This window comes from Humulus lupulus, chromosome 2 (assembly GCF_963169125.1).
Source record: "Humulus lupulus chromosome 2, drHumLupu1.1, whole genome shotgun sequence".
Taxonomy (NCBI): Eukaryota; Viridiplantae; Streptophyta; class Magnoliopsida; order Rosales; family Cannabaceae; genus Humulus; species Humulus lupulus.
In genome coordinates this window covers 113,183,956-113,256,044 of record NC_084794.1, presented here as the reverse complement: position 1 = coordinate 113,256,044, position 72,089 = coordinate 113,183,956, and the positions used below count along the sequence as shown (strand labels likewise).

Here is a 72,089-nt window from a genome sequence, read left to right as displayed (position 1 = left end):
CTATGACCAAAAACATTAATCAAACCTTATGTTATAATTAATATTTCTAAACTATAGATTAAACTTATAAAATCCATAACTATTGCTACGAGTGTCCTACTAAGTCCCGGTTTGAACCAAAATCCACGAAATCTAAAATACTACAAACTACTACTAACTATCTAGCTAGCTAAGCAAACATTTTGAGACTCTACAACTCATACATAAAATCATGCTTGCATGTCCCACATAAAATCATGGAAAATAATGTCATTACACATAACAATCTTAAAGGTCTTCAAACAAGGACCTTAGACTTACTCAATTAACATATAATTACGTGTAAAAATGCATTTGCATGTAACATGCATACGTAGGACCATTCTTGAAAACTATGCCAAAATTGATAATATCATACACTTTATTTCTTGACAATTTCACAAAAATTCAGCAAGCATTATGTAACTTAAATTAATTACTCATTAATTTCCTAGCATGCTTGCTACCATTTTGTCATCTTAAAACCATTCAAAATCATGCATTAAGACTTAATCCCAAAAATCCAATATAAACTCACAAACTAATCATGGCCTAAATTAATAATAGGCAAAAATACCAACTTTAATCCAACATATACATAAACTTGTTTAATACTCATAATTCAATTTAGAAACCATATTCTAAAATAATTAATTAACTTTTTAATCATGCTTTCAATTTAAACCATAAAATAAGAAACTACACTTTTCTAAATTAAAAGTAAAATGTGAAATATTTTTAATTCTCTTTCTTAAACACCTAATCACATAAAATCATACCATTCATAATAACTCAAAACTTGTTTAATATTTCATAGATTATAAATACACGATCATCATGGCACAAAATCACCTTTAGACACACATGATTTCTAATCTCACAACTTAAAAATAAAATTCAGCATGTTATTCACTTATTTACTTTTATACTTATAATTTCACATAAAATCATAGGTTTTTCTTAGTGAAATGGGAGAATAAAAATATGTAAAACTAATCTTTTTCATTTTTAGCATACATCATGAAACCATGGCATACAACTCATTCTTATTCTACTCATGCTTGCTAAATAAACATAATAACTATAAAATTTAGCAAGTAACATGAAATCATAAAAATAACAAATAACACTTAATATATTTCAATATTACATGGATAGGTCTAACATGCTTCCTAGCATCTTATGCAAGCCCCTAATACTCTTCAATCTCATTTACACATTTAGAACAATATCACACCATACACAATAGTCTAGGCCGAAATGTGCACATAGCAAAATAATAAAATTAATCACAAAACTTATCATGTTTTTTTTTATTCAACACATCAAGAGAGAATTAATAAAAACAAAATACGCAACTAGAAACCATTTCTTTCCCTTGGCCAATTACTCATGCAATATTACACAACAAAAATTGCAACAAATAGCTAAACTAAAACCTAGTGTATTTTCTAGTACTCTAACTTTCCATCTTTATATTCATTAATCATAAAATCAAGAAATCAAAATTAACTCAAACCAATCACACAATATCAATATACCCAAAATAAAATTATAACATTTAAAAGGAATGTTATCAAACCATACATAAAATCATAGCATAAAATAAGAGATGAATAAACATTAAACTATTACATGCTCCCTATAAATCACCTACCATCATTGAGGTTTCAAAACACTAATATTTACACAATATCACTATTAACATATATTCATTGTAACGTCCCAGATAGCCAAGACTGTTACACTGTGTATTTTAAATAGTGCTAGACTCTCTAATCAAGTCATTTGGCCATAAACGTATAACTAAAAGTGATTAACAAATTAGGGTTAAATTTTTTGGTCAAAAGGAATGATAATTTCATTAAAATGTTTAAGTTTGTACATGGGATACCAAAATAAACATTTAAATGGTCATTTACAGTTCAAAAGGGCATTTACAACACAAGTTGGCCTAAGCGGCAAAATTAGGGTTCGACCCTAGTTCCTCTGTGAATCCCTGACTGTGGTGGTCGAGCAAGTTGCATATGTACACACCGTCACTAAAGCTCTCCAACTCATGGTTGATCCAACTTCCCTTTCCCCTTACCTGCACCACATAGTACCCGTGAGCCAAGGCTCAACAAGAAAACTTAAACATGTTCATAAGCAGTTAATAACATATTACATAATCATAATCAGCATTCCTAGTAGTAATAACCATACTCATGCATGCATTCAATCTAGATAAGTGACTATGGAGTCGCACTGGGGCTTGCTGTCCTATATAAGTGATCGTAGAGTCACCTCAGGCCCATTGTCCTAGGATAAGTGACAGTAGAGTCACCCTGGGGCCCATTTCCCTATCCTCTATGTAACCAGCCTTAGGGCTGGCCAAGCGTACCTAGCGCTTTATTTTCCAAGTGACCATAGGGTTGGTCAAGCGTATACCATGCTCTGGATATGCCTAACCATACCAGCCTACGCTCAGTGCGCTATTGGCGCCCTTGACTTATAAGTCAAGCCTTTCGGCCCATGCTCAGTGCGCTACTGCCGCCCTTAACTTATAAGTCAAGTCTTTCAGTTAGTGCTTAGCACGCTACTGCTGCCCTTGACTTATAAGTCAAGCCTTTCAATAAGATAATATAGATAAGCATACATCATATATCACAAGTATGCACAACACGATTAACATGTCTAATAAAACAATCCAAGCATGGTCATAACCATGTTCAATAACCAGGCGAGGTTTTCAAATTCCACAACGCACTATCTTATTGAAAGCTTTTCTCCAAGAACAGCGCCGTGGCGCAACTCCGCGAACCCAGATTTTCAAAGCTTTTCTCTGAGCCAAATTCCATAGAATTCACCCCAACTAACAAACAAACCCATAATTGAGTTATAAACTCAAAGCAATTCATTTGGAACGGCAATATAACACCACAATATAACCAAAATCTCCATAGAAACCCATAAATCCCATCTTGAGCTTTGAAGCTCAAGAACACCAAAAAAGAAAATGGAACTCAGAGATTACAGGACCAAAAACGTTTCCTTAGCTGGGATTCGACCTCCTAGTTGCACCTTAAATAGTTTCCCAGTTCTAAGATCACTTCTAAGCCTTTAAATTCAAGAATCCTTCTTCAAAAATCTCAAAACCCCAACACCCACTAAGAGAGAGAGAGAAAGAGAGAGCTGAGTGAAATATCTTTCCTTTAGTTTATGAAGGCTTCTCCTTAGCTTACTAGACTTATCCTAAGGCTTATAAAAGACCAAAACTCCCCTAACCTTCACTTAATACCCATAGGCTCACCCCGAGTTGGATATTTGACCTCGTTGTGACTAAACCGCTAACTTGCTCACTAGGATCGTCTCGTGCCGAGTAACCCAAATATATCCACATAATAATGTGGTCTAAATCACAAAAACACATATATATTTACAATTATACCATCAACGAGTCAAAATTATGAAAATGCTCTTCTAATAAGAAACAGGCCCACATGCATATTTAATACACTTAAACATGCAAACATAGTCATATCATAATATAACTAACCTAACTCACATAATCATGTATATAATCACATAAACACATAATTAGTTCAATTATTGCCCTCCTAGCCCCCTAATGAAGAAGCCTTATCAGAGAATTTGGGACGTTACAACTATCCCCTCCTTATGTAACATCCTGTGTTTTGAACACCCGCTAGTAACCGATTGAAGCCGATGAAGAATTATGTGGAATATTATTTTGATAAATGATATTATATGAATTGGTGACGATTAGTGAATTTTATAGCCGTTGTAATGATCCGATAAAGGATCAGGCTTTATGCAAAGAAAGATTGGTCTTAGACTAAGGAATAAACCCTAATGGGAGAAAAATCTTGAATTAAATAAAATAGGAAATACTATGGCATAAAAAATATTAATTTTGTCTGGCAACTAGAACTTTATAGTCGAGCCAATAAGTTTAAGAAAAATTTATTGAGGTTTGAATTCCAATCAACCGGGCTTAAGAATGAGAATTTCTATTTTGGGCCTCTAAGGGCATTTTGGTCAATTTGATAAAATTACCAAAATTATATGATATGTGACAAATCTTATTTTTGGGGTCACAGTTAATTTAATTAACTAAGCTTGGAGATATTTAAAAACTATAGGGTAAAATTTAGGGAATTTTAGATAAGTAAAATTACAAAAGGGCCCTTGAGTGTCTAAGGAGAGAGGTAAAGAGGAGCAAGGGCATAAAGGTCTTTTCCAAGGGAGGAGAGAGAGAGAGGGGTGGGCGGCAAGGCTATGCCTAGGGCTCCCAAGAGCCTAGGACACCTACCCTAGGGGAAGAGTAAGAGCCTTACCCCACTCACAAGTTAAACCCTAATCATTGCTCTCTTACACTTCTAATCATTTTCTCAAAAAAATTCTTTTCCCTCAAGAAAAACACTCTCTTCCATTCTCTCTCCCCAAAACCAAAACCTAGTATCTCTCTAATCTCCATTGCTGCAATTTTTTTTCTCTCCAAGAGCCAAGATCACTCATTCCCCCATTGAAGGAGGGAGAAGCTCAAGAGCATACTATGGAAGAGTAAGTTTCGAACCCTACTCTATTTTTTCTCTCTCTTCCTTTTCAAACCTGAAAACCTAAGGGTTTATGTTGCATGCATGTGATATAATAGCCATACATGGCTTTGATCTTGTGTTCTATGGTTTAAGAGAGGCTTGTATGGGTAGTACCTCAAGGAGTTAGCACTTTGGTGATCTAGTGGAAGCAAGGTAAGAAATCTTGATAGTTTGCATGTTTTCTTCCTCATCTAAGTTTTCTACCCTAATCCTTTTCTTAAAAATCTGCATGTGGAACTTGGGGCTCTGTTTTGAGAGTTTAGAGCACTAACGGAAGGTGTTGAAGAGCTAAGAAACACATCTCCAAGCTAGGGCTTCGAAAGGTAGAATCTATGGCTGAGTTCTTTATATTTTGTGGTGATTCTTGTAGATCTGGTTGTATAGGGTATTTCAATAGTTTTTGAGCTTATTTTATGCGTAAGGTTGATATTTATGTGTGGTATGATGACTTGCATGCATGAATGTGGCTAGGGTTATGCTAGAAATACTTATTGATGTTAGGTTGTGTAAAACAAAAAATGCTGCCAAAATTTCGTGGTCTGGCTTCCAACGGGCCAGATCACACTCTACTACTTTTGTCTATAAAAAAATATTTGTGTAGTTGCGTATTTCTTTGTAATTAATTGATGATAGGCTTTGGAAAATCGTAAAAAGGTTTTTTTAAATCCAAGATATGAACGTTTTGGCATGTTGATGTAAATCCCAGATTGTTTTGACTTTTGAATGAGTTTTACTAATAAAAAAGCTATGAACTTTGGTAGGGTGTTAGTTTAAACATTTATAAGGGTCACTTTAAATTTTTAGAGGAAAATTTGTTAAGGTATAAGAGATATGATTTTTCAAATTTTGCCCTAGAATCTGGAAACAAAACTTCTTGGCAGCAAGTACTGTCCAGATTGCTTTAAACATTTTGATGAGTTCTATTATTAAAAAAAAATTTAAATTTTTAAGGAAGCTAATTTAGACAAGTATAAATATTCCTGTAAAATTTTAGAAAGAACTAGGCTACGGTGTAAGAGAAGTAAATTTTCAAAGTTACCTTAAAATATGGGAAAAACTTCTGGGCAGCATGCACTGCCTAGGTTGCTTAAAAAATTTGAATGGGTTTTACCATCCAAAAGATTATGAAATTTTGAGAGAAATTATTTAAGATGTGTATAAGGACTCCAGTAAAATTTTAGAGAAAAATGTGTCACGATTTAAGAGAAATAAATTTTCTAATTTTTCCCTAAAATCTGAAAAGTAGTAATTTCGAACCTTAACAAAAAATGATTTTTGGGAGGTTAGTTCTCTTAACCTAAAATAAGTTTTTGACATGAGGCTTTCGCCTAGTTCCCATCCTTATGACACAGAATACGTGAACGATAGTTTAAGAGTTTTTGCCCAAATCTCAACTTGGGGCAAAAGTTTAAAAATGAGACTTTACCACCTTAAGTTAAATAGTGGAAGTAAAGTCTTGGAAATGCAAAGAAATAGTTCCTTGCAAAGATAACTAAGGATTTGGAGACTCAACCAATCCCAAATCAGCTTGAGTTAATTTAAATGTTGATTTTTACCATTTTTAAGTTACAGGTCCAATTGCCATTCTTTAAAAAAAAATAATGTAAAAAGAGATCCTAGGTTATGGATAAAAATGGTAAGAATGGGAGTTGGGTTTTGTAGAATCATTAAGAGAACGAGATAACATTGTCATATATTATTTGTAAAGGGTCAAAAAGCGGTATGTTGGTAAATGATAGAAAACAATAAACTTTTGTAACATGATGACAAGTTGGTGTTTTTCTAAAGATAGGAGTTGAGTAAAACTCTTTTTTCCTAAAACCAAAATATGAGTTATCCGATAAGAGAGTTCTTTAGTTAAAGAATATTAAAATGCACAGCACAGAGAGCGTGTTGTGGTGAGCCCAATTTTCTCATGATACCGTAAAGACTAAAATGAAATCTGACCTTATACACTATAAGGTGTATAAGAGGCTATAGTATAGTCTCTAAGAGAACTTTATTGCATGTAGCTATCGTAGAATATTAGCTATAAGGGTATGCCATAGTTTAATCCGAGTACACTGTATTAATTACAGTAACTGTGAAAGGGCAAACATGAGTATACTAGTGTGTGCTTGTAGTAGTAGAATGCACTAGTTTTGTTTGGGTCATTAAGACGAGGGTATGCTTAATACCTACTCTTGCAATGCTTTTGCATTTTGCTGCTAAATGGTAAGTAGGTTTGGTTTGAAGCCAGAACCTTAACATAATATAGTCTGGGTTGGAGCTAGGACACGGTAAGAATATTTAGTCCGGGTTAGAGCACGTTAAGAATATATAGTCCGGGTTAGAGCCAGGACACAGTAAGAATATATGGTCCGGGTAGAGGCCAATATATGGTGAATATATAGTCAGGGTTGGAGCCAGGACATGGTGAATATATATTCTGGGTTGGAGCCAGGTAAATGGTAATAAAGTCCGGGTTGGAGCCAGGACATTAACAGTGGAACCGGGTTGAGGCCCATATCCATTGTTGATGATTTAATTGCTTAGTCATGATGTGTGTTAAATATATTTGAATATTCTAAGAATCTTCTGAGTGCAGGATATTACGATATGAGTGATATATTGTGTAACGCCCTACTTCCTTAGAGTCATTACTATGTGAGTTAAAAATGTGTCATTAGCTCGCTAATCGAGGTTTTAGGTTAAAAGTGTGACCAAACTGAAATAAAACTTGTTTAAAGACATAAAGTATAAAAATTTGGTCATTCATTGAAATCTTGGAAAAATTATACAGACGGGATCCAAAGATATTGTTTAGAAAGTACTTTACAACTCAAAAATACAATTAAGGTCGACCTAGGCGACAAAACAACCATTGCAGTACATTTTCCCAAAATATCCATGGCCGTGGCAGCCAGGTAGGCCAAACATGTACCCGTCACTCCATGCTCTTTGTACTCATGGTTGTTCGACCCTTCTTTTACCCTTACATGCACCATAGAGCACCCATGATCCGAAGTCCAGGAAGAAAACTCAACACAAAACATATGACATATACATAATAATCCACAATATACAACAACACACCCGATGGGCTAAACACATAGCGGCCAATGCCATCCCAGGCGCTTTACCAGGCCCTGGGTTCACGGTCTTCACCGAGAGGGTGGCTCCAGCACCCTAGGAGGGTCTCGCCCTAATAGCCTACACTCAGCGTGCTCAACGCCGATCCCGACCCCTTATCGTTCCCGGCTTCTTGACGTTCTCGGCCTTTGTCGTTCCTGGCCTCCATCGTTCACTCATAAACATTCATCATATTGCATAATATTCACAAATATTTATTCACGTATTAAACGTAAACATTAGGGCCACGCCCTGCAATACAAACAATAGGGCCACGCCCTGCTTTACGGGTACAACCGTTTTCTTACCTTTTATACAAGCACCAGATTACAAGAGACGGCCCCCGAGTACGATCCTGTCCCAAAGCCCAAGAGGTCACATAGTAATAAACCATAAATAACATCCTCATTACAATTTGATTCCATAAATGTAACATCCCAAATTCCCTAATATGACTTAGTGCCTGGATTAGGGGGCCAGGATGCAATAATTGCGCTAATTATGTGTTAATATGTATGAGCATGTTATTATGTGAATTATATTATAATATAATTATGCTTGCATGCAAGATATGTTAAATATGTGTATGTGGGTCCGTTTCTTATAAGAAGGGAATTTTAGTAATTTGACCCGCTGAGGGTATAATAGTAAATTTGAGTCTGTGTGATTGAGACCACATTATTATGTGGATATGTAACGACCCAAATTTACTAATAAGGCTTAAGGGCCTTGATTAGTGTGTCAGGAGGGCATAATTGGATTATATGTGATTTAATAATTAAAAGCATGTTATATGATTATTTGGATATCTGTGATGCATGACTATGTGTATTAGTATGCATGTAGGCCTTGATTATGTTAGAAGGGCATATTCGTAATTTTGTCCCATTGAGGGCATAAATGTAAATATCTGTGATAAATTGATGAGACCACATTATTATGTGGATATATTTGTAGCTTGTGACTCGAGGTGATCCTAGTGAGTGGTTTAGCGAAAAAGTCACGGCGGGGATTTATACCCAGCTCAGGGCGATCCTGGGGTATTTCTGGGAATTTAGGAAATATATTGGAGTCTATTTTGATATTGAGGAATATAATTGGTGATTAGTTAGGTGTCGGGAGGTAAGCGATAAATATTAGAGACATTCGAGGAATTAGCAGGAATTGGGTGTAATGACTAAAATGCCCTTAGGAGGTTTAAAAGCTTAGTTTTAATTGGGAGGGCAGTTTGGTCTTTTGGGGTTTAAAATCAGAGATAAGGGTCATGCTGCTTTATGCCTTAGTGGAATATGTAGAAAGTATTAGAAGTCTGAAGGAAAAGGAAAGAAGGAAAAGTGGGAGTCTCTTCTCTCTCTCTCTATCTCTCGGTTTGAAAAGTGGGAGTCTCTTCTCTCTCTCTCTCTTGGTTTGGGCTTTTCTTCACCAATTTTTCTAGAATTTGGAGCTAAACTTCAGAGAAGGCTTAGGCTAAGGCTCACCACTAGGGTTCTTGACTTGGCTTGAGGGATTGGCAGAGATTACTCATCCAATTAAGGTAAGATTTTGAGGCTGCTATTCAGTTTCTGGTTCTTGGTGTTAAAATGGATTTTGAGCTGAGTTTTGATGGAAATTCTAGGGAGTTAAGGCTGAAGTTTTTAGGCGTGAAAGCTAAGGAAGTGTGGAGGATAGCCTAAGGTCGAATTTCTCTGTTGAAGGTAAGAAGTTCTGAACTTGGTCACTTGAATTCAGAGGTTTCTGTTGTTTTCTGTTGAGTTTTTGAGCTTCAAACTTAGCCATGGTGATTTCCTTGTTTTGGGGTGCATGTGCTTAAGTTTCATATTGTTGGGTCATATGGGGTGAGTTATAGATGATGGTGGGCTTGTTTTGGTGTTTTGGTTGAGCTTTGGAAGGGTGTTAGAGGGTTTTGGCTCGAGGAAGTTCGAAGGGGAAAAACCTGAGTGTTGTCTAGCTGTGACTAGCGCTGTAGCGCTAGCCTTAGGGCGCTACAGCGCTAGGCTTGGGTGTCTGGGAGCCTGTTGGCTCTGTTTTTAGCGCTATAGCGCCCTCTTTATGGCGTTGTATCGCTACCCTATTTCTAGAAGGGGGTTCTTGGGTTATTTCTTAGGGTTTGTGCCCGAGGGCTCGGGGTTTGATTCCACCACCCCATTTGGTGGAATTAGGGCTTCCCGAGGGCTGGGGATTGGTCCCAAGGCTAGGTTTTGGAATTGAAGTTTGGTATGGTTCTGACTTAAGACCGTGACTAGGTGTACGCTAAGGCTCAGGCGGGATCGTGCTTGAGGGTTGAATTGAACAAAGCTATTAGAATCTAAAGGTAAGAAAACTGCACCCGGTTATGTGATTGTGTTGGGACTAAGAGCTCCCTATATCTGTATGATGTCATAGATGATATTATGCCACGGGACATGTGATAAACGACCTAAGAGTGCCGTAAATAATATTTGCGCAAAGGGCGCGGGTCGGCCATTGGTAGCTGAGGACATCTTGATATTCATTGAGCTCGGTTTAAGCGGGCTGGAGTTAGTGGGGTAAATAGAGGGTGCGATGTAAGGGCGTTGACCCTGGTTATCATTTGTGAATGGTTGTTAATATGAATGTTGAACTTGGTATGCTGAATACTTGATTAACGTGAATATTTGGAATATTGAGTATATGATTATACTGTATGAGTTATCTAGTTGTTTGTTTGATGATTATGTTCTGTTAATGTGTTTTCTTGCTAGGCCTTGGCTCACAGGTGCTACATGGTGCAGGTAAAGGCAAGGGCAGAGTGGACCAGTCCTGAGATGGAGGGCTTTGAGGCTGAATGTACATAGTCAGCTGATCGGCCGCCACGACCGAGGGGCAGTACATGATGGGAAAAGCCAAATGTCTGTTTTGCCCTTAGAGTGGCTAGTAACTGTACTTTTATCCTGAAATTTTGTAAAGTGTCTTTTAACGCTACTACTTTTGGGATCCCATGTAAAAATGTTTGATTATAAGAAATGAAACTTTTATGACCAAAATCTTTTAACCCTAGTTCAACTGTAGATTCAGTAACACGTTTCTAACTAAATGACTTGATTAACAAGTTTTGCACATTTGTAAACATGCAGTGTAACGGTCTTGGCTATCCAGGGTGTTACAAATATATTTGGGTTACTCGACAAGAGGCGATCCCAGTGAGCAAGTTAGCGGAAAAGTCACAATGGGGTACAATACCAGGCTCGGGGCGAGCTTAGGGGTACTTTAGTAATTTAGTACATTACCGGGGTTTATCGGGTAATGGGAGATTAAATGATTATTATTTTGGAATAGTTGGGGATATAGAGGAGCACTTGGGGATTCACGGGAAGTGGCGATTGACGGAATCGCCCTTGGAGGGTTATGGAGAGTTTGGATTGGCCTAGGGGCATTTGAGTCATTTATGCCTAAACTAGAGACTTAAGTTAACTGTTTCTTCAACTGAGGGTAAGCTAGAAGCAGAGTAAATAAACAAAATTTCTTCTCTCTCATGTAACTCTCTTTATTTCTCTTTGTGGTTTGAGAAACTTTGAGGAATTGAAGAACTAAGCTTGAAAAATTGGAGGATTGAGCTTGGGAAACTTGGGGATTAATTCAAGGGTGTTTTCATCTTTAAGGTAAGAGTTTAATTCAACTTCTTCTTGATGTTTCTGTGGCTTTAGTTGAAGGCTTAAGTGTTTGCATGTTTGTTGGTTTAGAGAATGAATTTTGGGTGTGTTGATGAGTTTTAAGCTAGTAATTAGCTAGGTTTTATTGCTGGAAAGAAGTTATATTGATTATGGGGATTTAATTGAAAGATTTGAGTATAATTGGATTGTGTTTAGTTGAGTTCGGCTGGGGGAAAAGCCCAGAAATTCTGGGTTCGAAAGGCTAGGTCGTGACTTTGTTCTTGGTGTGCTACAACCCTATGGAGCAAAGGGGAGCTAAGGTGGGCTCTGTGGCAAGGGTGGGCCGCGGCGCCACAAGGGTTGGGTCGTGGCGCGTGTCTGAAGTTTGGGGAGGTTGAGCCTCTAGATGGAGGCGGGTCGCGACATAGGAGTATGGGGCCGCGACTTTTAACTGGATTTTTGGCCCTGAGGAGGTTTTGAGTTCGAGAACTTAACCTTTTGTGCTCGGGATCGATTCCACTTCCGTGTTGGGTGGAATTCGATGTCCCGGAAGCTATGATTTAGTCCAGAAGCCTTTTTTTACTTATTGTTGATATAATTCCTTATTATGGTTGTGACTAGGTCAACGCTAAGAGCTCGGATCAGGGATCGTACTCAAGGGTTGTCATTAGTAATTTGAATTTGGACTGAAGGTAAGAAAACTGCACCCAGTATGTGAATGTGTGATTAGGGCTTGGCTCGATGGTTAAATATAGACATGATTAAGGCTTTGGCCCTATTAATGAGCATGATTATAATTATATTTATGTAGAGTCCCATAATATTTACTTAGTTGGCTAGGTAGTAGTAGTAGTAGTTAGTATTAGTTAGTAGTATGTTAGATTCTGTGGATTTTGGTTCAAACCGGGACTTAGAAGGACACTTGTAGCAATAGTTAGGGATTTTATAAGTTTAACCTATAGTTTAGAAAAATTAATTATAACATAAGGTTTGATTAATAATTTTGGTCATAGAAATATTTTAATTATAACTTAAGGTTTAGATAGAACCATTAAGAGCATGACACTTGTCATAATTATGCTTATTTGAGGATTTAAGCATTTTAAATGGATAATCCAATAATGGAAGAATCTAGAAGCTCTAGAACCTTCCAGAAACTGTTAGGATCGAATTATGACTCAGTCAAAGCTGTTATCCAATTCAATTTATGCTAAAAAAAGTGCAATTACGTGTTTAATATATTCATGTATGCCGATATATCGCAGCATAGGGGTCGATATATCGCCTAACGGAAGATACGGAAAACACGTCGATTTTGCACGAACGAAACCACAATCACTCAGGACATAGGGCCAGGCAATATATCGCCTAGGGTGGGCGATATATCGGCCCTGGGACCATATTTTCAAACTTCGTAGAATCCGAGCTTGATTCATCCCTTAACCTCTTGACTTGCCTCTGAAATTTTTTGACCGAGTCTTAAGCATCTGATTGACTGAATATTCAAATATTTTTCATTTAATATTCATTATTTTATTCAAGCTAAAAGGAAATATTTTCATCCCTTGAACTCTATAAATAGGACCTAGTACCCAGCCATTTCTCTCATTCTTCAAGTTGTGTTCAGAGCCTTCAAGCTGTTAGGGTTACTATAGAGTGATACACTTGGGTTTGGGATAAACGCTTTATCATCTTTAGCTTTATAAACACTTGGGAAGTGAGATATAGTGTGTTTTCAATATCGAGGTGTAGATCGGTTCTAGTACATCCAAAGGTATTCCTATTCTTAAGTTAATTTCTGTAACGCCCTGGATAGCCAAGACCGCTACACTGTGTGTTTATAAAGTGCCGGACTTGCTAATCAAGTCGTAAAAGTAAAAACGTGTTCTAAAACAGTAGAGGTACTAGGGTTAAAAGCGTTTTGGCCTCAAAAGTTATGTTCTCATTACTAAACATTGTTTATGTACATGGGATCCCAAAAATGACAGTTTAAAAGCCATTTACAAAAGTTACAATGTTTAAGTACATTAACAGCCATACTAAGACAAAATGAGCAGTTAGGTAATCTCTGTCCTGACACACTCCTCGACCATGGTGATCGAACAGCTGGCTATGTACATTTCACCTCGGAGCTCTCCACCTCAGGCCTGGTCCAGCTTGCCCTTGCCCTTACCTGCACCACGAGGCACCCGTGAGCCAAGGCCCAGCAAGAAAACACAGCAATAACAGAGCATGAAAAACTAGCAATCAAGTCAATTACTCATATAGCATCTCATAAATTCAAGTATATCATCATTCAAGTATACCACATACTAAGCATCTCAGCTCAAAATACATAAAACACAGATGTTAACCAGGGCTAGCGCTCACAGGCTGCTCCCTCTGTTAACCTATTGTTTCTGGCTTCCAATGGCCAATTCACGCCCCGTGCGCTAAAATCATGAACGGTACTCTTAGACCGCTTATACGTGTCCCTTGGCATAATACCAACGATGACACAATACAACTCTCGGGAGCACTTAGTCCCATCACAATCATACATTTGGGTGCAGTTTTCTTACCTTTCAATTCACTGGTTTCCGATGCCACGTAGCCACAAGCACGGTCCTCTACTCCGAGCCTCTCCAAAGTCCTAATCACAACACAAATATAATATTCTTTGTCATTAACCAATCCAAGACTACCTTCCCGGAACCTAACCCACACTCTCGGAACCCCCAAAACCTTAGAACAATACCCCGGAGACATCCCCCGAACCCCCGGAGCAAAGGCCAAAAATTTCCAAAAGTGACACTCTGAAATTGGCCTTGTGCCGCGGCACCCATCAGTCAGGGACTCCACGCCGCGGCACACAAAACCCGTGCCGCGGCACGCCTTCGCAGTCCAGAATTCTGGGTTTTTCCTTCGCGTTTTCCCGAGCTTCAACCTCTCCAAATCACCCCAAACTCCATCCTAAGTCCCAAAACCAACTCTAAACCCTTAATAAACCTCACAACAACCCAAAAACATCATGCCCAAGCTCACTCACACCTTCAATCCTAAAATTCACTCTTGAATTTCATACTTAACAACTCAAACCAGAAAGTTAAGAACAACTTGAACTCAAACACAAACCACACCCCAAACTCCCTATACCTTAACAGAAACAAGCCTAATAATCACACAGAGACCTTACCTTGAGTGGTGAGTCCAACCTCCAGCTCTAAACCTCCTTCCCCCCTTGATTTCCCAATTCTGAATTCACACAAAACCAGCCACCAACTTGCCTCAATTCACATTCATTATCTAAAATTTCAGACTTAAAACTTGGATATATCATAATCAAAATCTTACCTCTGAGTATTCTTGATCTATGCTTGCTTGACAACTTCAATCACCCTTAAATTCTTCTTCCAAAAGCTAAATTCAGTTTCTCCCTTCTTCTTCTTAGGTTTGCTCTTTCTCTAGGTCCCCAATTTCAGCATAAACCCACTTCTCCAAGTGTTATACGTATATGATATTTTCCCTTCAGCTAATGATCATTTATCCTACCAAATGACTATTCTACCCTTCCACTAATACCCCTTCCTAACTAAACCTCAAGGCCATACCTGTCTTTTCACCAGCTTTGCAATTCTACCACTTTCCCCATAAAACCTGTTACTCTCTATGGTTACTAACAGTTACGCAGGTTACCAAATCACCAGTTACCATTATCTAGTTTTCTAGGACCGTCTCGGCACGTGCATCACGTTGGTATCACAGCACCCATGCGGTACGATTCACACATCATAATTATCACATAAGATAATTCACATAATCATATAACATGCTTAAATCATAATCATGCATCTTAATCATAAAAAATCACACATAATTCCCATCATGCCCTCCCGGCACACTAATCAAGGCCCTTAAGCCTTATTAGTGAATTTGGGTCGTTACAATTTCTATATGGTTCTTTAGTTTTCTTTACTCAAATCCTAACTTATTGTTTTCGATTCTTGGTTAGGTATTTAAGTTCTTTGAACTTAAGGTTTTTTTCGATAAACTTCTTCTTGGTGGTATAGTTCTCTTCTTTATCATCTATTTTCTTTAGAAATACTCACCATTCTTGTTGTTGGTTTTAGGAGTATTCCAAATCTCGTCCTTGTTCTCAAATATCCCAGTGTTGGTAAGGAAAATAGGATAGATTTGATATGTTTATATGATATGTTATGCTTATGTTATGTTATCTTATGTTATGCAAATATCCCAGTGTGGTTAGGTGTTTAAGTTCTTCGATCTAAGGATCTTCTCGGTAAGTTTCCTCTTTGATGGTTTAGTTTCCTTTTCATCTCTTTTCTTTAGAAACTCACCATTCTTACTTTTGGTTTTAGGAGTGTTCTAATCCCGCTCTTGTTCTCAAATATCCCGATTTTGGTGAGGAAAATAGGATAGCTTTTATATGTTTATATGATATGTTATGCTTATGTTATGTTATGCTTATGATATGTTATCTTATGTTATGTTATGTTACGTTTATGTTATGTATAGTATGTTTATAGTCCTTGGGCACATGACTTGTCTAGCTATCAAGCCCCAAAATTTTATGGGCATATGACTTGCTTGGCTTGTGTGAATGCCAAAAAATGGACCAAAGCCATAGTCAACAGTTTCCCTCAATTAGCCTCGAGCAAGCAAAGCAGCCTAATATCTTGTCCGACACGAGACCCATGTCTCACATGAGCCCTTAGCAAAAGTGCCCGGAAGGACCTAAGGGGCCTCGCTATGCAAGGCTGCCCTTCCCCCACGGCCTCGGCCCCATGGCTCCACGCACATGGCCTTGACCCCATGGCCTTGCGCCCATGGCCTCAGCCCCATGGCCCCGTGCCCATGGCCTCGCGCCCCATGGCCTCGCCCCCATGGTCGCGGCCCCATGGCCTTGTGCCCATGCCTTCGGCCCCATGGCCTTGGCCCCGTGGCTCCGCGCAGATGGCCTCGGCCCCATGGCCCCGTGCCCATGGCCTCACGCCCCATGGCCTCGCCCCCATGGTCTCGGCCCCATGGCCTTACGCCCATGCCTTCGGCCCCATGGCCTCGCCCCCATGGTCTCGGCCCCATGGCCTCGCGCCCATGGCATCGCGCCCATGGCCTCGCGCCCCATGGCCTCTCCCCCATGGTCTCGGCCCCATAGCCTTGCGCCCATGCCTTCGGCCTCATGGCCTTGCCCCCATGGTCTCGGCCCCATGGCCTCGCACCCCATGGCCTCATGCCCATGGACTTGCGCCCATGGCCTCGGCCCCGTGGCCTCGCCCCCATGGTCTCGACCCCATGGCCTCGCGCCCCATGGCCTCATCCCCATGGCCTTGCGCCCATGCCTTCGGCCCCATGGCCTCGCCCCCATGGTCTCAGCCCCATGGCCTCGCCCCCATGGCATCGGCCCCGTGGCCTCGCCCCCATGGTCTCGGCCCCATGGCCTCGCGCCCCATGGCCTCATCCCCTTGGCCTTGCGCCCATGCCTTCGGCCCCATGGCCTCGCCCCCATGGTCTTGGCCCCATGGCCTCGCCCCGTGGCCTCGCCCCCATGGTCTCGGCCCCATGGCCTCGTGCCCCATGGCTCATGCCCATGGCCTTGCGCCCATGCCCTCAGCCCTGTGGCCTCGCCCCCATGGTCTCGGCCCCATGGCCTCATGCCCATGGCCTTGCGCCCATGGCCTCACGCTCCATGGCCTCGTGCCCATGGCCTCGGCCCCATGGTCCCGCGTCCATGGCCTTGGAGGTGAGAATACTCACAAGTGGCAAGGTACACGCATGAATATGGAATGCACCTACAAACCTAAAGAAGTTAGAGTACGGATATGGTACCCCTACCAGACAAGTAGTGGGAACGTCAGGCGTGGGATTGCAAGGATAAGAGTTAGAGCCCGTACGTCTATGGCCAGGAGTCAGAGTCGACACCACTACCACCTGCACCACTACGTCTGCCACCACTCCTCTGGCATGGGTACGGACAAGTAGTGGAGACATCCTCCTGACACCTGCTCCTGTACTAGATGTACGACCACAACCTCTGAAGCCACTCCCCTGACATAATACTTATGTACCCCTTGGTCTCCTGGACCACCATGTACCAAGGGCCATTAGAGCCTACTATAAAAGGAACTCTAACACCACCTGAAAGGGGGTTGGAAGTTCTACTGTAGCAAAGGCTTGAGAGTTAATGAAAGATTGATTGACTTCTCCATTGTTATTCTGTCATAATTCTTGAGTTATTGCTTTGATTTCTATAGCTTTTTTATTGACGATCCTAACTTGATAATTTATTCCAACTCAACTTAGTTGACGAGTTCTCACCGTCAACAGTTTGGCGCCGTCTGTGGGAAGAACAACTATCAAGCCAGCGTTCTTCCATCATTCCCAGCAAAGAAAGATGCTAAGACGTTCAAAACGCCTATGGAAAATACAAGATGATGAGGTTCTCCGGGATGAAGTAGAGCGGAGGGCTACCCAGAAAGACCCCCCTTCGCCTAAGCATGGAGGCAGACCGGAGGAGTCTCTTCCCCCAAGGGAGGAGAAGGAAGCCTCATCTCCGACCATCCGGCCCGACGGAGGTCATTTGGAGCCGCCAGTGCATTCACTCCACCGGCCTCCGGCAGCGCCACGCTCAGGCCACCAAGGCCCAGGTCCATCAACGCACGGGCCAAGCAAGAGTCCCGGGGTACGCTCGGTAAGTTCAGGCTCAAGGACTCGCCTCTACAGGGATGAGATTCAAGAGTTACATAAAAAGACTCGAAAGCTGGAAACCCAGATAGAGAACATGCAAGAGGTTTTAAATGACCTACTGCGAGGAAAGTCAAGCACACCCCCTCCTATGCGTAAAGGGAAGGAGCATTAAAAATGGGAAAGCATTGTCCCCGTAGATGGTGGGGGAACCCAATTTTCCACCAGTAAAACCCCCCAGGCAAGGTATCAGGGGGGACCTAGGCCAACAAAAGGTCCCCAGGGGCAAAGGCGGAGGGAAGCTGATGGTCGTAAGAGCGAGGCCGAAGTCCCCTCAGAAGAGGCACCCCCTGGCCTAAGAAAAGAGCTCCATGGGGAGAGGTTAGAAGTAAGAGATGTACCCCCCACGGTTCCACCGAGGGACACAACCAAGGCAAGGGATCAGCCCGAGACCCCGCAAAACTCCTTATGCAAAAAGAGGAGGGGGCTAGACACCAAAATGCAAAGCCCTTGGGACAAGATCACCACAACACTTGGGGGGCGCATGGATGGCGGAGAATTCGACCGTGATTCACCCTTCACAAGGGAGATTCAGGCTGAACAAATGCCCAGTGGCTTCAGAGAGCCTCGCATGACTCCGTACGAGGGTACTACAGACCCAAAATATCACTTAGACTCCTTCAATAACTTGATGAGGTTAAGAGGGGTCAACAGCAGAGCAAAGTGTCATTGCTTCGTCGTTACGCTTAAAGGAGTGGCGTACAAGTGGTTCAGGAGGTTAGGGCCAGGAACAATCAAGTCATGGCAACAATTCTCTGGTGAATTTCTTCAGCAACACCACGCAGCGTATGACTACATCATGCCAACTACCAGCCTCGCTAACATCAAACAAGGCGAGAATGAAAGTTTGAAGGACTACATCCATAGGTTCGGTATAGAAGCAACAAAGATGGGAGATTTAACCGAAGCGGAGCTCAAGATGGCTATTACAGTCGGAGTTCGTCCAGGAAGCAGGTTATGGAGTAACATGCTCAAAAGAGAAGTTTCGAGTTTGGACGACTTCTTCGAGAGAGCACAGAAGTACACACGTGTGGAAGAGGGCCATAAGAACCTCCATGTCGAAGAAAGCGAACCTTCCTCCAGTGGCCATACTACCAATACGTCTGGGGATTCCATATAAAAGGGGGGCATCGTGCTAGAGGGGTCACTGACCAAGTCTGTGATCGAACGAAGACCATCTAGCCATGAAAGTCCCCACCCGAGGGGAGATCACCTCAAAAGAAGATGCCTCCAAAAAGGGTCTCATAAGCAGACACTTGTAAAAAGGGTCTCTAAAGCAGACGCCTCCAAAAAGGGTCTCATAAGCAGACGCTTGCAAAAAGGGTCTCTAAAGTAGATGCTTCCAAAAAGGGTCTCATAAGTAGACGCCCGCAAAAATGGTCTCCAAAGTAAACGCATGCAAAAAGGGTCTCAAAGTAGACGCTTCCAAAAAGGGTCTCAAAGAAGACGCTTCCAAAAAGGGTCTCAAAGAAGACGCTTGCAAAAATAGTACTATGCCTAATGACGAGAAGGACGCTTCTCGTAACAAATAATAAGCGCGCGTAAAAACACATAAAAGGATAGCAAAGACCCAAGGGGTCAATATATCCTTACAAGTAATCAAAGTGCACCAACGGACACGGATCACCCAGCAATACCACCAGAGCATAGGGAGTGTAGCATTAATATGAGTCTACCAGGAAGCCTAAAGACTTCCTCATAGACTCGGGGGGCAAGAGTGAATGCCAAAAAATGGACCAAAGCCATAGTCAACAGTTTCCCTCAATTAGCCTCGAACAAGAAAAGCAGCCTAATATCTTGTCCGACACGAGACCCATGTCTCACAGGAGCCCTTAGCGAAAGTGCCTGGAAGGACCTAAGGGGCCTCGCTACGCAAGGCTGCCCTTCCCCCATGGCCTCGGCCCCATGGCTCCGCGCACATGGCCTCGGCCCCGTGGCTCCGCGCACATGGCCTCGGCCCTATGGCCCCGCGCCCATGGCCTCGCGCCCCATGGCCTCACCCCCATGGTCTCGGCCCCATGGCCTTGCGCCCATGCCTTCGGCCCCATGGCCTCGGCCCCGTGGCTCTGCGCACATGGCCTCGGCTCCATGGCCTTGCGCCCATGGCCTCGGCCCCATGGCCCCGTGCCCATGGCCTCGCGCCCCATGGCCTCGCCCCCATGGTCTCGGCCCCATGGCCTTGCGCCCATGCCTTCGGCCCCATGGCCTCGCCCCCATGGTCTCGGCCCCATGGCCTCGCGCCCATGGCATCGCGCCCATGGCCTTGGCCCCATGGCCTCGTGCCCCATGGCCTTGCGCCCATGCCTTCGGCCCCATGGCCTCAAGCCCATGGCCTTGCGCCCATGCCCTCGGCCCCGTGGCCTCGCCCCCATGGTCTCGGCCCCATGGCCTCGCGCCCCATGGCCTCATCCCCATGGCCTTGCGCCCATGCCTTCGGCCGCATGGCCTCGCCCCCATGGTCTCGGCCCCATGGCCTCGCGCCCATGGCATCGGCCCCGTGGCCTCGCCCCCATGGTCTCGGCCCCATGGCCTCGCGCCCCATGGCCTCATCCCCATGGCCTTGCGCCCATGCCTTCGGCCCCATGGCCTCGCCCCCATGGTCTTGGCCCCATGGCCTCGCCCCCATGGTCTCGGCCCCATGGCCTTGCGCCCATGCCCTCGGCCCTGTGGCCTCGCCCCCATGGTCTCGCGCCCCATGGCCTCATCCCCATGGACTTGCGCCCATGCCTTCGGCCGCATGGCCTCGCCCCCATGGTCTCGGCCCCATGGCCTCGCCCCCATGGCATCGGCCCCGTGGCCTCGCCCCCATGGTCTCGGCCCCATGGCCTCGCGCCCCATGGCCTCATCCCCATGGCCTTGCGCCCATGCCTTCGGCCCCATGGCCTTGCCCCCATGGTCTTGGCCCCATGGCCTCGCCCCCATGGTCTCGGCCCCATGGCCTCGCGCTCCATGGCTCATGCCCATGGCCTTGCGCCAATGCCCTCGGCCCTGTGGCCTCGCCCCCATGGTCTCGGCCCCATGGCCTCGCGCCCCATGGCCTCACGCTCCATGGCCTCGCGCCTATGGCCTCACGCTCCATGGCCTCGCGCCCATGGCCTCAGCCCCATGATCCCGCGTCCATGGCCTTGGAGGTGAGAATACTCACAAGTGGCAAGGTACACGCATGAATATGGAATGTACCTACAAACCTAATGAAGTCAGAGTACGGATATGGTACCCTTACCAGACAAGTAGTGGGAATGTCAGGAGTGGGATTGCAAGGATAGGAGTTAGAGCCCGTACGTCTATGGCCAGGAGTCAGAGTCGACACCACTACCACCTGCACCACTACGTCTGCCACCACTCCTCTGGCATGGGTACGGACAAGTAGTGGAGACATCCTCCTGATACCTGCTTCTGTACTGGATGTACGACCACAACCTCTGAAGCCACTCCCCTGACATAGTACTTATGTACCCCTTGGTCTCCTGGACCACCATGTACCAAGGGCCATTAGAGCCTACTATAAAAGGAACTCTAACACCACCTGAAAGGGGGTTGGAAGTTCTACTGTAGCAAAGGCTTGAGAGTTAATGAAAGATTGATTGACTTCTCATTGTTATTCTGTCATAATTCTTGAGTTATTGCTTTGATTTCTATAGCTTTTTTATTGACGATCCTAACTTGATAATTTCTTCCAACTCAACTTAGTTGACGAGTTCTCACCGTCAACAGCTTGCAAGCCCCACAAATCTATGGGCATATGACTTGCTTAGTTCACAATCCCCAAGAAGTATGATGGCCATTGTAGTCTTATATGATATATGTTTTATAGTATATGTTTATGATATAGTCTTATGTATATGATTTATGTTATATGTAGTTGGTAGATTTTCCTTGCTGGGCATTAGGCTCACTCCTTTATTTTTAATGTGATGCAGGAAACTAGATACGGAGGTGGAAAGATTCTTTATGGCTTGACTTGTGTGTTGAGGATGAATGGAATGAATGGGCTGCGAGTCGATCGAGGATGACGTTTATTTTAGTTTTTGAATTATGTTTTTCTTTTGTAATTCTGCATTTAGTTTTGAACAAATGATTTAAGTTTATGTTTTGTTCTATGTTTTCTAAACAATGGGATCCCATACCATCCCACATTTTATCTTGTATTTGATACAATATTTTTGGGTTTTAATAAAGTTATGTTATTTTTTATGAATGTTTCCCAAAATAGTAGTTATGTCGAGTAGTTTTTAATGGCCCAAGGTCTTAGAAATAGTTGGGTCATTACAGTTTGTGAGTGTCTGATTAAGCACACTGAAATGCGCATGATTATGATTATGCCTATGTATGTTATTTGAGTGTATTATAATACATTGTAAATGTATGTATGACAAATGAAATATGTGATTGTCTGTTGTGACTAGAGAGCTCGGTTTATAAATCAGGGGATTATTAGGATGTTAGAGCGAGATTGACTTATTAGTCGAGGGTACATCGGATTTTGAGAGACTCGTCCTATAAGCCGAGGGTCTAAAAGCTTGGACTTATAAGTCAAGGGCTTGTGAGGCTCGACTTATGAGTCGAGGATCAGTAGGACTCAGCTTATAAGCTGAGATTGGCATTATGCATGTGGAGTGCGGGCCACCATGGCTGGGCCACCCTAGGAGTGAAACATGCACTTAACTGGCTCGGATGCTAAACATATTGAAAGAAAGTGTGACACGCACTTGTGCGACTCTATGGTTGTTGATTTGTATAAGAAGGACACCAGATTCAGTTATTACTATTTGGCAGATATATTACTCTGTGAATTATTTAACATGTTTTCTTGCTGAGTCTTTTGGCTCACGGGTGCTTTGTGGTGCAGGTAAAGGTAAGGAGAAGCTCAACCAGCCATGAGTCGGAGGGCGATAGCAGTGACATGTACATATGCAGTCCGCTCGACCACCACGACCGAGATTCTTAAGGAAGCTAGGGTTGAGCCCACCTTTTGCCGCCTAGGTCGGCTTATTATGTAATTTGGATGTTGTAACTAGTTTTTAAACTAATGTTTTTTGGGATCCTGTGTAAAGAACATGTTTTGGGTTTAATGAAATGGTTATGACTTGACCAAAATTTTAAATACCTAAACTTGTAGTGGCTTAATCACATGTTTAGTCCAAATGACTTGTTGTAACGACCCAAATTTGCTAATAAGGCTTAGGGCCTTGATTAGTATGCCTGGAGGGAAATAAGTGAATTATTGTTATAATATGTGAATTTATGTGAATATGTGATAAAGATGCATGTTTAGTTGAATTAAATATGCATGTGGGCCCCGTTTGGATATTAGGGGCATGTTTGTGATTTTACCCCGTTGAGGGCATAAATGTGATAAACGTGATATGTTTGTGATATATCTATGTAGCATGATTCGAGACAGTCCTAGGGAGCCGTTAGTCAAAAAGTCACAACGGGGTTGAGAATCCGACCCGGGGCGGGTCAAGGGGTATTATAGGTATCAGATGTTTTATGGGGTTATCGGGTTATGGAAATAAATATTTAGAGATATATTTGAGGTTAGAACGTTTAGGAGTGAATATGGGGGAAATTTACCATTTTTCCCTCGGGGATGTTTTTGGTACCCCGAGCCTTGAGGTAACCTTAAAGCTTAAGTTAAATAAAACAAAGCCTATGAAGTCTTTAGAAAATCAGAAATTGACTCTTTCTTTCCCTCTCTCTTGAAGTTGTCTTCTCTTCTCTCTCTCCATTTTTCTCTAAGGCATATCAAAGGAAATCTTGGTGAAACTAACTAGAAGCTAAGGAATTGGGCTGGTAGTCTTGAGGAATTAAAGCTTGAAACCTAGAGGATCAACAACAGAAACATAATTCAGCAAGGGTAAGCTTCAAATTATAAGTATTTTGCTTGAATTCCTGCTGGTTTTCTTAGGATGTGCATGGTTTGGATTCAAAGATTGGTTTTGATTTCTAGATGGGTGTAGGAATTGGTTCTTGAGTTTGTTGGTATGTTTAGGTTGCTTAAGTGTGAATTTTGGGTTTAAGTGTTGGGTTGAGGTGATTTTGGAAGTGTTGGCTCGAAGGAAATGCAGGGAAAAATGATGTTTTTCTGGGTTTGGAGGCGAGGGCCGCAACCCTAGGAGGGGCATGCCGCGGCCCGTGTGAACGCAAGGCCTGGGGAGGCCACTGACCTTGGGGCGTGCCGTGGCGCTTGGCCAAGCATGCCGCGGCCCATGTGTGTTTTCAGGGAGGTGTTTAGCCTCTGTTTTGAGGCTAGCCGCGACCCTAGCCCAAGGTGTAGGATGACTAGTGGGTTTTGACTTGGGAACTTAATTGTTAAGGCTCGGGATGGATTTTATCACCTGGATTGTTAGAATTCAAGGTCCCGGAGATTAGAATTATGGCTCGAAGCTATTTAGTGGATTAGAACTTGGTGGATGAAATTGTTAATGCATTGTGACTAGGGTTTCGGCGAGGCTCGGACTAGGGAACTGTGCTCGGGACATTGGTGCCTAGAAAGCTCGGGACACAGGTAAGAAAACTACTGTTCCCATAGAGCTTGTATTGCAGGGCTCGACCTATATGACTGTGTTGCTGAACATGGCCCTTTGACTGAATTTATGTGTGTTTTAATATCTATTTAGTATATTATGTGTATATATTAATGATGGAACGACGATGGCCGGGAACGGTGAAGGCCGAGAACGGCAAGGGGCCGGGAGCAGCGTTTAGCACGCGGAGTGCGAGTTGCCAGGGTGAGACCCCAAGGGATACCTGGGATATCCAGTTTAGATCGCGAACCCAGGGCCTGGTAAAGCGCCTGGGACGACATGGCCGTACATGTATGACCTGGTGTTGGCTTGATTTTATATTAAGTGTTTGATATACGTTTATTATCTACTTGTGAGGGTTTTCTTGCTGGGCTTCGGCTCACGGGTGCTCTATGGTGCAGGTAAAGGAAAAGGGAGAGACAATCAACCTTGAGGTTGGCGAGCGGGACGAATGGCACGTACATGTCCGGTCTGTCTGGCTGTCACGACCAGGAGTATTTTGAGAGATGTTTGTACAAAACTCGAATTTTGTCATTTAGTCGACTCTAACTAAGTTTTGAGTTGTAAATATTTCTAAACAATGTTTTTGGGATCCCAAATGTTATATATCTTATAATTTTCAATGAAAGGTTTATTCTCAAGTTTATGACTCTGATTATGATTTAATTACACGTTTGTCTTAAAACCTCGATTAGCAAGTTAATTGCACGTTTAAACTCACTTAGTAACGGCTTTAAGGCAGTAGGGCATTACAACTTGGTATCAAAGTGAGCTAAGGTTTATGGTTTCTGGAGAATGACCGAACATGTATGCTCGCCGTCAGTTGTAAGCTCGACTCAAGGTTGGTTGGTATGATTGACCATTATGTTGAAATATGTGCTTAAATGCCCTGTTTGCCTGCTTATTTGATATAGAGCATGATGAATGATTTAACGTATGCATGATGTCAGGGCATGGCCCGTTGTGTTATATATGTTATTTGAGAGTTATGTGGATTGTTGCTTATGGTTGACTGATGTGATTATGAGGTGGTTTTGGATGTTGTTATCATGCCTGATGAGCGGCATCATTGGTTGCAGGCATATTTGTTGAGATACCTTGTCAATCATCTAGACTCCGCGGAAGTCGGGCCGAGGATGATAACCAGGGTCAAGACCCTCCACCTGCCCCACAGAATTGCCAGCAGATGTTTGCTGGAATGGAATGAAGGCTACAACGAACAGAGGAAGAACTTCGCCAGCTGAGGCAGCAGGCCCCTCCATAGGTTACAGGGTTGCCGATTCAGCAGGTTATGGCGCCAGCGCCAGTTCAACCTGTTGTGGAGAATAAGTGGGAACCCTTATATGAGCGGTTCAGAATACAACATCCTCCTACCTTTGAGGGTGGACCAGACCCACTGCGGGCAGAGCAGTGGATGAATATGATCTCCTCCATTCTTGATTTCATGAGGGTTGAGGGGAACGAGAGGGTAGCTTATGCAAGCTACATGTTCAGAGAAGACGCCCGCATCTGGTGGGATGTAGTGGTTCAGAGGAGGAATGTGGCAGTTATGACCTGGGACGAATTTAGAAGTATCTTTAATGAGAAATATTACAGTGTGGCAGTCTGAGCTGCGAAGGTTGATGAGTTTATCAACCTGACTCAGAACCGGATGACCGTGACGGAGTATGCTTTGAAGTTTGACCATTTGGCGAAGTTTGCGCCAGATCTAGTGCCGACAGATGCAGCAAGAAGGGACAGGTTAGTACGGGGATTGAACATTATGATCGCCCGTGATGTGAAGATCACTTTGGATCCAGAGACTACTACCTACACTCAGGTGGTAGACAAGGCCCTTACAGCTGAGGGGGCCGAGGACCAGATTTGGAGAGAGAGCACTGTTAGGCGCGATGCAAGGAGGACAGTGCCTCCTCTTATTGGATCCAACCGGGGTGGTGGCTCCGGTGAGCAGAAGAGAAAGGCCCCAGATTCCTTTGTTCCTCCCAGTTCTGATAGGAGGGCACGGGGTGGTCTTAGTGGTCGTCAGGGCGGAAGTGACAACTAAAGGAGTTTCCCAGTGTGTCCTCGGTGTAGACGACAACATCAGGGTGAGTGCAGGATTAGGGCCTGCTTTGTCCGTGGGAGTGCAATAATTTGAAGAAGGACTGCCCACAAGCCAGGAAGGAGGAGCCGAAGCAAGGCGACAGTCTCGCTCCAACAGGGTGTTCACTTTGACTCATATTGAGGCAGAGGCTAGCCCCTCAGTTGTGACAGGTCAGATCTCTAGTGTTGGTTCTTCTTATATTGCATTGTTTGATTCGGGGGCTACCCACTCGTTTGTGTCTGCTAGAGTGATAGATCAACTGTGTTGTAAAGCCCTGGATAGCCAAGATTGTTATGTGTTTATAAAGGTGCAAGACTTGCTAATCAAGTCATTTAATCAAAACGTGTTACCAGACTATAGTTGAACTAGGGTTAAAAGATTTTGGTCTCAAAAGCTGCATTTCTTATAAATAAACATTTTCTATTTACATGGAATCCCAAAAGTAATAAGTTTAAGACTGTCTACAAAAGATTCAAGATTTAAATACAGTGACTAGCCATACTATGGCAAAACAGGCAGTTAAGCATATCCCGTCCTGTTCCACTCCTCGGCCGTGGCAGCTGAATAGCTGACCATGTACATTCAACCCCGTAGCCCTCCATCTCAGGATTGGTCCAACTTGCCTTTGCCTTTACCTGCACCACGAAGCACCCGTGAGCCAAGGCCCAGCAAGAAAACACAATAACAGAGCACAATCATTCAACAGGCAATTAGATAACTCATATCGCATAAGCATGTACTCAACAGTTTAAGCATTCCTGATGATCAAGTATTCATCATACCAATTATATAAATTCATATCAACAATCAATCCACATATAATAACTAGGGTTAATGCCCTTAGGCCGCACCCTCTATTTATCCCACTGACTTCGGCCCACTTAAACCGAGCTCAGTGAATGTTAAGCTATCCTCGGCTACCAGTGGCCAAGCCGCGCCCTGTGCGCAAGTATAATTTACGGCACCCTTAGGTCATTTTCCACATGTCCCATGACAGAATACCATCTATGACATTATACAGGTATAGGGAGCCCTTAGTCCCATCACAAACACATAACCGGGTGCAGTTTTCTTACCTTTAGATTTGCTAGCTTTGTTCGATTTGATTCTCAAGCACGATCCCTCTCGAGCCCTAGCGCACACCTAGTCACAACCATAGATTAGAATCATCACCAAACCTCAAGTTCAAAACCTAACCTCAGGACAAATCCCGAGCCTTCGGGAAGCCCTAATTCCACCAAATGGGGTGGTGGAATCAAACCCTGAATCCCCGGGCAAAAATCCTTGAAAATAATCCAAAAACACTTTTCTGGAAATAGGGTAGCACTACAGTGCTCTTTGGAGGGTGCTACAGTGCTACAAGCAGGGCCAAAAATGCCCCAGACAACATGGCCTAGCGCTACAACGCCCAATAGCTAGTGCTGTAGCGCTAATCACAGTACAACAAACCCTGTATTTTTCTCCTTCAATTTTTCATGAGCCCAACCTTACCAAAACTCTTCCAAACTTCAACCAAACACAAAAAAAAGCTTATCAACATCCTCCACTCATCCAAAACATCCCAACCACACAAAACTTAAGCACATGCACTCCAAATCACAAAATTCACCATGGCTGGACCTAAAGCTCAGAAACTCAATTAAATAACAACTGAAACCAGAGGACTTAAACTTGAATTCCTTACCTTTGCTGGATGAGTTTAGCCTAGGTTGTCTCCCACTATTCCTTAGCCTTCTCCTCCTCAAATATTCAGCCTCAACTTCCTTGAATTGCCACAGAACTTTGCTTAGAAAAACAAACTCAACACCAATACAAAAAACTGAATATTAACCTCAAAGTCTTACCTCAGGTGGATGGATTGCTCTGCCAATTCCTCAAACCAGAACAGGGATCCTAGCCTCAAGGTCCTGTCTAGACTCACTCTGAGTTTTAGCTCCAAACTCCTTAAAGAAATGGAGAGAAGTCCTTCAACCGAGAGAGAGAGAGAGAAAGGTAGACTCCTAATTCCCTTTTTCCTTCTCTTCTTTCTTTTCTTTCCTTTCTTTCCTTCAGAATTCCAGCCCTTTCTACACCATCCACTAAGTATAAATCCTAATAACATTTATCCTTTACAAGCCAAATGACCACAATACCCTCCCATAATTCCTAAGCCTTTTAATCCACCTAGGGGCATTTTGGTCATTTCACCCAATTCCTGCTAATTCCTCGAGTGTCTCAAATATCTACCACTTACTTCCCAACACCTAACTAATCACCAATTATATTCCTCAATGTCAAAATTGACCCAATATATTCTCTAAATTCCCAGAAATACCCCCAGGCTCGCCCCGAGCCGGGTATAAATCCCCCGCCATGACTTTTTCGCTAAGCCGGCACTACAAGAAAAAATACTTTTAATAACACCGAAAATGTGTTATCAAAACATACGATAACACTTTCTGATGTGTTAAGACAGACTATGTTATCGTAGGTCAGGGTACTTTACATAACACTTTATCAGTGTTATACAGATGTGTTATTGTACTGTCAACGATAACACAATTTCTGTGTTATTTTAATATATAGATAAGTGTTGAATTATGTTATTTATAGTCGATTATATAACACTTTTTTTGTGTTATACTACACTTTGGTATAACACTTTTTTTGTGTTATACTACACTTTAGTATAACACATTTTTTGTGTTATACTATACTTTAGTATAACAAATTTTTTGTGTTATATAATGAAGTTTGCATAACATAATTCTTTGCATAAAAAGTGTTATTGTAATATATATTATAACTCAATTTTCGTATTATTGTTATATTTAGATATATTTAAATTCTCATTATATATTTTATTTATATAACACTAATTTATTCTATTATATTTTAATTTTTTTTATATAATTAAAATTAGCTTTCTAATATATACTAGCATCATCAAATGAACTTGATTTTCAAATAACAAAAAGTAAGAACATTCTACATTGAATTAACAATCCATAATTTAGTTTAAAACATTCAACACTGTCATCAATAACAAAATATTCTTTAAGTATTCAAGGAGTCTAAAAGTTACTACTTTCAACACAAAGAAATAAACAAAGTTACTACTTTCAAGGAGTCTTAAGTATCCTTTTATACTTCGCTTGTCATATCTGCAAAATAAACAAAGAAATATTTTATTGTTATTATCTAGCATCACAAATTACTTCAAGAAAAATGCTATGGAAATTATATCCAAGAAAGGACACCACATACAAAATAATAGATTCACAACTACACCAAAGCAAACAAAGAAACCAAACACAAAATTATAAGACATTAGTTATTTTTTGAGTATGAAAATGTACCTCTTGGAATAACTTTTTTAGAAGGCCATGCAACTGTGGAACCAACTGCTTCTTGTATTGTAAGCATCGCATGATTAGGATGAAATAAGTAAGATTCTGGTACAATAGCAACATCAACCCATACTCGCATAAAGTCTGGTCAAAGAGGCTTTCCATGTACAGTTATCTTTGGATCACTAGAATCCCAACGACCTTCAGCAACAATTGCATCTGCCCAGTCAAGCAAGTAGCAAGCATTCTTCCCTTCTGTAAAGTTATGTCTTTTTTCTAGTGCAATACTCTACCAAATTTATTTTAAAGACAATATATTAGTTTCTGTAATTGTTCTTCTAAAATGAAATTTTAAAACAATAACAACTTTTATAATTTACCTTAGGGGGCTGAATATTGTTTGACTACGGTACATTGCGAGACTGTCCTTCGCTTGGTGTCACTTTACCACCAACCTAAATATAAAACCAAGATAAGTTTCATTGGAAGAAAAGAAAACTAGATTTATAAGTGCAAGATAGAAATACCACCAAGTGTTCTTTAAGTAGATTCATCATTTTAGTCATTTTGAGCTTTATATTATGTTGCTCTTCTTCTAACTTGGAGATCTTGCTATTACACATATTAACAACAGTTAGCTTTGACCTTGTTACGCCTCTTCCTTGTCCGATTAAACGACCAGATTTTGGGTTACCAAACAATTTTGTCAAGGCATCCTCATCAGCGTTGTCAGTAGTTCCAGATTTTGGGTCTTCAAGGAGAATCTCATTCAATGAACCCTGCATATAAATTAGTATAACTAATGTATGCATTATGGAAAATAAGTAAAAATTCACAAAAATTAAATGACTAATACTCACAAAAATATCAGATGCCGTTGGGTTTACAGGTTCACCATTCTTCTTGGTATGGGCTCTCTGAAAAGCATCGATTCTAGATATTTTACCATCCTCATTTTCTTTCTTCTAAACAATACATCAATAGAGATTATAAAATAGAGACTACAATAATGGAAGCAAAAATACAAACAGTATAAAACTTAATTATTACCATATCATCAATTGTTCGAGCATATCCTCTTCGACTTAAGGTGTGTGCAACAACTTTCTTTCTTCTTTCTTGGTATTTGGCCCTTATATCCTATTTAATAAATAAGTAAAAGAGGCATAACTATATTTAATTTAACACCAACAGAGATAAAAGAGGCAACAACATCACTTCTTACATCATATTTCTTACCAAATGTTCTTTACTAATTTTTTTGGCAACAAATGCTCTCCATTCTACATCACTTTTTATGCAATCCGGCTTTAAGGCTAGTCGTTCACTCTCATTTTTTGCATTGATAATATCCTTTACAAGTCTAGATTTCCCAGCTCTCCATAGTTCTGCCATCATTTCAAAGCACATCTTTTTTTGTCAATCATCATGTAAGTCATATTGTGCCTACAATAGAATATAGAATAACATATTATATGTTTAAGTGTAGAGCTGAATATATATAAAAAAATACACTCATAAAACTTGTAATTCTACCTGAATAGATGCCCAAAGAACATCTCTCGTTATTGGTGAAACTTTCCTCCAATCTGAAATAGTGTAAGGAACAACCTCTCGCACAAGAGCGCCCACAAAAGAAGAAAATTGCACTGAGTTAGTACCAACTGGTTGCCCTTTTTCATTCCAATTTATTATCCTTAAGTCATTGTTCCTCTTGGTAAGATTTGCCAATAGATTTTTTCCCCTTGTCTTCTTGGCTAAGTTCATTACATTCGCATCTACATCTTGAGGTATTTCTTCAATCTCAGTTTGATTTGCCTCAACAGTTGTTTTTTGTAATCTAACAGATTTTCTAAGAGGTTGTTCAAGTTCTATCTCAGCCACTTCTTCACATTCTGCATCAGGCACTTCTTCACATTGTGCAATAGCCCCTTCAAATTCTACACCAACCCTTTCCTCATCAGCTATCTCTTCATGTTCCTCCCTTACTCCCTTTTCACAAACACTATCAACTACCTTATCAACTTCATAATTAAGAGATCGTTTAGTTTTTGAACTTCCAAGTGACATCTCCATGTCTTCCACATCATCATTTGGATCTAGCTCTGTATCATAGACCATACGACGAGTTGCTGCTCTAGTACTAAGAGCAAGTGGTGAATCAATTACAACTCTAACAGGTGCAGAAAACCTACAAAGAGCACTCTTTTTCTTTAAAACAGGGCTTCCAAGCAACATATCGTCACAATCAGCTTGAGTCTTCAATGATGCTTTTCGCTTTTTGGCCACAAGATTGCATAAAGCACCTGGACCAAGGTGTTTTTTTGGAGATCTTCGTAATGTACTCATTTTTCAAGTTGAAATTGCTGCAATATAAAAAGAAAGATAACATAGTATATAAATTAGAAATGCGGATCACCAAAGAGTAATAAACATACACCAAAACCATAAAACCAGAATTATTTCATTCAAATTAAAATAAAATCATAAAGTTCACCGTAGAGAGTAATAAAACCACATTTGTTTCATTCAACAAAAGAGTAATAATACACCAAAATTACATACAAAAAGTGTAAGCAGATTTGTTTCATTCAAAGTACATAAGAGACAACAGGAAACTCAATTTTCTTCATTGGATTCAAGTCCAAAACACCCTCTATTTGAATCCTTTAAAGCTATATACCAATTACTTGACTCATTCACCCTTGCATAAAAAGCTTTTTTCACTTGTGAAGCTAATACAAATGGATCCCTAATGGATTGAGCTTGTCCTATATTAAAATTTACAAACGTATAGAACTCCGACTTCTTAACACCCATTCGAATATTCGCCCAATCGCACCAAAACAATGGCACCTTAAAAGTACGATAATCAAGCATAATTATATCCTTGATAACACCAAAATACTCTTCTTTATCATTCAATTGCTCACTGTCATGTGCATCCAAGTATACACCGCTATTTTGAGTTGTTTTTTCAGCTCCTTTTTTATGGAATCGAATTCCATTAATCATGTACCCTTTGTAGGAAGTGACACCGCGACTTGGACCTTCAGCCAATTGAGCTAACATGTCATCTACTTTGTTAGACATCTGAAAATAAAAATATACTTGTAAGAAATTTGTACACTAAAACAAAACGTAAACTTTTATCCTGGCAATAGAATACAACCTTTTCATAAAACCATAACGGGAACCCTTCAGAATGTCGATTCCACAACAAAGTTTGATTGTTATTCAGATTTGAGTGTCTTTCTTTCAGCTCATCCATATGGACATTGAGAAGTGGTTCTACAATATCCGAGTTAAACAACACATATCGATGCGCTACTGCCAAGTTCAATCGGTCAAGCTCAAAGCACTCTGCTGCTGATGGTGGATTTTCTTCTAGTAATGTACTATCTTGATTATCATTTTGCTTTAAAAATGTTTCACAGAAGCGTACACATTCAACAGCAAGATAGCGATTTGCAATACATCCTTCTGGCCGTGCATAGTTTGCTACAAATCCTTTCAATACTTTCATATATCTCTCAAAATGGTACATCCATCAAAATTGCACCGGACCACAAAGTCTAACTTCTTGTGCTAAATGAACAACCAAGTGAATCATTGGATCAAAGAAAGAAGGAGGGAAATATTCTTCTAGTTGACAAAGAATTTCAAAGGCTTCTAGTTCCAATTTCATAATTTCCTCCTTATCAACCACACGTTGACACAATCCATGGAAAAACTTAGAGAGCCGAAGAATTGTCTCTCTACAACCTTCTTCCATTAAACCCCTTATAGCAATAGGCAATAGTTGTTGCATAATCACATGACAATCATGAGACTTAAGTCCTGTCAGCTTCTGTTTCTCCACATCTACGCAGTTTCTAATGTTAGAGCTATATCCATAAGGCAATTTCAAGTCAAATAGCCTCTCACAAAGCAACTTCTTATCAGATTTTGATAGAGTATAAGCTGCAGCAGGAAGACGAGTAACACCATTTTCTTCATACGGATGGAGATGAGGCATAATGCCCATCTCTGTCAAATCTAATCTCGAGTTGTAGTGATCTTTAGATTTTCCTTTGCAATCGAGCAATGTGTTAAGTATGCTTTCACAAACATTCTTTTCAACATGCATAACATCAAGGTTATGACGAACAACTAATATTTCCCAATAAGGCAGCCTAAAAAAAATAGAATGCTTCTTCCAGATTTGTTCTGTGTCTATACCACGACTCCTCTTTTTTCCCTTTCCAAAGTCATTAGTCACTTTGCTTAACTGCTCAGCTACTTCAACACCTGTCAATATAATTGGACATTATGGTTCTCTTTCCCTTGCCCTAGCTGTTGTATATTTCTTCTTTCTGTAACGGTGTTCTTGTGGTAGAAATCGAATATGATTGCAAAATGACATCTTTTTGCTATGCTTCAACCAAACAACATTTGAGTGCTTGCCACAAACAGGACATCCATACTTTCCTTTAGTCGCACATCCAGCTAAGTTTCCATAAGCTGGAAAATCATTTATGGTCCATAGCAACATGGCCCTTAAATTAAAAAACTTCTTTGTAGAAATATCATATGTATAAACACCATTCCATAATTCAAGTAACTCATCAATTAAGGGCTCTAAGTAAACATCTATGTCATTCCTGGGTTGTTTAGGTCCAGGAATCAACATAGATAGAAAAGTAAATTCATCCTTCATGCACAACGCAGGTGGCAGATTATATACAATGAGTATTATAGGCCAACAACTATACGTAGAACTCATATTTTTGTAAGGATTGATCCCATCAGCAGCAAGTTCTAATCGAAGGTTGTTAGGTTCAAGTTGAAAATCTAGCCATCTCTCATAAACTGCATCCCAAGCCTCTGAATCTACCGGGTGCCGCATTTTCTCGTTTGTTCTTTTATTGGTTGAATGCCATTTTAAGCTTAAAGCCGTCTCTTCTTTTCTAAACATCCTTTGAAACCTTGGTATAATAGGAATATATCTCAACAATTTTGCAGGCTGCCCTTGTAGAATCTCTTTTGTCTGTTTGTTTTGCTTCCATCTTGGATATTGACAAGTGGGACATACTTGGGCATCAGCATTCTCTTTTGTATACAAACAACAATCGTTGACACAAGCATGGATATGCTTATAGCTCAGATCAAACATCTTTAGAAACTTTTTAACTGCATACATTGATGTCAGTAGGAAATTATCTTTCGGCAACATTTCTTTGATCATCTCCAACATCTCACTAAAGCCAACATCTAAGATTCCATGCTTTGTTTTTAGATTATATAGCCCAATGATAGATGGAATTTTTGTATACTTTGAACAACCTTCATACAATGGAGATTCAGCATCCGTTAATAGACTCTGAAAATCAGCATCATTGTTATCGTCACCAAAATCATTGGCGTTACTTGAAAATACTCCCACTGCCCGAAATAAATCATATTCAAAACTTGTGTTTGTCGTGCTGCGTTGGACTGGATCTTCCCCATGATGAAACCATATTTTGTAAGATTGGTCCATGCCCCACAAAACTAAGTGTTCGACAACTTCGTGTGAAAGTTGATGTCTTAGATTGTGACATTTGTTGCATGGACAAAGAATCTTGGCTGGAAATCCAAGATTCGTCATGGCTGTCTTAACAAACTCTCTAGCTTTTTGCTCATATTCCACCGTTGCTCTACAATTTTAGAGCATACGTCAATAATTAAGCACTAACACTTAAACTTATATCCAAAATAAACTATATGATTTTGGTTACTAACCTGTTAAGATGGATCCCACTTTTATCCATCTTCAATGAATTTGTATTTGATGTTGTTCTCTTTCTAAAATCTTGTTTTTTGTCTGGGTTTAACAATTGTTAGACAAGACAATCACATTATTTGCGGTTGTAATATCAGGTTCATGACAAGGTTATTCACACACATGCTTTTAAAAGAAAACATGCCTTGGTTGAATTTCAGTATATTTGGGTTATTGAAGTTTAAAGCTTTATTTATTGGACTTGATTCACATTGTTAACCTTGTATTTTTTTTTTCAATGGTGCTTTTGTAAGAAATATTTTATGTCCCTACTTAAAGATTATTTGCCGCCTAATTGAGTTTTGGTGCATCTTTCTAGGTTTATTCGGGTGGAATTGTTGAAAGAGAAATTGTTAGAAAACAACAAGGAGATTTTTTTTTTAATCTCTTCAAATTAGATCATGCATATCAGTATATCACTACAGTTCCTTCCACTTTGAGTGAACTATCTTAAACTTGTCCATGATTATCACCCAAAAGTTTTCATCCCTCATTGGGTTGTTGGTATAATTAATTTTAAAGCTTATGCAAATGACAAATATCAACAAAGCATACAACAAAACTTTATGCTAGATAAAACTATAAACAAAGTGTCTTACATCAAATAAATGTTAGACTATATATTACTATGTTTATTGTGAATTAGTTTTGAGTTGAAACTCCTCTATAAATCTTAATCGAGTACATTTAACTTAGTCCTATATATAAAAATAAAAATGTATAATATATTCAAGAAAAATTATAGCAAATAAATAAAGTCAAGTTAGCTAGTACTGTATGCTAAATACAGATTGCTAAAAGAATCAGAAAAATCAGAAAACTCATCATGTCAGCACTGATTGCTAGCTATACGTGGCTCATTTAGTAGCTGGCTTCCATGCCATTATATGAGATTAAAATTATAATTTTTTTGGAGTTATCCTCTCTATTTTATTAGTTCTTTAAACAAGAACCACGAAAATACACCTGTTTGTTATGTGCCTTGTCTTAAATTTTTTACCAATCAATTTACAGTACTTCTCAATTGCAATTGAATTTTTTACCAATCAATTTACGAAAATACACCTGTTTGTTATGTGCTTTGTCTTGAAAATACACCTATTTGTTATGTGCCTGCAATTAACTATCATTTCTGGTTTGAACAAGTGCTATCATCATTACTGATATATATACTGGTTTCATATAAAGGAACGTTCTATTTTGGAATCATAGTTTCAACTAATCTATTTCCACACTTTTTTGTGTCTTTTTTCATGATCTTTCTCCTTTGGTGATTGTTATGTGCATTCTGTTCTTGTGTTTTTGCTAATGGCAGAGGAAAAGTTGGACCTAAATTTCCCATCTGAACAAAATGGGACTTTAGAGGCTGCTAATACCAGTGTTTTAGCATGCTGATCAGACTCCAACACCCCAAAACGATAACAAAGGTTAGTTATCTGTTGCTGTTGTGCACTGTTTTCACCCAATACTTAATGTTGCTGTTGTGCATTATGGTCTAATCATTGCCACGGTGTTAAATGCATTTTATGATTGTTATTTTTAGTATTGTTTTTCAACTTCTTCTTTAGCAAATGTTACAAAGTAGAAAAATGAAAAAAAAAAAGGAAAAAAAAGTGAGGACTCTTTTGTTAATTAGAGGAGGTTTAATGATTGTATTTGATCTAATTTTTTCATTTTATTTTCATCTCATACATACAGGAATAAGAAAGCTCCATCAGTGCAGAGTAATGAATTGACTTTTTTCCATTGGGAGAGTTTCCTGAGGGGGAGATCCAAAACTATAAAAAAGAGTAAGTATGCACTATTTCTATACTGTATCAGTTTTACAAAACATGCTATATTATATATAGTGTAGCTTTCTTTGGGAGGGTTTAATTGCATCAATAAAATTAGCCATCTAATTTAGAGTGGAAAAAACCTTAGTATTTTTCATGGTTGATGACATTTTCTTCGTTCTTGCTACTTTTTATTTGGGATGATTCATTGAGAATGTTATCTGCATCCCTCTCCCACCTATTTTTCCTTCTTTTTTCCTCATTAAAGTTGGTAATGTTTTCAGTAACTTATGGATTTTAGCTTGGGTTTTGTTTACTGTTAACTAGGTTAGGAAACAGATTAGAAGCATTTTGAAGCTTGGAATGTTGATGAATAATATATGTGAGATGTCAGAAAACACAGTCTGCATTTTTATTATAATCAAATTGATAGTATTTTAAGTCTAAAAACAAAACAAAAAAGTTCTTCTCAACCTCTTTAGTAAGTGTTTTTTTTTTCTTTCCTTTGAAGGAAGCTTGTTGAAATCATTTTGTAATCAAAAGCAAGAAAACTTGGAGTGTGGTGTGTGAAGACAAGAGAGATTAGATTGTTGTGAGTTCTGGGATTTCTTTGTACAGGGAAGTGAGAATATTATAGAAGAGGGTGACCCCATTGTTTTGTACTACCATTACAGATTAGTGCAGAGGAGAAGAACCAGCTCTATATATATCTTGGTGTTCACATTCTATTATTGTTCTAATATTCTCTAGTTCAATTAATATTTGTTACTTACTGTTCGAATTAAATCTAATCTATACATATGGAAATAATGAAAACAATATGACTAAATGAAAAATTTAATCTATACATATAATGAAAAATCTAATCTATACATATAAAAGCTTACCTAACCATCTATCAATACCAAGTCAAAAAATTCAAACAACACACAATAAGTTTTCTTCCTTATATCACCGCAGCACACAAACAAATTTTCCAGAACCTACTTCTCTAATACACACAAGTTTTCAACCTTCCGTTATCACCGCAGCACACAATTTTAATCTCAGAACCTACTTCTCTATGGATGAATATTTAAGATATTCAAACTCCTCTAACATTTTTAAGATATTAATAATAAGAGTTAAAAGAACAAATTACGTACCTCTTGCAAATTACCTTTGCAATGCTCCTTGCCAATTCGATCCCCAACCTAAAGAATATAATCAATACTTAAAAGATTAATACAAAATTAAAATTTGTCAATAGATATTAAACAAGCATGTATGATAAATTAACAGAGATTACAGAAAAGACATGTATGATACCAATAAATCAGTCTCTTACATGAAACTAGTTAGAGTAGAAGCTGAAAACGAGTTATTAGTTCAGGTCATAATAAATACAACACAAAGGGTCACCTTAGTTTGATTCCTTTAGGCGTGTATTATTTGGCTCTAAAGAGAGGAGAAGAGGCAGCTGAGGAAGAAGAAGTTAATGTCAGACTACAGATTTCTTACACTTTGAGTGTGCATGTGCGGTCCAAGAACTAAAGCAATAGAGAGTCACATATATACATAAGTTGATTGGTGGAGAGTACTAAAAAACAAAACGTTCATGCAGCATACACTTAAAATAATCGCATTAAGATAGTAGTAGTAGTAAAAGTAATAATAATAATAAATTTAACGAAAAAATACAAAAAAAGAAAAAAGTTAATACGTGCATAAAGAAGTTTTCATGGAGTTGGTACATGCCTATGATAAGCCTCCAATCCAGGTCGTGTACACTAGGAGGCCCAGAAATAATTAGGTTTTTATGGTGATTAATTGTACCCTGTTTTATTTAGTTTTATTCTGTTTTATTAGTTAATCTAGTTGGCTGTTTTAGGGCTGAGTTGTAATTGTTGTATTTGGTCTTTCTTTTTCCTAGCTGGCATTAGATTGTTATATTGTAAAAGGACCAAAGCCTATAAATAAGGCAGGGGTCTCATTTAGAAGGCATCTTGTGATAGAGAGATCTAGACTTACGAGAGAGCAGCCCTCTCAAAAGGTTGTAATTGGAGATACTAGCAAACATGACCAAGTTCGTTATTTTAAACTAAGTTCAACAAATACAAAGTACAAATATATTATACAATATGCATTTATATGTATGTATATGTATATATATACACTGTACACATGACATATCTACTACTTGATTCTATGTGCATAGTAAGAGAAGAGAAAAATAGGAAAACAAAAGGAACTAGATTCCATTTTCCCATTATTTCACTTTGTACTTGAACAACAAAAAGCTAAGGAAAAAATATTCAGCTTTTGACAGCATATATCTACTAGCCTAGTTCTTTTTATGAGGTTATGTAATAATTGCTGAGTAAGATATTTAATATTCATTTCCATAGTGGGTAACTTGAGATATCATTCTCTTAATCAAAATGCTTAAGTGAGTTTATTAAAAAATAATTAAAAGTTTGGTCAAAATGTAACCCAATAATTCAGCATAGATCAGATTGTGTTGCATAAATATTTGTTGAGTTGTCACTTTCTTATCTTATGCTAAATAGTCTCATTTACTAACAATGAAAATTCTCTTTTCTTGTCCTAAATACACCATAAATCATACATAGAGTGAAATGAGAAAGTTTACTAATGATTTGGTAAATAATATATTTTTATGTATATAACATATATATATTTAGGTGACATGGGCTCTGATGAAAGCAAGAAAATAATATTGTAATTGGTTGATTTTCACAAGGGGTTGGCTCCGGATTACTTAATAGAGCCTCCACTTTAGTTTGATTGGACACAATGTTGGTTTTGGTGAAAAGAGAAACGTATGTTATCTTCAGCCATAGAAATTGACAGAAAGGTGTCACAAACTGATCTAAAAATAGGTATATAGCTATCACTAGGAAGCAAATTTATCAGGCAAAGAACTTCAACCATTACACATAAGCCCCCTTTATGAAATATATAAATAAAACATTATTCTTTGGCCTCCAATAACAGGCCGACCCTGTGCAATATATGTAGGCATGAAAATATGATTCTCCCATAAAATAATAAAAAGATACCCATAACTAAAAATAGCATTAATTGAAAGTTGAAACATACAAGTCCATTAAAATCAAAAGAGTACACCACAAAGAAAACAGAGTACTCAACTCAGCAGTAAAAACAGTACTCAACTCAGCAGTAAAAACAGTACTCAACTCAGCAATAAAAACAAAGAAAAATTACCATCATAGTAAGCCAAAAGGCTACATAATATTTATTATTTGAAGAACTACATAATATATATGCAATACATATATATATATATATATAAAAGCCAGACTCTACTCTACCCTACTATTCTCAAGTCATTAACATGTTTTTGAAATCCAAACTTTATTTCTTCTCTGTCTTTCTGAAACATAGAGCATAAATCCTACTTGATTACAAGGTTTCTATTTATTCCTTGTTTGGTAGTATTTGTCCCAACTCCCAAAAGCATTATGCTTCCCCAGAAATATCACAGGCTTTTTTCTTAACTTAAATAGAAAGTCATTAAAACCTTCTTTATAAACCCAGCAGCATTTCAATTTAATCTTTCACTTTTCTAAGTTAGCACGAAAAAAAAACTATATAGTTTCACCATTGTACCGATAAATATATATATGTAGACATATGCCTATCTACAACATAAACGGGGCATCATATGGCTTGTATTGGAGTAACTAATAACAAAAGACTAACAGAGCAACAATCTACACAAAACCCACACTGCAGACAACACAATAACACTAAATAGCAAACCAGATGGGTCTCAAATCAAGCTATCTATGCATAACATAAAAACTAAAACAAGAACACAAGAAGAAACACCTCAACGAATTATCACAAACACAGAGAAGGGTCAATAGTTTCAGCTGAACATAAATATTACGATTTAGTACAATTGAATAAAAATAATTCATCATTGAAAGATTCCATGAATATGTCAATGGTATTTGTATAAGTTGTCTTTATGCACACTTTTCTCTTTAATGTAACTTTGACCATGTTTGTTCATCTTTGAATTTTCATAATTGAGATTAATTCACCATTTTGACCCTTAAAAATTTCTAACTGTGATTTTTACAGAGGTTTTCCTGTTTGGCTAAAGTATGTTCCTGGTATGAGCCTTTTAAGGTTTCCTTCACTCATTTTATTTGTATGTTCCAGTGAGAAAGACTTGCAAGAGATTTTATATATTGGCAGTTAAATAAGCACACAAATGGCAGCATTACATTCACGTTTTTACTCATATCCAGTTTTACGGAGTTCTTAAGGAAATTCTGCTATAATGCATGAAAGAAAACCTACACACATCTACTTAATTTATCTTGACAAGTATAAACATTACCAAGCCTATTCAAGAAGTAGCAACCTCAAGATATCAACCATTGAAATTGCAACTCCTGGAAAAACAGAAAAGGTACTTACCTCAATGTATAGAACACTAGACTTATCCTGCGGTTTTCTCCTTGATCGAAGATCTTTAAGACTGTGTTCCACTGTTTAAGCAGAATCATATCGAATTCCTTCTGCTCTCCTGTTGTGCCAGTGCTTCCAATGAAAAGGAGTCCCTCGGGTATTTAACACTGCAAGTAAGTACTGGGCAATACGCTCTTCTCCAACCACTGAATCTTTCACAGACCCTACATCCAAAATTAATAAACTTTAATCAGGTAAAGTGAAGAAGCAATACCATATCCCAACTCTAAAAGAAATATCCATAGTTGAACAAGTAATTATGTAAAATGTAAATAAAAGAAAAAAAATTATAACTTTCTATCTCTGTAAACAAGTCAGGTTTCCACTAGAATCTTTAGTGAACTAGAATGGTGTTATCCTATCTCATTGTAATCTACATATCTAAATTTAACATAACATATACTCTTTTCAGAATCTACATGTAATTTTTAACTATTCTATTTTCAGCTACAATAATAATTCAACCATCTTGACTACTATAATATTATACCCAGAAAATTACATTACATGGACTCATACCAATTTTAATGAAAGTTATATTATTTAGAGCACGTACTAAGTTTCCTATATTTTTGTTGGTGACGCATCTGCAGCATGAGATGAGTTTACAGGGTCTTCCCCAAAGGCAATAAAACCAGAATTGAATGATAGCATGTTCATTTCATATTCCCTTGGCCAACAAAATCAACAGCCAAATATTTGCAACTAAAGCATATGGTTTTTGTCGAGTAGTCAAAAAGCCTGACGTTAACCAATTCTAGTTTTTGTACTTGTTACAGTTTCAACATACAATAAATACATCATCAAATGTTCACATTTAATTTAACAGATTAAAGAAAAACAATAACAAAAACTAAACAAAAAGAACTAATCAAAGAGGGCTGACCTGCAGGAGCAAGCTTTAGTCCTGTCTCTATATCTGGGATACTTGGAACCAATACACCTGGAGTGTCCAGTACATATATGCTCGGCTGATGAGCAATCTGTACCCAAAAAACAAAATAGTTTTGAATAAAATTCAAGGAACTAGAATCTAAAACTTGTCATTAGGAGATATAAATATCTTAAAATGCATATAACAAAAACATGAATCCTAAGAGTAAAGAATGTTTATGCACCCTCAATTTTGCTTGACAGTAGAAAGGAAATCAAACACAAAAACTACTTCACCTTGAAACCAGCAATACGTTGAAGAGTGAATTTCTTATGGTGTTTTCATAATGCAATGCAAGGGTTCACTGAAAAGATTGTGAGGATGATGAAGAGTGAACATTTATTTGAGTCTCAGGGAGGTCCCTTCATACTGTCTTAGGTATGAGGATTTGAGTCTTGTAAAGCTTTTGAACTTCAAAAACATTCCCAGAAATTATGTGTGCACCTAATGAGAGTCATAAAGACAGTGAGCCACAAACGTAAGAGATAACCCACCTATATCTGCAAGTTACTTCGTAAAACCACAAGAGATAGAATCAACCAATTTCTGTCTTATGCGAATGCTTGAACCAGTCAATCTCATTTCACAAAAATGGAGAAACGAGAATGAAGAAGAGAGAGAAGAAAGGGAGCTAGAGAGAGAGAGCAAGGGAAAAGCATTTGGTGATGGTGACGAGAACATTACCTGATTTCAAACCAAAGCCTTCGTATAGGAGACACGAGAAATGGGTATATCGCCTTCGAATGTGGTGTAGCCCTTCTCAGGATTTGTCTTTCGTGAAGGGGAGTGAGAGACCGAGAGAGATAGGTCTACGGGAAAGACCGAGAGAGATAGGTCTACGAGAGAGATAGACCGAGAGAGACCAGGAAGAGAAAGATTGAAGAAAGGTTGAAGAAATGGGTATAGGGGAAATGGGTACACGGGAAAGGTAGAAAAAACTTAGTGATTTGGCGGTATTTTATTTTACCTTGCCGCCTGAAACTTTTCTCATATACAATAACTCTTTTTAAATACTATTATAATGATGTGTTATGGTAATGGGTGTTTGGTGTAGTGACCGCTCACTGGGATCGCCTCGAATCATAGATTAGAAATATATCCACATAATAATGTGGTCTCATCAATTTATCACAAATATATACAGTTATGCCCTCAACGGGCCAAAATTACGATTATGCCCTTCTAACCTAATCAGGGCCTACATGCATACTAATACACATAGTCATGCATCACAGTTATTCAAATAATCATATATCATGCGTTTAATTGTTAAATCACATATAATCCAGTTATGCCCTCCCGACACACTAATCAAGGCCCTTAAGCCTTATTAGCAAATTTGGGTCGTTACATGTGTAGACCCAGTGTTTTGTATGCTAGGGGTTTTCATACCTTGTTTCCGACTGGGGAATTGGTAGTCTCTAGGAGGTGGATTAGAGCTTTTCCAGTAGAGATAAATGGTAGGGAATTGTTTGCTGATTTGATTGAGCTTGCGATGGATGACTTCGATATGATCCTAGGGATGAATTGGCTATCAAAGTATGGGGCGACAATTGACTACAAGCGTAGGATGGTGACTTTTGAACCAGAAGGGGAGGTACCCTTTGTATTTGTGGGAACAGCTGGTGGACCGCGGGCACCTCTAATTTCAACATTAAAGGCTAGGGACCTGATACAGGGAGGTTGCATAGGATTCCTAGCGAGTGTTGTGGATACCTCTAAGGTTGTATCGGTAGGACCGGGGGAGACCAGATTGGTATATGAGTTCCCAGATTTATTTCCAGCAGATCTGCCAGGGCTGCCTCTGCAGCGGGAAATTGATTTTGTTATAAAGTTGGTACCAGGAGCGGAGCCAGTAACTAGGACACCTTACAGAATGGCTCCGACTGAATTGAAGGAGTTGAAGATTCAGTTGCAGGAGTTACTGGATTTGGGGTTCATTAGACCGAGTTTCTCGCCGTGGGGTGCTCTGGTGTTGTTTGGTAAGAAGAAGGGTGGATCTCTCAGGATGTGTATTGATTATAGGGAGCTGAACAAGTTGACCATCAAGAATAAGTACCCATTTCCTAGGATTGATGATTTGTTTGACCAGTTGCAGGGAAAGACAGTGTTTTCTAAGATAGATCTCCAGTCGGGTTACCATCAGTTAAGGATCAAAGAGGAGGACATACCAAAGACCGCTTTCCGCACGAGGTATGGACACTATGAATTCCTGGTTATGTCCTTTGGATTAACTAATGCCCTAGCATCTTTTATGCACATGATAAATAGGGTTTTCAAGGATTACTTAGACAAGTTCGTGATTGTATTCATCGGTGATATCCTGGTGTACTCACAGTCAGAGACAGAGCACGAGCAGCATCTACGTTTGGTATTGCAGCGGTTAAGAGAGCATAAGTTATACGCTAAGTTCAGCAAGTGCGAGTTCTGGTTACCACAAGTTACATTTCTGGGCCATATCATCAGTAAGGAGGGGATTCTGGTTGACCCAAATAAGATTGAGGCAGTGAGAGACTGGCCTAGACCGAATAGTGTTTCTGAAGTGAGGAGTTTTTTAGGGTTGGCAGGGTATTACCGCTGGTTTGTTGAGGGGTTCTCCAGAATAGCTACGCCGTTGACAAAATTGACAAAGAAGAAGACAAAGTATGTTTGGACATATCGATGTGAGAACAGTTTCAAAGGGTTGAAGCGGCGATTGATCACAGCGCCAGTGTTGAGTTTGCCGACAGATAATGAGAAGTTTGTGGTTTATTGTGATGCTTCCAGACAGGGTTTGGGGTGTGTGTTGATGCAAGCTGGGAAGGTGATAGCCTACGGATCGAGACAGTTAAAGGAGTATGAGCAGAGATATCCCACGCATGATCTAGAATTGGCAGCAGTGGTGTTCGCACTTAAGATTTGGAGACATTATTTATATAGTGAGAACTGCGAGATATACACTGATCATAAGAGTTTGAAGTATTTCTTCACTCAGAAGGATCTTAATATGCACTAGAGAAGGTGGTTGGAGTTGGTTAAGGATTACGATTATGATATCCTATACCATTCTGGAAAGGCTAATGTAGTTGTTGATGCATTGAGCTAGAAGGGTCCGGGACAGCTGTTCAGTTCGAGACAGATATCCGATAAGCTAGCGGAGGAGATGACTAGAGCGGGTATAGAGTTGGTGGTTGGTCGGTTAGCCAACATAACTCTTCAGTCTACCCTCCTTGAGAGGATCAAGGAGGCACAGGGGAATGATTCCCAGTTGAGGGGTTATAGGGAGAACATCTTGGTTAGAGCGACTAAGGACTTTTCTATTTCAGAGATGGGGTTACTGAAGTATAAGGGTCGGATCTGTGTTTCGATGGATGAAGATATCCGGCGAGAGATTCTAGATGAACTGCATACCACTCCCTATTCCTTGCATCCGGGTACGATGAAAATGTACCAAGATTTGAGAGCTTTGTATTGGTGATCGGGCATGAAAAGGAATGTGGTGGATTATGTGGCCAAGTGCTTAACCTGTCAGCAGGTCAAGGCTGAACATCAGAGGCCAGCAGGGTTGCTGCAGCCTCTAGGGATTCCCGAGTGGAAGTGGGAAGATGTCACTATGGACTTTGTGGTTGGGTTGCCAAAGACCGTAGGACAACATGATTCAGTGTGGATGATTGTGGATAAGTATACCAAGTCCACCCACTTTTACCAGTCAGGACGACTTATACTATGGAGCAGTATGCTGAGCTATATGTGAAGGAGATTGTTCGACTGCATGGGGCACCAAGGTTGATAGTATCCGACAGGGACCCCACCTTCACTTCCAAGTTCTGGGAAAGTCTGCAGAAGGCTATGGGCACACAGTTACGGTTTAGTACCGCTTATCATCCTCAGACAGATGGACAGACTGAGAGGACGATTCAGATACTAGAAGACATGTTTCGAGCCTGTGTGCTAGATTTTGGGGGATCCTGGAGCAAGTATCTTCCTTTGATTGAGTTCTCGTACAACAGCAGCTATCAGGCGACTATCGGAGTGGCTCCGTATGAGATGCTTTATGGGAGGAAGTGCAGATCACCTATCCATTGGGATGAGGTAGGTGAGAGGAGGTATTTAGGCCCTGAGATGGTTCAGAGGACCAATGAGACAGTTGAGAAAATTAGAGCTTGAATGCTCGCCTCCCAGAGTCGCCAGAAGAGTTATTCAGATCTGAAACGCAGGAGTGTGGAGTTCCAGGTTGGTGACCATGTGTTTCTTAGGGTTTCGCCCTTGAAGGGAGTGAGACGGTTTGGTGTTCGAGGCAAGCTGAGCCCTAGGTTTGTTGGCCCCTTTGAGATTCTGGAATGGGTTGGAGAGGTAGCTTACAGATTGGCAATGCCCCGAGCCTTATCAGGGGTCCATGACGTGTTTCACGTGTCCATGCTCCGAAAGTATGTGTCTGATTCGACACATGTTCTAAGTTATGAGAATTTGGAGCTGGATCAAGATTTATCATATGAGGAGAAACCAGTTCAAATTCTTGACAGGAAGGACAAAGTCTTGTGGAGCAAGACCATAGCCTTGGTGAAAGTGTTGTGGAGGAACATCAAGGTTGAGGAAGCGACATGGGAATTGGAATCTGAGATGCGGGAGCGGTATCCCGAGTTATTTAGGTAATTTCGAGGACGAAATTTCTATGAGGAGGGGATAGTTGTAACGACCCAAATTTGCTAATAAGGCTTAGGGCCTTGATTAGTATGCCTAGAGGGCAATAAGTGAATTATTGTTATAATATGTGAATTTATGTGAATATGTGATAGAGATGCATGTTTAGTTGAATTAAATATGCATGTGGGCCCCATTTGGATATCATGGGCATGTTTGTGATTTTACCCCGTTAAGGGCATAAATGTGATAAACGTGATTTGTTTGTGATATATCTGTGTAGCACGATCCGAGACAGTCCTAGGGAGCCGTTAGTCAAAAAGTCACAACGGGGTTGAGAATCCGACCCGGGGCGGGTAGAGGGGTATTACGGGTGTCATATGTTTTATGGGGTTATCGGGTTATGGAAATAAATATTTGGAGATATATTTGAGGTTAGAACGTTTAGGAGTGAATATGGGGGAAATTTACCATTTTTCCCTCGGGGATGTTTTTGGTACCCCGAGCCTTGAGGTAACCTTAAAGCTTAACTTAAATAAAACAAAGCCTATGAAGTCTTTAGAAAATCAAAAACCGACTCTTTCTTTCCCTCTCTCTTGAAGTTGTCTTCTCTTCTCTCTCTCCATTTTTCTCTAAGGCATATCAAAGGAAATCTTGGTGAAACTAACTAGAAGCTAAGGAATTGGGCTGGTAGTCTTGAGGAATTAAAGGTTGGAACCTAGAGGATCAACACAGAAACATAGTTCAGCAAGGGTAAGCTTCAAATTATAAGTATTTTACTTGAATTCCTGCTGGTTTTCTTAAGATGTGCATGGTTTGGATTCAAAGATTGTTTTTGATTTCTTGATGGGTGTAGGAATTGGTTCTTGAGTTTGTTGGTATGTTTAGGTTGCTTAAGTGTGAATTTTGGGTTTAAGTGTTGGGTTGAGGTGATTTTGGAAGTGTTGGCTCGAAGGAAATGCAAGGAAAAATGGTGTTTTTCTGGGTTTGGAGGCGAGGGCCACGACCCTAGGAGGGGCATGCCGCAGCCCGTGTGCACACAAGGCCTGGGGAGGCCACTGACCTTGGGGCGCGCCGCGGCGCTTGGCCAAGCATGCCGCAGCCCATGTGTGTTTTCAGGGAGGTGTTTAGCCTCTGTTTTGAGGTTAGCCGCGACCCTTGAAGGGTTGGGCCGCGGCCCTAGCCCAAGGTGCAGGGTGACTTGTGGGTTTTGACTTGGGAACTTAATTGCTAAGGCTCGGGATGGATTTTATCATCCGGATTGTTAGAATTCAAGGTCTCGGAGATTATAATTATGGCTCGAAGCTATTTAGTGGATTAGAACTTGATAGATGAAATTGTTAATGCGTTGTGACTAGGGTTTTGGCGAGGCTTGGACTAGGGAACTGTGCTCGGGACATTGGTGCCTAGAAAGCTCAGGACGCAGGTAAGAAAACTACTGTTCCCATAGAGCTTGTGTTGTAGGGCTCGGCCTATATGATTGTGTTGTGGGACATGGCCCTTTGACTGAATTTATGTGTGTTTTAATATTTGTTTAGTATATTATGTGTATATATTAATGATGGAACGGCGATGGCCGGGAATGGCAAAGGCTGGGAATGGCGAAGGCTAGGAACGGCGAAGGCCGAGAATGGCAAGGAGCCGGGAGCAGCATTTAGCACGCAGAGTGCGAGTTGCCAGGGTGAGACCCCAAGGGATACCTGGGATATCCTTACGGTTTAGACCGCGAACCCAGGGCCTGGTAAAGCGCCTTGGACGTCATGGCCGTATATGTATGACCTAGTGTTGGCTTGATTTTATATTAAGTGTTTGATATACGTTTATTATCTGCTTGTGAGGGTTTTCTTGCTGGGCTTCGGCTCAAGGGTGCTCTATGGTGCAGGTAAAGGCATAGGGAGAGACAATCAACCTTGAGTTTGGTGAGCGGGACGAGCAGCACATACATGTTCGGTATGTCTGGCTGTCACGGCCAGGAGTATTTTGAGAGATGTTTGTACAAAACCCGAATTTTGTCGTTTAGTCGACTCTAACTAAGTTTTGAGTTGTAAATATTTCTAAACAATGTTTTTGGGATCCCGAATGTTATATGTCTTATAATTTTCAATGAAAGGTTTATTCTCAAGTTTATGACTCTGATTATGATTTAATTACACTTTTGTCTTAAAACCTCGATTAGCGAGTTAATTACACGTTTAAACTCACTTAGTAACGGCTCTAAGGCAGTAGGACGTTACACTTGTTTAGCAAGTCCAGCACTGGTTTTAAACACACTTGGTAACAGACCCTAATTAGCAGGGCGTTACAATAAACCAATCCCAGGACCAATCCCATGCTCTCAGAAACTCCAATTCCGCCAAACGGGGTGGTGGAATCGACCCCCGAGCCCTCGGAACAAATTCTCAAAAATTGAAAATTTTGCCTTCCTAAATTTTTTCCTAGCGCTGTAGCGCTACTTATAGAATCGAAAAGGACCCCTAGCACTATAGCACCCAAAGAGCAGAGTTGTAGCGCTCCCTATAGAACCCAGAAACGAACACTGGTTTTTCCACCATTTCTCCGAACCCAAACTTACCCAAATCATTCCCCAACCCAAGTCTTAATTGGACCCAAAACTCCTAATAAACAACATAACAACACATATGCATAAAAAACAAACCCAAACTCACATCCACACTCCAAATCACACAATGATCTAAAATTGCACAAAGCTTAACCCTAACCATAAACTTTTCAAAAAAATAAAGGAATCCTTACCTTTAGAGCAGAATTTCGACCCTAGGCTGCCTCCAATGCCACTCCAAGCTTCAATCATCAAATTCCCAAGCATAAGTTCCTCAAAACTTCATCCCAAAACCCAAATTCAAAAATCAAATTCACATTCCTCAAGACAACATAAAAGACCTAAAACCACATGAAAAACTCTTACCTCTTCTTAGATTTCGAGATTCCTAGGTGTGGATGGCTACTAATCTCTTCCTCAATTTGAATTAACTTCCAATTTCCTTCAAAAACCAGCTGCCTAGTCTTGTGCTCTCCTCTTTCTTCTTGAAAACTTGAACCAAATGACCAAGAGACTCTTGAGAAGCCTAGAACGTGAAAGTTAACCTTCAGTTGTGGGTTTGTTTAATTTAGAGCCTAAATAACCATTCTACTCCTCCCTCTAACTCACGTCTATACTAAACCCCAAGGGTAACCTAATCATTTTACTCTTTTGCAAAAATATCACTTATTCCCACTAATTTCACAAAAGTTACTAACACTAAGAGTTACCACTTGTTACCACTTACAACTAAACACCAATAACCATATTTGTGACTTTCCGCTAATACTGCAGGACAGGATCCCCAAATGCTGAAATACAAAGCACATAGCATAAATCCACACGCATACCCTCAACAGGTTCAATTTACAGAATTGCCCATGTTTACCAAGCATGTGACTTTAAACACAATTAAATTCACATAATCACATATATATTCATAATTACACACACTTAATTGCACAAATATTAAATTACGCCCTCTGGCACGCTAACCAAAGCTTGAATTTTCTTTCTAAATTTTCGAGACGTTATAATTATCCCCTCCTTACAAAAATTTCGTTCTCGAAATTTTACCTAAACAACTCGGCATACCGAGCCCGCATATCCGACTCGAGCTCCCAAGTAGCCTCTTCCACCTTGCTATTCCTCCATAGCACTTTCACTAAAGCAATGGTCTTGTTCCACAAGACTTTACATTTTCTATCCAAGATTTGAACCGATTTCTCTTCATAAGACAATTCTTGATCCAACTCCAGATTCTCATAGCTCAGCACGTGCGTAGAATCTGATACATACTTTCGGAGCATGGATACGTGAAACACATTGTGAACCCCTGATAGAGCTGGAGGCATCACCAATCTGTAAGCTACCTCTCCAACTCATTCCAGAATCTCAAAGGGGCCAATAAACCTAGGGCTCAACTTGCCCCTTACTCCAAACTGTTTCACCTTTCTTAAGGGAGAAACTCTGAGGAACAGATGGTCCCCGACTTGAAACTCTATGCTCCTGCGTCTCAAGTCTGAGTAACTCTTCTGCCGACTCTGGGAGGTGAGCATTCGAGCTCTAATCTTCTCAATCGCCTCATTGGTCCTTTGAACAACCTCATGACCTAGATACCTCCTCTCACCTGTCTCATCCCAATGGATGGGTGATCTACACTTCCTCCAATATAACATCTCATACGGAGCCACTCTAATAGTCACCTGATAACTGTTATTGTACGAAAACTCAATCAAAGGGAGATACTTACTCCAAGATCCCCTAAAATCCAGCATGCAAGCTCGCAACATATCCTTCAGTATCTCAATCGTCCTCTCAGACTATGCATCTGTCTAAGGATGATAAGTGGTACTAAACCGCAACTGTGTGCCCATAGCCTTCTACAGGCTCTCCCAAAACTTGGAAGTGAAAATGGGGTCCCTGTCGAATACTATCGACCTCGGAGCCCCATATAGTCGTACAATTTCCTTCACATACAGTTCAGCATACTGCTCCACAATATAAGTTGTCTTAACAGGCAAGAAGTGGGCTAACTTGGTATACCTGTCCACAATCACCCACACCGAATCATGTTGTCCCACAGTCTTCAGTAATCCAACCACGAAGTCCATGGTGATATCCTCCCATTTCCACTTCGGAATCCCTAGAGGCTACAACAACTCTGTTGGCCTCTGATGTTCAGCCTTTACCTGGTGACAAGTCACACACTTGGCCACATAATCCACTACATCCCTCTTCATTCCCGGCCACCAATACAGAGTTCTCAAATCTTGGTACATCTTTGTCGTACCCGGATGTAAAGAATAGGGAGTGGTATGAGACTCATCTAAGATCTCCCGCCAGATACCAAAATCCATCAGAATGCAAATTCGACCTTTGTACCTCAATAAACCCATTTCCAAAATAGAAAAGTCTTTAGCCGCGCCGGCTAAGATGCCTTCTTTGCGTTCTTTCAACTATGGATCCTTCCCTTGTGCCTCCTTGATCCTCTCAAGGAGCGTAGACTAAAGAGTGATGTTGGCTAACTAACCAGCCACCAACTCTATACCTGCTCTAGTCATCTCTTTAGCTAACTTGTCTGATATATGCCTTGAACTGAACAACTGTCCTAGGCCCTTCCGACTCATCGCGTCGGCCAGCACATTGGCCTTCCCAGGATGATATAAAATATCATAATTATAATCATTTACCAATTCCAGCTAATGTCTCTGGTGCATATTCAGATCCTTCTGAGTAAAGAAGTACTTTAAACTCTTATGGTCGGTGTATATTTCGCACTTCTCGCCACACAAATAATGTCTCCAAACCTTCAGTGCAAATACCACCGCTGCCAATTCCAGATCATGTGTGAGATACCTCTGCTCATACTCTTTCATGCTCATACTCCTTCAATTGTCTTGACGCATAGGCTATCACATTTCCAGCTTGCATCAATACACACCCTAAACCCTGTCTAGAAGCATCGCAGTAGACTACAAACTTCTCATTGTATGACTGCAGACTCAATACTGAAGCGGTGATCAGTCGTCGCTTCAACTCCTTGAAACTGTTCTCACACCTGTCTGTCCAGACATACTTGGTCTTCTTACATGTCAGTTTAGTCAATGGTGTAGCTATTCTGGAGAATCTCTCAACGAACCGCCAATAGTACCCTACCAATCCCAAAAATCTCCTAACTTCTGGTACACTGCTCGGCCTGGGCCAATCTCTCACTACCTCAATCTTACTTGGGTCCACCAGAATCCCCTCTTTACTGACAATGTGACCCAGAAATGTTACTTGAGGTAGCCAAAACTCACACTTGCTAAACTTAGCATATAACCTATGCTCTCTCAACTGCTGTAATACCAGGCATAGATGCTGCTCATGCTCTGTCTCTAACTGAGAGTACACCAGTATGTTGTCAATGAATACGATCCTAAATTTGTCCAGATAATCCTTGAAGACTCTATTCATCAAGTCCATAAAGGCTGCTGGGGCGTTGGTTTATCCAAAGGACATGAACAGGAATTCATAGTGTCCATACCTCATACAAAAAGCAGTCTTTGGTATGTCCTCCTCTTTAATCCTTAACTTGTGGTAGCCTGACCGAAGGTCAATCTTATAGAACACTATCTTCCCTTGTAGCTGATCAAACAAATCATCGATCCTAGGCAGTGGGTACTTGTTCTTAATGGTCAACTTATTCAACTCTCTGTAGTCAATACACATCCTTAAAGATCCATCCTTCTTCTTGACGAACAACACTAAAGCACCCCACGGCGAAAAACTCAGTCCCAAATCCAGTAACTCTTGCAACTGAATCTTCATTTCCTTCAACTCTGCTAGAACCATTCTATAAGGTGTCCTAGATACTGGCTCTGCTCTTGGCACAAATTCAATGATGAAATTGATCTCTCGGTGTGGCAGTAACCCTGACTAATTCGCGAGTAATAAATCAGGAAACTCACATACCGGTTTGGTCTCATCCAGTCCAATCGAAACAACTCTGGAAGTATCCACAATGTTTGTTAGGAATCATATGCAACCCTCTTGCATTAGGTCTCTAGCCTTTAGTGCCAAAATCATAGGTACTCGCAGTCCACTCACTGTCCCCATGAATACAAAGGGTACCTCCCCTTCCGGTTCGAAGGTCACCATCCTGCGCTTGCAGTCAATCGTCGCCTCGCACTTCAATAACCAATCCATCCCTAGGATCATATCAAAGTCATCCATTGCTAACTCATCAGATCCACAGACAACTCCCTACTATCTATCTCAACTGGCAATGCTCTAACCCATCTCTTAAAGACTACCAGTTCCCCAGTTGGCAACAAAGTCTGAAATCCCCTAGCATACAAATTACTAGGTCTACAAAGTTGATCTATCACTCTAGCAGATACAAAACAATGAGTAGCCCCTAAGTCAATCATTGCAATAAAAGAAGAACCAACACTAGAAATCTGACATGTCACGACCGAGGGGCTAGCCTCAGACTCAGTTTGGATCAAGGTAAATACCCTTGTAAGAGTGAGACTGTCGCTCTATTTTGGCTCTTCCTTTCTCGCTCGTGGGCAGTCCTTCCTGAAATGACTGATGCTCCCACAAGTAAAGCAGGCTCTGATCTTGCACTCTCCTTGAAACTGGGAAACTTCTCTAGTTGTCTTCCCCGTCCTGATGGCCACTGAAAGCACCCCGTGCCCTCCTATCTGAGCTAGGAGGAACAAAAGAGTTTGGGGCTTTTCTCTTCTGCTCACTGGGGCTACTACCCTAGCTAGATCTAGTAAAAGGAGGCACCATCCTCCGAGCATCGCGCCTGGTTGAGCCCTCTCTCCATATCTGATCCTCGGCCCCCTCAGCTCTAAGGGCCTTATCCACTACCTAAGCATAGGTGGTATTTCCTGGATCCAAAGTTATCTTGACATCACGAGCGATCATAACATTCAATCCCTGCACAAACCGATCTCTTCATGCCATGTCAGTCGACACGAACTTTGCTAACTGGCCAAACTTCAAAGCATACTCAGTAACCATCATCCGGTTCTGAGTCAGGTTCGTAAATTCATCCACCTTCGCAACTCGAACTGCGACACTGTAATACTTCTCATTGTATATATTTCTGAACTCTTCCTAGGCCATGAATGCAATATTCCTTCTCTAGGACACAACATCCCACCAGATGCGGGCATCTTCCCTCAACATGTAGCTGGCGCAGGCTACTCTCTCATTCCCTTCCACCTTCATGAAGTCTAGGATGGAAGAAATCATGTTCATCCACTCCTCTGCCCGCAGTGGGTCTGGACCACCCTCGAAGGTGAGAGGATGCTACTTCCTGAACCTCTCATACAAAGGTTCCCACCTATTTTCCACAGCAAGTTGGGCTGGCACTAGTGCCACAGCCTATGGAACCTATAACCCAATGCCCTGAGGAGGGGATTGCTACCTCAACTAGCTCTTCTTCTATTCGGTGAAGTCTAGCTTCCATCTCAACAAATAGTTGTTGCCAATTTGGTGGGGTAGGTGGAGGTTCCTGACCTTGGTTGTCATCCTTGACCCTATTGCCGCGGAGTCTGATTGATCGCTGAGGCATTACTGCAATATGCCTGCAATCAATGACGCCGCACATCAGGCATGATAACAACATCCAAAACCACCTCCCAATCTCATCAACCAACCACAACCAGCAAGTCCACATATCACAGATACATACGAAAATTAAGGGGGCCATGCCCTAGCATCATGCATATATCAACACATTCATAATGCTCTATTTATATATTCAGGCAAACAGGGCACTTAATCAAGCAATCAAACATATAATTCATGAAATACCATCCAACCCTGAGTCAAGCTTTTCATTGGCAGCGAGTGTACATGTTCGGTCAATCTCCAAGAACCATAAACATTGGCATGCTCTGATACCAAGTTGTAACGCCATACTTCTGTAGATTCGTTACTATGTGAGTTAAAAATGTGCCATTAGCTCGCTAATCGAGGTTTTAGGTTAAAAGTGTGACCAAATTGAAATAAAAATCGTTTAAACACATAAAGTATAAAAATTTGGTCATTCATTAAAATCTTTAAAAAGTTATACAGACGGGATCCCAAATACTTTTTAGAAAATACTTTACAACTCAAAAATACAATTAAGGTCGACCTAGGTGACAAAACAACCATTACAGTACATTTTCCCAAAATACCCTGGTCATGGCAGCTAGGTAGGCCAAACATGTACCCTTCGCTCCACACTCTTCGTACTCATGGTTGGTCGACCCTTATTTTGCCCTTACCTGCACCATAGAGCACCCATGAGCTGAATCCAAGCAAGAAAACTCAACACAAAACATATGACATATACATAACAATCCATAATATACAACAACACAGCCAACGGGCTAAACACATAGCGGCCAACACCGTCCCATGCGCTTTACTAGGCCCTGGGTTCGTGGTCTTCACCGAGAGGGTGGCTCTAGCACCCTAGGAGGGTCTCGCCCTAACGGCATGCACTCATTATGCTCAACGTTGATCCCAGCTTCTTTCCGTTCTCGACCTCCGTCGTTCACTCATAAACATGCATCACATAGCATTATATTCATAGATATTTAACCACATATTAAACATAAACATTAAGGCCATGCCCTGCTCTACGGGTACACCAATTTTCTTACCTTTTATACAAGCACCATATTACAAGAGACGGCCCCTGAGTACGATCTTGTCCCAAAGCCCTAGCAGTCACCTAGTCATAAACCATAAATAGCATCCTCATTACAATTCAATTCCATAAACCAATCTCAGGACCAATCACATGCTCTCAGAAACTCCAATTCCACCAAACGAGGTGGTGGAATCGACCCTCGAGCCCCCGGAACAAATTCTCAAATACTGAAAAATTTGCCTTCCTGAATTTTTGCCTAGCGCTGTAGCACCCAAGAAGTAGCGCTATAGCACTACTTATAGAACCCAGAAGGACCCCTAGCGCTATAGCGCCCAAAGAGTAGCGTTGTAGCGCTCCCTATAGAACCCAGAAACGAACATTGGTTTTTCCACCATTTTTCCGAACCCAAGCTTACCCAAATCATTCCCCAAGTGTACCTAAGTCCCAATTGGACCCAAAACTCCTAATAAACAACATAAACAACACATATGCATCAAAAACAAACCCAAACTCACATCCAAACTCTAAATCACTCAATGATCTAAAATTGCACAAAGTTTAACCCTAACTAGAAACTTTTCAAAAACTTAAAGGAAACCTTACATTTAGAGCAGAATTTTGACCCTAGGCTGCCTCCAATGCCACTCCAAGCTTCAATCCTCAAATTTCCAAGCTTAAGTTCCTCAAAACTTCATCCCAAAACCCAAATTCAAAAATCAAATTCACATTCCTCAAGAACAACATAAAAGACCTTAAACCACATGAAAATCTCTGACATCTTCTTAGATTTCGAGATACCTAGGTATGGATGGATACTAATCTCTTCCTCAATTTGAATTCACTTCCAATTTCCTTCAAAAGCCAGTTGTCTAGTCTTGTGCTCTCCTCTTTCTTCTTGAAAACTTGAACCAAATGACCAATAGACTCTTGAGAAGCCTAGAACGTGAAAGTTAACCTTCAGCTGCGGGTTTGTCTAATTTAGAGCCTAAATGACCATTCTACTCCTCCCTCTAACTCACTTCTATACTAAACCTCAAGGGTAACCTAGTCATTTCACTCTTTTGCAAGAAGATCACTTATTCCCACTAATTTCACAAAAGTTACTGACACCAAGAGTTACCACTTGTTACCACTCACAACTAAACACTAATAACCATATTTGTGACTTTTTGCTAATACCGCGGGACAGAATCCCCAAATGCTGAAACACAAAGCACATAGCATAAATCCACACGCATACCCTCAGCGGGTTCAATTTACAGAAATGCCCAAGTTTACCAGGCATGTGACTTTAAACATAATTAAATTCACATAATCACATTTATACTCATAATTACACACACTTAATTGCACAAATATTAAATTACACTCTCCAGCACGCTAATCAAAGCTTGAATTATCTTTCTAAATTTCTGGGACGTTACATATTGTATGTTCTGGGAATTTTCTAAGTGCATGTTATCATGCTATGTGTGAAATTGGTTGTTAGAAACAACCAAAGTTATTGTGTGGATATGGTTATCCATATTGTATGTTCTGAGAATTTTCTGAGTGCAGGTTATTGTGTTATGTGTGAACTTGGTAGTTAGAAACAACCAAAGTTATTGTTCAGATATGGTTATCCATATTGTATGTTCTGGGGATTTTTCTGAATGCAGGTTGATATGATATGTATGAAAATGGGTTGTTGGGCACAACCAATGTACTTGATTTTCTGTATGGCTATTATTAAGAATTGTATGATAGGGTTGGAATTTATCCAATACCCTAGTGATCGGTAGTGATATCTACCTTAGGTCAACCCGTTACTAAGTTTAGTATATTTGTGTGCAAGGCTATTCTTACTAAGCGTTTTCGCTTACCTAGTTGTTTCATGTTGTAGGTAAGTGCAAAAGCAAAGTGGAGTAATGAGCACTAGAGTATGCTTGTGGATACGTACATGTGGCCTGACCTGGGAGGGTTTTGATGGATCACCATTTTGAAAAGAAAAAGCTGGAAGTTTGTTATTCTTTTGGGATAATTGTTTTGTTATAACTATGTGGAAGAGAAGTTGCTTTCTGTTTGCTAAACTAAAAGTGTGCACACGCAACCTTTTTTAAAAGTTTTTTATATGGATTTTTGGTACAATGATTTAAAGTAAAAGTGTAGATTTCCGCATGTTTGGGTCTTGTATATTTTGATGGTCGTTACACCTTACAGGAATTTCGTACTTGAAATTTTACCTAAACAGCTCGGGATACTGATCCCACATGTTTGATTCCAATTCTCAGGTTGCCTCCTCGACCTTGTTTTTACTCTATTATACATTAACCAAAAGTATGGTTTTTTTTTCCTTAGGACCTTGTCCTTCCTGTCTAATATTTGAACTAACTGTTCTTCATAGGATAGATCGGTTTGTAGTTCCAAATCTTTGTAACTCAATACATGAGCCTCATCTGATACATACTTCTGAAGCATCGAAATATGAAACACATTGTGCATTGCTGACAATGTCAGAGATAAGGCCAATCCATAGGCCACCTGACCAATCCACTCTAGGATCTCAAAAGTTCCTACAAATCTAGGGCTCAACTTGCCTTTCTTCTCAAACCTTTTCACCCATTTCAATGGTGAAACTCTAAGGAAGACATAGTCTCCCACTTGGAACTCCACGTTCTTGCACTTCGGATCTGAATAACTTTTATGTCCACTCTGTGATGTGAGCATCTGAGCTCTAATCCTTTCGATAGCCTCATTGGTCCTCTGAACTACTTCAGGACCTAAGTATTTCCTTTCACCCATCTTATCCCAGTGAATGGGCGATCTACACTTACTACCATAAAACATCTCATAAGAGGCCACTATAATGGTTGACTTATAGTTGTTATTGTAGGAAAACTCTATCAAAGGAAAATACTTATTCCAGGACCCTTCAAAGTCCAAAACGCATGCCTGAAGCATGTCTTCCAGTATCTAAATCGTCCTCTTAGACTGACTATCTATTTGAGGATGCTAAGTTGTACAAAATTTCAACTGTGTGCCCATAACTTCTTGCAAACTTCCCCAAAACTTGGAAGTAAATGTGGGGTCTCGATCTGACACAATTGATTTTAGAGCTTCATGAAGACGTACTATCTCTCTCACATAGAGATCTGCATATTGGTCAACTATATAAGTCATCCTCACTAGTAGAAAGTGAGCTGATTTGGTGTATAGATCCACGATAACCCACACCGAATCATGTTGATCCACTATCCTGGGCAACCCAAACATGAAATCCATAGTGATGCCCTTCCATTTAAATTTTGGGATATCCAAAGGCTGTAATAGCCCTGTTGGCCTCTGATGTTCAGCCTTGATCTGCTGACACGATAGGCACTTAGCCACATATTTGGTTACATCACTCTTCATAACAAGCCACCAATATAAAGTCTTCAGATGCTAATACATCTTTGTGGTGCCTGGATGCAAAGAGTAAGGGGTGGTATGAGATTCATCAATCTCCCGTCTAATAACAGTATTCATCGGAACACAGATCCAACCCTTGTATCTCACTAAGCCCATCTCTGACACTGTATAGGCCCTAGCCACTCCAGCTAAGACATCCCCTCTAATCTTCATCAGTTATGGATCATTCAACTGACTTTCCTTTATCCTCTCTAGAGGAGTAGACTATAGGGTGATGTTGGCTAACTGGCCCACTACTAACTTATCCCTGCTTTAGTCATATACTCTACCGATTCCTTGGATATCTGTCTCAAACTGTATAATTGTCCCGGACCTTTCCGACTTAAGGCATATTCCACCACGTTGGCTTTCCCTGGGTGATATAGGATTTCACAATCATAATTCTTCACCAACGCTAACCAACGCCTCTGTCTCATGTTCATCACACTTCTCCCCATACAGGTAATGCCTCCATACTTTTAGTGCAATGACCACCGCTACTAACTCCAGATCATGCATAGAGTATCTCTGTTCATATTCTTTCAACTGACGTGATGTATAAGCAATCACCTTCCCTGCCTGCATAAGAACACAGCCCAAACCCTGTCTCAAGGCATCATAATAAATCACAAACTTCCCCTCATCTGTTGGAAGACTTAGTACTGGATTTGTAATCAAACACTGTTCAACTCCTAGAAGTTGTTCTCACACCTATCTGACCACGCAAACTTCTGGTTCTTGCGTGTCAACTCTGTCAATGGGGGTAGCTATCCTTGAGAACCCATCCACAAAGAGCCCTTAAGCTATCTCCCACTAGGAACCGTGGTGCCAAGGCGATTCAGAGAACTGCCCTAGCCTATGAGTTTATGCGGACCGCGACACTCAAAGAACAGCTCCGCGGCGCAACTCCGCGAACCTATATTTTCAAAGCTTTTCTCTGAGCCAAATCCCATAGAATTCACCACAACTAACAACCAAACCTAGAATTGAGTTATAAACTCAAAGTAATTAATCCAAAATGACAATATAACACCACAATATAACCAAAATCTCCATAGAAACACATAAATCCCATCTTGAGCTTTGAAGCTCAAGAACACCAAAAATGAAAATGGAACTGAGAGATTACTGGATCAAAAACGTTTCCTTAGTTGGGATTCGAACTCCTAGTTGCAACTTAAATAGTTTCCCGGTTCTAAGATCACGTTCAAGCCTTTAAATTCAAGAATCCTTCTTCAAAAATCTCAAAACCCCAACACCCACTAAGAGAGAAAGAGAGAACCGAGAGAGAGAGAGAGAGAGAGCTGAGTGAAATGTCTTTCCTTTAATTTCTGAAGGCTTCTCCTTACCTTACTAGACTTATCCTAAGGCTTGTAAAAGACCAAAACGCCCCTAACCTTTACTTAGTTCTTTAATGCCCTCAAGGGCAACATGGTATTTTGCCACCATTTCCCGCCAATCTCAATTAATACCTCATAATTTCCTAAGTAATCGCCAAATAACTTCCCATTACCCGATAAATTCTGGTAATGTACTAAATTGTCAAATTACCCCTAAGTTCACCCTGACCCGGGTATTTGACCTTGTTGTGACTAAACCGCTAAATTGCTCACTAGGATCATCTCGTGCTGAGTAACCCAAATATATCCACATAATAATGTGGTCTAAATCACAAACACACATATATTTACAATTATACTCCGAGTCAAAATTACAAAAATGGCCTTCTATCAAGAAACGGGTCCACGTGCATATTTAATACAATTAAACATGCAAACATAGTCATATCATAATATAACTCACCTAACTCACATAATCATGTATATAATCACATAAACACATAATTAATTCAATTATTGCCCTCCTAGCCCCTAATCAAGACATTAAGCCTTGTTAGGGAATTTGGGACGTTACATTTATCAAACTCACATTTCTTTTCCAAAAAAAATCATGGATTCATTTATTTCAAGAACCAAGAGTATCAAGACAAAACATACCCTTCATGCAAAACAACCACCACAATTCTAACATACCCTTTCTAATGAAAAATCAATCAACCAAGAAAAAAAAATAAACCACAAATTTCCATTACCTCTTGATAGTGTAGAACAACACTTAGCTATAGGTTAAGCCCTTTGAAACTGATCGTGAAAATATGATATGCAAGTATACGTAATCAATTCAAGTAATATAGATACTAAATAAAGTATCATTCCCACAAGGACTACCAACCAATTACCAATAAATGCTTTTAAATTTCTATTTGGCTGTCGACAATAGAGTGATTTTTAAACTAAGACTTAAAATTAAAATAAACTTTGCAAGAATAAAGATTGATTCAATAATTAAAAACCTAGGGTGTTAACTTCATCAACTTTTCAACTTATTAATTTTATTAATCAGTTCTTAATTTCTTTCTTCCTATTCTAATACCAGGTTAACAAAAATCCATTCCTATTCTTTTTCAAGATATAAGATCTCAACCTATATGCATGTTTTCTACATCTCTATGATAAACTTAAGCATATAGTAGGCATTAAGCACAGAAACCTAATTACTACACAAGCCATACAAGTACTTTCGTCCAATATGTAACCTATGTCTATATAAAGATAGCATATTCAATTCTCACCTTTCGAATTTTGAATCAAAATCATAAATCAAGCAAATATTGATCAGGTATTTACTAGCATTAAGCAAACATTATATAGATTAGAATAAAGAAGAAGAATCAATAGAACATCATAATAAGATTAAATAGAAATCCAAGAGACTACATTAAACCCTAGATAGAAGTGTTTAGTTCATATCAGACATGACTAAAACAACAAAATAATTATTCAAAACATAAAATTCAAAGACTTGAAGAAGAAATAAAAAAAATATCAAAGTGCAGAAAAACTAATCTTAGAATCAAATTTTATCTCTAAACTCGTAATTAAAATCGGACCTTACCCTAATTAAAACATAAAGTCTGAATTTATACTAAAGAAAACACGAATTCCTCTTTCTTTTTTATAGGCGAGCCGCGACTTGGCCTTTCCTAGGTCGCGGCCCGTGTCATTTTTAAGGCCCTTCAAAGTCTGAGTAGGTCTTCAGGCACCGTGGCTCTCTAAACCCCAGTCGCGGCCCATGTGTTAATGCCCTCCTGGGTTAGCCTCAGACTTCCACTAGTGCCGTGACTTATAAGAACAAGTAGTGGCTCTAATTCCCTTCAGCAACCTTGAGCTTCTGACTTGACTAGAGTCGCGACCCTTAAACCCATGCCGCGACTCTAATTCCATTATTTTTAAATTTAAGCCTTTCAACATCCTTTCTTCATCAAAAACATATTATAACTCGTCCTTAGCACCATTTTGATTAAAGAGACCATTGAAAGCTCCTGTTTTTCACCATTTCCTCTTCTTTCCACATTTATCTCATGATTCAACGCACCAACCTACAAAGACAAAAACAAGCGTAATCTTGCACAAAACAAACATAAAGACTCAAGATTACCACAAAAACACATCCTAAAACAACACTAAAATGGAGTTATCAAACTATCCCAAACTTACTCTTTGTTCGCCCTCGAGCACTCAAAACAAACATAGACTCTAACAACAAAGACAACGTCCACAACATGAATTATACAAACAACAACACTTATGCCTCAAAATCATGAATGCTAAACATATAATTCTCATAAAAATACTCAACAGTTTATGCAATCCAGAATTCTAATCAAAACACTCCATCAACACACTTTAGTCTACTAACATTTTGGATTACCAAGTCATGATCATTAAATAAACGTATTTGAAATAAATTATGCTAACCAAATTCTTTCCAATCAATCCATTCAAACAAAATAATTCCATAAGCTCACTTACTTGCTATTCTCCACTAATATAAATCATGATATGCATAAGAATCGATAAGACTTGTATAAGCTTGTAATGATGGCTTAGGTAAAGGTAGATGAGAAAGTAATTTTTAAGCTCACTCTACTATAAGCACATAACCAAAAATCACCGACTTTACTCCCGTAGTAAATATAATCCCATAATCCCCTTTCTTGATTTTATTTAGAGAGATATACTTTTTTTTTCTCAGATGATAACTACACTCCCCCAAACTTGATTCTTTTATATATTCATATTGGGAGTGTAGTTTTTATTGAACTTTTTTTTCAATATATATACTCTCTCTAATCTTTTTCACTTTTCATTTTCTAATCCCATTATATTCACAAATAAACCCAATTACACATCAATCCCCATAACTTTTTTCAATCATGTGCTCATAGTATATTAGGGACGAATATCTAACCAAATTTCAAGTATTAGGTTAAAATAATGGCTTAAAACAAAAGATACAATGTTAGGCTCAAAAGGGGTAAACAAAGGATCATATTCCTAAGCATACATGATATATTCCTAAATAATTTCATGTCGGCAAGAAAAGCTCAAACGATCCAAATGATAGCCTAAATCATATTCCTAAGCATACATGATATATTATTTCGCCTCAAATAACTAGTAAGCAAGTTCTAGAATTGTAGAAAATAATTTCCACTTTCCATTCATTAATCCACTAACCAATTTTAACAAGCATAATCAATATCAAAAACATCAATTTAAACATCATGACAAGATATTCAACAAATGTTGTCTTAACTAAAATGAACTAACAGAGTTTTCAATCAAGCATCTAGATTTTTTTCTTTAGATTTCATTTTCTTTGGATTATACGCATAACATTCAATTTGTTCTCATTAGCACTTGTTGTCAACCATCATTCATGTTGGTACTAAACACACACTAAAACAAAACTCTACACCAAACAATAACACAATCTAAACAAACAAAACAAACACAAACAAAATGAAAGGAAAAATAAGCTCCCTCCCCTTAACTTAAGATAAACATGGTCCCTAATGTTTAAAAATAAGTAAAGAAAGAAAACTTACCTAGTACGAATCATGTCAAAAGGGTGGTGGATAAGGAAAATAATGCTTGTCCTCCTCCTGATTTGACCACCGATAAACCAACTCATTTTTCCTGTCTGCCTGAGCTCGATGATAATCATGAAGCTCCCCCAAATAATTATGAGTGTGTTGGTTTTGCCGGATGATATAATCCAATCTGGCCAACTGCGGATTCGGTGGAGCCTCAAGTGCCAAAAATTGAGGATAAGCTCCTCTCCTTTCCTCCTCAGCTGCCCTTGATTCTTCTAGTTGAGCATTGGCACGGATGGGTTCATCGGCTGCATCTCCTTCTTCTTCAACTCTCACAGGCCGGGGCTGTGGTGCAGGTGGCTCCAAAGATGGGGCATTGAATTTAAACATAGAAGCGCGAGAAATGGGCCCCATTTCCTTCCTAAAAATATAACTAGGATACTTAGGTACCTCTCAAACATCAAATAAATCGGTAATCATTGATCCATGCCCCAAACCAGCAGTAGTAGTCATTCAGCATAAATCTCGGATACTAGTTCAGATAACTTGTCCAATATCTACATAGAGTCCCGTCATGATAGCATAGACAAGAAGACACCAATCAGTTCCCACTTCAGATAAGTGAGTGTTGGGCATAAGCCTCGCACTCACAAAGAGAGTCCAGGCCCGCGCCACCTAATTCATTTGAAAGTGTCTGAAATGCTTTGGCTCTCCATTTTGCATTACAAAAGTAGCACCGGGAATGCCTAACGTTTCTGCCACTTCAACCCAATCAATCTCACTATGATAAGCTAGTTGATAATATTCATCGTCCTCTTGTGACAACATCGATAGTCGATATAATGCATCAATATTATCAATATTACATTCCACCAAACCCCTCGCACAAAAACCTTCCTATTAATTGCTCCTGGAAAATTTGCATAAAATTCATAAACCATAGAACAGTTGGTCTTTGGCATTTTATGATCCACAAAAAGTTTCCTATGGCGACGTTGAATTTCAGCCCGAATTAGGTCATAAGTTTCCTAGAGATAAGGTTCATCTTGATATTCCATGCCTCTTTCTTGAATTACTTAACGCTGAGATAACCTTTGATAATGATCAAAGGCATCCTTACTAATAAAACGAGTAGGATCAAATTCCTGAGGAGATGGTGGTGGGGCTGGCTGTGGTTGGGGCGGTTGGGTGCGGGGAGTGGAAGTGGAAGGGCGATTAGTAATTTTAGTAGAAGCAGCCCTATCAGGTTGTTTTCGTGGTCCCATAATCACATAATGCACCAAATATTACAACAAAAATTCAGCGACACTTCCGCTAATTTATCTTATTTCCGCAATTGAATAATACCCCAATAATCCCAACTCAAAGAACACAAAATATACTATCAATGGAGTCCAAAATTCCAATTCAATCTATTGTCACAAAAATACTTCAATAAAAAAATTCAAGATCATTAAAAAGGAAAAACTTACCTGCCTTTGAGTCTTGGAGATTGCTCACTCTTCAATTGCTCCTCCAATCTTCAATGTCACAAATTGAACAATTTAGGTTTTGATTAAAAGAAAGAAAGAAGGAAAATATATATGTAGGAAGTAGTGGGTGTGGCTTTATGATTATTTTAAGAAGAAGGGAAATGTAAAAAGGAGAGAGATTTTGCAAAACAAGTTGTGTTGGAAGAAGGAAATTGTGAAATGAGGGTTGTAGGCTGAGAAAAAAATGAATTTAAACAAATTTTCCCCTTCTGACAGAGGCATGCCGCGACCCAGCCATAGCAAGTCGCGGCCCAACTCAATTTTTTTTTTTAAATTTCTAGTTCACAGGTCCCGCGACCCTCGAAACCCAAGTCGCGACCCGCCTCTACTACAAGACCCCATATGCTCTCTAACATGTCTTGGGGCTGCGACTTATAAGCTCAAGTCGTGGCCCACCTCCTCCTTCATTTAACATGCTCTCTGACTTAGTTTAAAGCTGCGACTTACAAGCTCAAATCGCGACTTGACCTTCAGACTAATTTCAAAACAGTCTTTTCACGAATTGAACGATTTTTACATACATTTTACTAAAAATAATAAATAAATATTTGCAAATACAAAACTAAATTAAATAAAATTGTTCAACTAATTAAGAATTAAAACAAAAAAAAAACACAAAAACTAAAATAAAGTATAAGAATGCCTCCTATAGCACTGTCTTTAACATCATTTAGCCAGACGCTAAAAACCCAATTCAAAGGGGTTCCAAAATCAACACAGACTTGCATTTTTCCATCGGTCCTTCCAAATAGTGTTTTAATCTCTGACCATTCACTTTAAAGTGTCCCATCTTCTCATGATGAATCTGTAACGACCCAAAATTGCTAATAGGGCTTAGTGCCTTGATTAGCGTGCCGGGAAGGCATAATTTGATATATGTATGTTTAATTGGTTAAATACGTGACTATGTGGCATGCATGATTAATATGATTATGAGTATGTTGTATGCATGTTTATGAGTATTAAATATGCACGTGGGCCTTTTATTGTTCATAAGGGCATATTTGTAATTTTGGCCTGTTGATGGCACAAATGAGATTTTATGTGATAAATGGTTGAGACCACATTATTATGTGGATATATTTACAGTATATGGCTCGAGACGATCCTAGTGAGCGGATTAGCAAATTGGTTACAACGGGGTTTAAATACCCAGCTCGGGGGGAGCCTGGGGGTATTTTGGGAACTTAGAGAATATTTTGGGATTTATTAGTTAATGAATAAGTATTTGGTAATTAATTGGACATGACGGGATTAATTGGTAAACGTTAGGAACACTTGAAGAATTAGCGGGAATTGGGAAAAGACTATTTTACACTTAGAACAAATTCAAGGACTAAGTAATTCAAGGGGGTAGTTTGGTCATTTTGAGTTAAGAGATTAACTCAGGGCTAAATCTAGACTCAGCCAGAAACCACCCAAGGATTCTGAACTCTCAGCCTTTTCTCTCTCCCTCTTACATGTAACGACCCAAATTCGCTAATAAGGCTTAAGGGCCTTGATTAGCGTGCCAGGAGGGCACGATGGGATTTATGTGTGATTTTATGAGTTAAATGCATGGTTATGATTTAAAGCATGTTATTTGACTATTTGTTTATCTGAGATGCATGACTATGTGTATTAGTATGCATGTAGGCCCTGATTGTGTTTGAAGGGCATAATTGTAATTTTAGCCCGCTGAGGGCATATATGTGATAATTGTATTCCGTGATTTGTACCACGTGAGTGTGGTGTTATTATTGTGATGCACGTGCCGAGACGGTCCTAGAGAGCAAATTAACTTAAGAGTCACAACGGGATTTCTATACCCGGCTCGGGAGGAGCCTAGGGGTACTTTGGGAATTTTATGGTTAAGATTGAGATTTAGCGGGTAATGGTTATTGGTGATTGAGTAACCTGGGTAACCATTAGTTACTACTGAGAGTAACAAGTTCTAGATAGAAAATGGTAGAAATGAAATAGAAGTAAAGGACTTAAGTGCCCTTGAGGTGTAGTTAGCAAAGGGTTTTGAGGAAGGGGTAAAATGGTCATTTGGCTGGGCAATTGACATATTGCAGCTGGGTATTAAGGGGTACACGGTTTGGGGACTTAGTCATTTGATGCTTTGATATTTGAAGAGAAGAAAAAGGAGAGGGAAAAAGCTAGGGCATGAAGAAGAAAAAGGGAGCTGAAAACTTGAGGACTTAGGGGATGAACCAAGGAAGCTTAAGGTTGGATTCTTCATTCAAGGTGAGGTTCTATGCAATTTTAAGATTTATTTTTGTTGTGGTTTAGGAATTTGATGCATGGTTTAAGCTTTTCAAGCTTTGGTTTATGTTTTTGGTTTATGGGTTTAGATTTCTTAAGTTGAGATTAAATGGGTGGATTTTTGAGTATGATTGTGTTATTGAGTTGGGTTATGATGTTTATGGGTTGATGTATGGTCTATTTGAAGTTTGGAATTGGTTTTGGGGCTTAGGTAATTGTTGGGATGATTTGGGAAGGTTTTAGCTCGGAGAAAACGCAAGAGAAAACCCAGAATTCTGGGTCTGCGAAGGCGTGCCGCGGCACAGTTTTTGCGTGCCGCGGCGAGGAGCCCCTGACTTGCTGGGTGCCGCGGCACAAGGCCAATTTCAGGATGTCATTTTTGGCAATTTTTAGGCCTTTGCTCCGGGGGTTCGGGGGATGTCTCCGGGGTGTTGTTTTAAGGTTTTAGAGGTGCCGAGAGTGCGGGATTGGTCCCGGGAAGTGGTTTTGGGTTGGTTAGTATTAAAAACTGTTTTATGTGTGTTGTGACTAGGCTATTGGAGAGGCTCATACTAGAGGACCGTGCTCGTGACTTTGGTGCATTGTGAAGCTCGGGATACAGGTAAGAAAACTATAACACTCGTAGGATAGGGCATGGGCCCATAGTGTGATTGCGGGGCACGGCCCTATATTGCATGTTGCATGTTGCATGATGAGATGATTTCCGGGCATGGCCCTATATTGCATTACATGTTAGGGTGCAGATTTAATTGAATTGGCATTTGTTTGAATGTTGCTTGATTTATGCTATATATGGTTATAATGAAATGAACGGCAAGGGCCGAGTGCGGCGTAGGCCGGGTATGGCAGCGGAGCCGGAAGTAACACTTAGCACATGGGATGCTTATAGTCAGGGCAGGGCCCGGTGGATACATGTGTTATCCTTACGGTGAGAACCGATACCCCAGGCTTCGGTAAGGCTTCTGGGACGGCATGGCCGTGTTTGTTTAGTCTAATGGTTGACTTGTTTATCTGTGGATTATCTGATATGATAAATTGTATAAATTGCATATGTTATGTTCTGCATGAGTTTTCTTGCTGGGCTTCGGCTCACGGGTGCTCCGTGTTGTAGGTAAGGGCAAAGACTGAGACAACCAACCATGAGTACGGAGAGCGTGAAGCGACGCGTACATGTTTGGCCTGCCCGACTGCTTTGGTTGGGGGTTTATTTGAAAATGGCTGTAATAATCTATGGTTTTTAGAACTGATCAACTGTAAACTTATTTCAAGATGTAAATAGTTTTCAAACCTTATTTTGGGATCCCAAATGTTTAATACTGGAAGTTTTTTTATTGAATCAACGCATTTTCAAAGCTTACAGCCTTAACTTTTAATTAGTCACACTTTCGTTTCAAAACCTCGGTTAGCGAGTTCATTGCACTGTTTTGTCTTAAAACTCACTTAGTAACGGCTCTAAGGAAGTAAGGCGTTACATTACACGTACTCTCTCTTCATCTCTCTCCCATTGTGCTTTGAAGCTAGAAGAAGGGAAAAACTCAGGAAGTGGGGCTGGGAATTCAGTTGTGGAAACCCAGGGGATCAAGTTAGGATCATCCAAAGATATTGCTGAGTAATTAGGCTGCAATTTGAGGTAAGAATTCAAGTTAGTTTCTCTAATTCTGTTGAAACTATGTTTAAGGTTTGAGTTTGCATGAGTTTTAGTTTGTTAGTTGGTTTTGGGTATGAAATGGTGAAAGAAAAAGGTTATAGGTTAGTTAAGATGGCTGGGATATAAGGATGGGAATTCTGGGCTTGAATTTGAGTTTGGCTACTAGTTTGGGATGGAAATTTGAGGTTAGGCTCATGGAGAAACGCTAAGAAAAGTTGGTTTTTCTGGGTTTAGGGGCTCGGGTCACAGCCCTGTTCTTCAGGCGCAGCAACCCGCGCGAGTTTTGGAGGCTGGAAGCCTCTGTTCGCTAGGCGCGCCACGACTTGGAGTTGTGCAAGTCACGACCCGTGTCCCCCATCAGGGAGGATTGAGCCTTTGTCTAAGGGGCATGTCGCGACCCTAAATGGGGAATTAAGGGAACATAAGGTTGAAGGCTCGGGGAAGCTCGAGGATTCGAACCTGGGCGCTCGAGATGAATTCTACTACCTGGTTTAGTAGAATTCGAGGTCCTAAAGACTAATATTTGTTCCCTAAGTATTTATTTGGATTTGAAATTGATGGTTACCCATTGACACTGTGACTAGGTTTATCGCCAAGGCTTAGGACTGAGGATCGTGCTTGGGACCGTTCTGTATTCTTCGCTCGGGATTCGAGGTAAGAAAACTACACCCTTGTGGTTGTGAATGAGACTGAGGTTCCCAATATTTGAATATGTGTACTATGTGATTGTACGATTGTTATGATATATGAGAATGAATGGCTTAAGGGTGCCGGGGCTGATGATATGCATACTGAATGTAGCTCGGCCTAAGCTAGCCAGGGTCAGCTAGATAAATAGAAGGCTCGGTCTAAGCGTACCAACCCTGAACATTTGCATAAATAGCTAAGATATGAACTTGAAATTATATGTTTACACTTGGTTAGTTTAATGCTCGTACTTTGTTATAAATTGAACTGGCTGAGTTAAGGCTAATTGAATTCCATTGTTGCTACATGTGTTTGTTGTTTATGGTTTTCTTGTTGGGCCTTGGCTCACGGGTGCTACGTGGTGCAGGTAAAGGCAAAGGGAAGCTGGACCAACCATGAGTTGGAGAGCTCTAGGGGCGAAGTGTATATAGTCAGCTGCTTATCCGCCACAGCTGAGGGAAAGTGCAGGGATAGAGCCCTAAAACTTGTGTTTTGCCATTAGAGTGCCTTTTGGTTGTATTATCTTTTGGAGATTGTAAATTATCACTTATACCCTTTTTTTGGGATCCTGTGTAATAAACATTCGTTTGAATGAAAATTAACTGTTTATGATCAAAATATTTGAACCCAAATCTGATGATTGACCTTAGGATCACATTTTTTGTTCAAATGACTTGATTAGCAAGTCTTGCACTATTTTAAATACACAGTGTAACAGTCTTGGTTATCCAGGGCGTTACAGAATGTGCACCGCTCCATAAGGCAATGA

General features: G+C 40.0%; 1 long non-coding RNA gene across 1 annotated transcript; it reads right to left on the bottom strand.

Annotated features, from left to right (window-relative positions):
• Positions 1-30,434: 30,434 nt before the first annotated feature.
• LOC133816252 (uncharacterized) lies at positions 30,435-39,026 on the bottom strand. The gene is made up of 3 exons (XR_009885110.1): positions 39,001-39,026; positions 38,745-38,792; positions 30,435-30,476 (listed from the first exon to the last, which is right to left on the bottom strand). It is a non-coding gene; the product is annotated as an uncharacterized LOC133816252 (long non-coding RNA).
• Between the last annotated feature and the right edge of the window lie 33,063 nt (positions 39,027-72,089).